A 72,089-nucleotide genomic window follows, 5' to 3' on the forward strand; every position below is an offset into this window, starting at 1 on the left:
AACTCTATTCTATTTCTGTAAGTGTGAAATATCTTGTTAACACACTTACAATATCAAAACATGTGCAAACTGGGTCTGTATTTCAGATGTCTTCCAGACTTCACAGTTTCAGGAGACAAAATAATAATTTAAATTGTTTTTTTTTCATATACACGTAATAATAAAATGTTTAGGGTAAGGGTTAGTGAAATAAAGTTCTTGGACTTGAAAGTCCAAGAATTTTATAAATGTTTTAAAAAAGAAATAAACAGTTAATAACAAACACATTTAAAAAAAAAAAAAAGTATCTTACTTTTAGGTATTCTTACTTCAAAAGCAAATCTAAAAAACCTTAATTTTTGTGAGATGTTACCAACTCAGATCCTTCAGCTTTTGATATCTAAAAACTGGTTCTGTCCTCATTTTCTCCCTCCATCTTGAAATGGCTGTACTCTCTCCTGACATGGATTTAGCAGCTCTAAACAGAGCTGCTTTTGAAATATTAATGAAACACAAATGAAACATTAACAAACATCCTCAATTTTAATGCTGCCACAAGACAAATGTTATGCTTCAATTATTGCCTGTGTTTTCTATGACATGTTTTTATGATGTGAAGCCCTTTGAACTCCCTTGTTGTTGAAATGTGTTGTATAATTAAATTTGATTGACTGATTGACTGATTGATTGATAGTATTCAGCAGGTTGTTTTCCTCTCAGAACAAAGACAGTACTCTGCTCTTCATGGAAAGAGAGATTATGATTCACGATAAGTGTCAATAAAATAACAGTATTATAAAATACTGGGACAATAAATCCTACAGACTTGTTAATCATTTCATTAGTAAATCACTACAATGATTTACTTATGAAGTGATTTATTTACAATAAGAAAATAAGTTACCAGTTCAGAAACTTCTAGGAACTTTTTATTGAAGTTTAGATTGTGGTGATTTTATTCTTTTGCGTTGAGCTTTCATGCATTTCTAGATTGCTAACATTATCTTGTCTTCTATAATCATATGTCCTATTTTATTACATGAGAAGACTTATCAGAAACTGCAGCAACTTTTACATCCAATGAATAAGTTTAATATTGATTAATTATAGAAAGCAAATGTAAGATAAGTTGTGCCTATTTTTATAGTGATTGTTGTGATTAAGATATATTATTTAGAAACTTGTTTTTTCACAAGGTTCCTGCTTTTTCTCAGACTAACTGTAGTTGGCAGTAGCTGTGGTGTGAATTATATGCATGACTGCATCAAGCTACTTTATTTTGGTTACAAGTAGTTTTATAGTAGAGACGTTTCACTGCAGAGGTTTAGACAAACCACATTCACATGATAATAAAACGTCATCCAAGGACAGCTTCAATTTCAAAGGACACACAGACATGTTCTGCAATTCACATTTTTTATTGCACTCATTATCACTTCCAGCTTTTTTTCATAGACATGACCCTTCATGTTTTAGTTTTACTTTTTATGCTGAAGCTTATATCCAATTTTTTAACTTCATTATTTCCTGAAGTTTCATATTTTTGTTTAATCCATTTAGATTAGTTTTCATGCTGAGCACAAAAACATGATGATATTATCTTTGAATTCAAACTACTTTAAGTGAATGCATTAAAGCACAGTTTAACCTTCCACCACTATGTTTAGAACACAAATAAACCACGGAGCCTGAGAACAATACAATTATATTAATTACATTAATATATTAATTGTACTCTCATTCCATGGTTATAAACTTCAGTGTGCTAACCAACTGGTATCATGACATGTCAGCTCCAAAACACACAAAAACTCTTCCAATATATAAGAATTTGATAGCAACAGCAGTGACATCACCAAAGTTGGACATTTTTTAATTTTCTTGTGTTTCATTGCTAACCCACATGTGTACATCTCCATGTACGAGCTTGAAGTTTTACATGCACAAATATTCTTGATGGTTTAGCTGGAGGAGTGCAGCTGATTTTCTCCTCATTGCACAAGATTTTGCTTCTCCATCTTCTCCCAGGGCTACTATTGTCATCTGACTGACTGCACTGCTGGTGGTCAAAAACAATCAGAAGGTACTAGAATTGACAATAAACACGCTACTAAATGTGCATATGGTGAAAAATCAACTTACCTTTCCAGAAAAACTGTTTATTCACTATACTGTGCTGAACATACATGACAGGCTCTGCTGGTAGAAGAGAGCAAACGGAGAAGGTGAAGCGGGGTTGAGCAGGTCATATACAAGGATGATTGACATCGCTGACGCCCTCCTCCTGACTGTTTGGTCATTTCTAGTTAGCACTGGGAGCATAGTGCTGAGGCCTGTGATATCACAATATACTGGACGTTTTAAAAAATATGTAAAAAAAGTTGTTTTTTTATAAAATTTACATTCTGCAGCTTACTGCACCCACTTATTCAGGTCAGGAATGCGGCAGAAGGGAAACACCTAAACCAGTGATCCTCAAAGCCAGGCCTTCAGGGCCGGTGTCCTGCAGATTTTAGATACGTTTCTGCTTCAGCATACCAGAGTCAAATAATTAGGTAATTAGCAGGACTCTCAACAACTTCACTGCACACTTAGTAGATCAGCCACTGGACAGAGTTGTGTAGAATCAGGGACACATCAAAATGTTGAAGGTCATCGGGCCTTGAGGCCAGAATTTGAAAATCCCTGACCTGACCTGTTTTCAGAACTCAGAGCTGACTCTATTTGTTACAAAAGACACAAAAACATGCACCCCCTCCTCATCCCACCCCACACACACACACCCACACACACACACACACGCACACACACACACACACACGCACACCCCCCCCCCCACACACACACACACACAGGGCTTTGTAGTAAATAGTTATTTATTAACTATACAGCACATGTTTATATTTTCAAAGATTTTAAATTACTTCATGTTAAAATATAGTAAAAATAAATGTATTGAACTCTGAACAAGTTAAAAATATATTTTAACAAATGTCTTGGGGGAAAAATAATAAAATACATGTTTTCTCAAGGAAAGGGGAAAAAAGCTAGATGTCATTTTTATCAATCAGCAAATTTGTTGTCAACAAAGAATAAAAAGGTACAATTAACATATCATTAATTTGATCAAATAGTTTAAATAACATGCTTGTATTTGTAAAAATTTAAAATGTGCATTACAAATTAATTAATAATAAAAACATAAAAACAATAAAAACTTTTGACTGGTTTAAAGTAAAAGTACAGAACCCTGTCTATAAAATAATAACAAATCCAGCAGAAAAAATGTTTCACATAGTATAAAATATTCAGTCTAAATTTACTTAGCCTTCAGAGATGCTTTAGAATCTACTTTTATTTTAGTTCTCACATTCGCCACAAACATAAAACACATTTCTTGTTCAGTGAATCTCCAGCCTTTAAAAGCCTTTAGCCTCACATAGTAAAAACATTGAACAGCTGTGAAGTTTCCCAGCAATATTAGTGTGGCGACGACTCATCAAAAGTGTTTTTTTTCCACTGGCAATTTAAGTCTTCACTGATTAATGTGTGGTTCAGTTTTACCCCAGGAGGTGATGTTTTCCATTATCCACTCTGTTCCTCTCTCCTGTTGGCAGGACGTGAGCAGCAACTGTGGTCAACTGTCTGCTGATGTTTGCAGCGACACTCAGCGATGGAGAACTTCTAGGTTCTGGTTCTGATTAACTCAGATAAACCCAGATATTTAATTTTGTCTTATATAAATTAATTGCTAGACTCTGATCAGCTGATTATTTAGCGATACATATAAATATAATTACCGTTCTTCAGAGCAATACACTGCTAAATCATGCATTCTGCTGCAAAACTTAATGCAAGTTCCTGGTGATGCTTCTTTCTAAGCAGCTCTCTGATAACAGTCACCATGTATGCAGTTCACAGCTAAACTATAATAGTTTTGGGAGTTTTCAATGAAATAATTCACGAGACAATGAATCAATGTGGTCAGCTGTCAATCAAATTGTTTAGGTGCCAAACCCTACTTGCTGCTAGTACTACCCCTGACGTAAGTATAAAAATCTGAGAACAGCTAGGCTGAAAGCTGATGGAAAATTAATCTGATACTGTATTGATTAGAGGCGACCTAGTTGAATAGCACCTAAAAAAGTTTCAAAAGACACCACAACGGCATTCAAAAAAACTATCTCAGTTAAGGTCAGAGGCCAGGCCTCTGCCATCAGAAAATGACTTATTTAAAATATGCCAGCAAAACACCACAAGAAGAAAACCACTGGAATTTTTCCTCTCGTAATAATAAACACATTCATTTATAAACTCCATTTTGTGTCTAATTGTGTTGTCGTTGACTAATATGTAAATTGTTTAATGTTCTGAAATATTGAAGTTTAACAAATATGCAACAAAATGAAATCAGAAAGGGGCAAACACCTTTTCATACCACTCTAAATGCTTACAGTCTTTTTAACTTGTGCACTCATAAATCTACAGGTCACACAAGGTCACAGAACCTTTCTCAAACCAGAAGGCTGGAAATAGCTCTGCTGTGAATTTTGCTGTGAATGTATGAATCAAGCTTCTCTCCTCTGACGTTATATTGTAGTAACTTAGAGTTCCTCCCTCCCAGTCAAGAAATACACCTATTTTGTTGCATGTAGGGACTTGATTTCTTCTTTTCTGTTTTTATGCAAGGCTTTGTATCCAGTCTTGTTCTCGTTCTTGATTTTGGTCTCCATCTTGGTCGCGGTCTTGGTCTCGGTTTTGGTCTCGGTCTTGTTCTCGCTCTCCGTCTTGGTCTCGGTCTTGGTTGGTCTCGGTCTTGGTCTTGGTCTCGGTTTTGGTCTTGGTCTTGGTCTTGGTCTCGGTCTTGGTCTTGGTCGCAGTCTTGGTCTCGGAGCAGAGCAAACTCCAGGACTTGTCATTGCTTCCCAGACCACCATCACGGTTCCAGCTTCTACCCACATCTTTATATGCCACAGCAATTCCCACGCTGCCTTTCCATTCCACTTCCCAGTAACAAAGTCGTTTCAGGCCTTTATCACAAATACCTGGGTCCTCCTGAATCGTCCATCACTTGTATTTCGCATTTCCATTTTCTTGACATCATTATTAGTTTTCGCTTTTTTGTTGTTTTCATTCAGAACAATCCGTCTGTTTGCTGAGTTCTTATCGAACATAAGATCTGCACCATCTGAAAGTGTTCAAGAAGAAAATTAAGTAAGCTTTGTGGAAATTTAAGCATTGACAGTTTCAGAATATGAATAATGAATCCATAAATTTAAATATTAAATCTGTTAAATTTGGAGAATTACGAGTCTTACAGTATTTTGTGATTTTCTTATATAAAGTCATATGTTATTTATACCCTGTTAAATACCCTTGAGATGATGAAGTTATAACTTTCATTTTCAGATAAACATGTTTTATCTTGTAATACAAAAATGTTAAAGTGTTGAGGGGAAAAAACAGCTTACATTTCCTCCAACCAGGTTTTAGTCGACATTGTCCTCCATGGTCGAAGCTGTGCACAGTAAGACAAGAAAGATTCATTTTATTTTGGAAAAAAATCAGAAAGTCTTTAGATAATAGTTCATTCCTACTTTTTCAAGTTATGAAAGCTTATTATCTTATTCACCACACACTGTGTGTATTAAGTTTAATTCCAGCTCTTTGACTATAACATTTTTTATTCAGCCAATAATAAATGTTGGCTGTTACAAAGGCTCTACTCAGACATGGTGCATCATTAAATTAAGCTAGTTTTCTAATAATAGTACTAAGTAATGTCAGATTTATTTACTCACTTCACTGTCTCAAGTTTCTTGCTTGGATCCTCAACTAATGCATTGAGAGCCCTCATGCCATTGTCTCCAGGATGATTGTAACTCAGGTCCAAGTGTTTAAGAGATGAGTTTTGATGGGACTCAATAGCTTCAGCCAGAGAAATGCAGCCTTTCTCTGTCACCTGACATCCTGCCAACCTGCACAAAGACACAATTTTGGATTAGAAATAGAGCTCAGCAAAATTTGACTGTGATATAAAAGTCCAGTATTTTATACTGTATGTATGATATATAGATTAATTGCAAAGAATAGAAATAATTCATTGTAATTTTGAAGGTTATGGCCTACAAATTATGAGAGTCCAAAATATGGTGTCTTAAGACATTAGAATATATTGCAGCTTATTTTTGATAACAATAAATCCATTATTTTCTCATACATTGCTTCTAACATGACATTGAATAATCTTTGAATATAATTGGGTGTAAAACTCAATTATGGTTTAAATGGTAAAGGCCTGAACTTGTCTAGCACTTTATCAGTTTCATAGGATCCCAAAGTGTTTCATACCACATTTGATCATTCACACACACATTCCACTCCAGTGGTAGCGAGCTACTAGATTATAGCCACAGCCTCCCTGAAAGTGTCTGACAGAGGAGAAGCTGTCATAAACCATCAGGCCCTCTGACCACCAGAAGGAAAGTCAGGTGAAATGTCTTTACCACAACCACAACACAATGGTGTTCAAACTGAAAACCTACTGGTTCCAGAATAGGAACTGGGAGGTTGAGCCACTGTCACCCTTAAGGGAAGACTTTCAAATTATTTAATTTATACATGGGCTGTTTGTCTCTAAACTTTAGTTTTATCATTCTCAGTACCACTTTAATGGGACTGTTGTATTTTATTGACACTTAACACTAACAAGAATTGCGAACACATAGAATAACCTTAAGTCTTGGGACAAACCAATTTATAAACTCAAAACAGTTTCTAACTATAACACTGGTTAATGTATCACTTTCATTAATAAAAACCTACTTGAGAGTCTCTAGTTTGCAGTTCATATTTTTCAACCCATCAGCAAGTCGCATCACTCCAGCATCCAGCAAATCATTATGACTCATGTCCAACACTGTGAGATTTGAGGATGGTTTGGTCAGCACTGATGATGTCAGACCGTCGCAAGATTCTTCAGAGAGCTCACACCAACTCAGTCTGTAGAAAGATCCATGAAAACAAACAAGTTACATTGAAAAACCCATGTGTGATTTTCTTCTAAAATAACAAAGGATCACAGTGAAGGAACAAAGTAAAAGTCTTGCTTTAAACAACAGTAAAGATAAATTATCATGTCTGTGTTGTCAAACTAGACAAATGGCAAAAGCCAACTCTCATGTGTAATATTAATATTTTTATCACAATGAAGAAAGTAACATGAAGTATTGTTTTGAACTAGGAAACTATAGTAAACACTACTTGGAAGCAACTTAAAATTATTTTCACATTAATATTTTGCAGCTTTCTCTTGTTGAGGTGAAGATTATGATTGAGTGAGTTGTTTCATCAAGGTTCAAACTGATGGAAGTATGGCATTTGTATGAAGATATTAATTTATGACAGCCTTAAAAGTAAATAGTAATAAATGTAAAAGTAGCTGTTTTATAAAAATACTTACAAAGTAGTCTCTGAGACTTTGACCACTGGCATCAATCCCAGAAGAACTTTCTCTGATTTCAGGTATTTCTTAAGATCAAACACGTCAAGGTTTTGATCTGATGTCAGCAGCACAAAGGTTAAAGCTGACCACTGAGAAGCAGTAAACTTTTCAAAATCTTTTTCTTTTGATTGAAGATCACTTTGGATTTCCTGAACAAGGCTGTGGTCATTCAGCTCATTAAGACAGTAGAAAAGATTAAGGTTTCTCTCTGGGTCACTGTTCTCTTTGATCTTCTTCTTGATGTACTCTGCTGCTTCCTTACTAGCATCTTTGTGTTTTTCACTCTTATCAATCAGATCTTGAAGTAAATCCTGATTAGATTCCAGAGAGAGACCCACTAGGAAGCGAAGGAACATGTCCCAGTCCCCATGTTCATTCTCAAAAGCCATGTCCACTGCATTCTTATAAAACTCTGAGGCAATTGAATCTGAGGATGCTGAAGTTGGTTCTATGAACACATTTTCCCCTTTGCTATTAAATGAGTGGAAGACATGAAGAGCTGCCATGTACTCTTGAATGCTTTTATGGACAAAGCAAAACATATTCTGAGGGTAAAGCTCATGATTTTCACGTTTGATCTGAGTTAACAACCCAGAGAAAACAGCAGCTTTGGTTACATCAGTCCCACAACTGGTCAAATCTTCCTCACTAAAGAGAAGGTTCTTCTCTTTCACCCCTTTGAAAGCAAGTTTCCCCAAAGACATGATTGTTTCATCATTAGTTTTATCACAGGATGTTTCTGTTCCAGAGGTTCCAGAGATTTCAGAGGTTGACTGATCTGTGTTGTATTTTGCTTTTGTCTGTCTGCGCTGGAGCAAAAGGAAATTTGTGTACATGTCAGTCAGAGTTTTTGGCAGTCCATCATTTTTGTTTCTTTCAACAAAGTCCTTCAAAACCTTTGATGTGATGAAACAAAAAATAGGGATGTGGCACATTATATTAAGAATCATTGATTTCTTCACATATGACCATTTTTTCAGCCACTTTCTCATCACTGAATCGTTTCATGAAATACTTTTTCTTCTGCTCATCATTAAATCCTCTCACTTCTGTCATTCGATCAACTTTTTCTGGAGGAATGTTGTTGGATGCTGCAGGTCGAGAAGTGATCCAGATTTGAGCTTTAGGGAGCAAATTTCCCAGGATAAGATTTGACAACAGACCATTTATCGAGGTTGGTGTTGTGACATCACTCAATTTTTTTGTTTCACTGAAACTCAAGATCAAGACGACATTCATCAAAACCATCCAGAACAATCAGAATCTTGTATTCGTCATAGTCAGTTATTTCAGAAGTCCTCATTGCTGGGAAGAACTGATGAATCAGATCTTCTAGACTGCATTCTTTATCTGCTCTCAGATTTAGCTCTCGGAATGGAAGTGGAAAAATGAAATGAATGTTTTCTGTTGCTTCGCTCTCTGCCCAGTCAAGTATGTACTTCATTGAGGCAAATGTTTCCTATTCCTGCCACTCCAAACGGTGAGCACAGTCTTAATGTTTTGATCATATTTTGCAGGTTTGAAGATGTCGCAATATTTAATAGATGTTTCTTCATTTGTTGTCTTGAACTGTGCATCCTGAATCTCCATGGCTTCATTCTGAGCACGCTCTCCTTCTGTGATGTAGAGGTCAGTGAAAACCTCTCTGAGAAGAGCTGAGGTCTTCTGTCCATCAATCCCTTCAAACACACTGGTGAATTGATCTTTTAGTTGACTTTTGAGTTTTCTTTGACTTGTGATATCAGGCTTCTCTGAAAAATAAAATATAAATAAACAGAAAATATAGATTAAATACTTTTGAAACAATTTTATATATTCTTTTGACAAAGACTAAAACACACACAATAAAAGATTACTAATCGCAAACATTGGCCAGTTCCAGTGTGACAAATGAAAAACTAAAACTAAACTTTTGCAATTTTCTGTTATAGGGGTATTTATGTAATGTTAATGCTGAAAATCCAACCACACAGCAGATTTAAACTTAAAACTACAGATGTTGCTGTAGATCACTCAAAATATATGTGGGATATATTTTTGTCAAACCAAGTTCTTGCTGTCATGGGTTGAATTAAAAATTATATATTTTATGTTGCAGATGGTCAGTGAATGCACCAAGAATGACTGATATGGATATTATACCTGATATGGAAAGAGTGAATGCTCATGTGTGGACCAATAAACATCTGGAAATGGATCAATATAACTGTATGAGAAGTTGTAACATTCGACTAGTAAAGCAACGTCGACTTCTGCATGAAGGAACAGCTCTGCCTTTCAGCCTCCAACCTTGAAGAAACACCAATTTAAGGTTGTTGCTCCAACTCAACAGTCAGCTGAGCTTAGAAATAGGTGTTGAAAATGACTTATTATCAACACCTAATTTTGTATCACCTTTGCAATACAAAATTATTCATGAGTATTTGTGAATGAATATGTTATGGTCTTTCAATTTTTAGTTGTGTTTAGTGATTTATTGAATGATTTGTTGAAGTGGTTTTCACTACAGGTCCACCATATCAAAGCAAAAAAATGAAAAGAAGAAATACACAGATAATGCACTGTTTACAAATTAATAAATTCATCTTTGGAAGGACTTAATGAGCAGCGGAAAATAATATTGTCTCAAGATCATATGACAAATGAAGCTGAGAAAAAAAACAATTGTTAGCAATGGCTTTTTGTGGAGTACAAAACTTTCTTTCAGAATTATATTTTTTTAATCTGATTTTCCTTTTTTATGAAGATAGTTTTAATCATTGTTTCTTTAAACTGTCAGACTTAGAGTGGAATTTGTGCTTTTTGAATTTTGAATTTGTTTTTTGTGTTTGTTTTTATCAACTTGATCTAATTTTAATAAATGAAACTTAAGTACCAATTTATTTTACATCCTGGTACCTGGAACAGTTTTAAATGTCAGAAAATACATTAAAGTTCAATCTAATTGTAAGAAATTTGTATCTGCAGATCTTACCTCGTATTTCTGTCAGTCTGTCAATGAAACCATCAGGGATTTTCTCAGCAGCTGGAGGCTGAGACGTTATCCAGATCTTGGCCTCTGGCAGCAGGTTTCCTCTTATAAGGTTAGTTAGTAACACATTGACTGATGTTTGTTCTCTATCACTCAAGATTTCATTGTTTTCAAAGTCTAAACAATGTTGGTATTCATCAAGTCCATCCAAAATAAATAAAATATTTAACTGGGAATAGTCAGAGATGATGATATCTTTGGTTTCCTTGTAGAAGTGATTAAGAAGCTCAAAGAAACTGATGTTATTTTTTATCAAGTTGAGCTTTGAGAAATCAATAAGAAACAAAAGTTCTGCAGGTTTTACCTGGCTAGAGAATGGACTTGTGATTGAGGTGAAAAATGACCTTTTCTCATTTTCTTTTTTAGCCCATTCTTTTATAATTTTTTTCATATGAAAAGATTTTCCTGTTCCAGCTTCTCCAATGGTCATCACTGTTCTAGTTTTCTTTTCTTTCACATCTTTGAAGATCTCAGGAAGTTGATTCACTATTGGAAAATTGTTTTGTTTACTTTCTCTTTCTTCAGAGCCATTTTCTCTTCTGATGATATGTTCTGTTGTTTTCTGGTTTGGATGACTGGTTTCATCTTTTCATCAGTGATTTCTTTCAGAAATCTATTTCTCAGACGTGACTCCAACTTCTTCTGTTGTTCATATGTTTCTAATCAGACAAAGTAAAGTTGTACAATGATGTAAAATCATATGTCTTAAATAAAGTCAATAAAAATGTACAGTAGCTAAATTGAGAGTAATTGACATAGTTGATAAATATTCTTACCTTGACAGAGAAACAGTTTTGTTGATATATTCAGGAGGAATCTTATCAACTCCTTTTGGTTGAGAAATTATCCAAATATGAGCTTCAGGAAGCAGATTTCCTTTGATCAGATTCGTTAGCAGCTCATCCATTGATGTTTCTTCCTTCAAGTTTTTAGCATCTTTGTTGTTTATAAAGTCAAGAGGAAGTTTGCACTTTTCCAGACCATCAAGAATGAAACATATCTTTTTCTTGTCATCTTTGAAAACAGCATTTTTTTTCTTAAAGAAATCATTCAGCAGAGATTCCATGCTTTTTTTTCATCCTTTTGTATTCAACTCAGCGAAATCAAGGGTCACTAAAGCCTTTATGTGTTTATTGGAGTTTTCTTCTGCCCAGTCCTTCATGAACATTTTTGTTTGGAAGGTTTTACCAACGCCAGGGACTCCTTCCATCAGAACAGTTCGCACATTTTTGGACATACCATGAAGTATGAAAAACAGAGATTTATTGTTGGTAAATAAATCTTTGGGCGTGATTAGGTTCTTTTTCCCACTTTCAAACATCACTATCTCAGAGAGTTTTGGGTCACTTTCCTGTTGACCCACCTTCTCAAGAATGACTTCCTTCAGGTATTTTTCTTCCTTGGCCTCTCCTGTCATTGAAAAAATATGATATGTGAATAACAGGAATAACAATAACTTGATATTTTAAGCAGTGTTAAAAACACTACCTTCAGAATTATTGCGTAAAAATTTGTATTTCTTCCTGACAACAAGTTGAACTCAGCTAAATAACAATAAGATCCACTGAACTAGTGTCACTAAATGAATATGTTTTTTGTGCACCTCCAAATTTCTGTAACTTCCTGTGGATTGTGCAAACCCTATTTCACTCAAAATGATGTATTTGGAAAATGTTCTTGCAAAGCTGGTTTACTTTACCAGCATGTTAGTGATTGTTATAGGAAGGCTATCTTTTTGGAGACTATTAGAGCAAAATATGCATCAGGTATTAAAACCCACTGCTTGCTCGGCTCAAATACACTCAACTCAAATCTCTAAGAGCGACTGAATTAAGGGAGAGATATAGTTGATCTTTTAGAGTTTCACATTGAGCACACAGTGAGGCTTATGTGACTGCAAATATGTGAACAAAGAATATGCAGCATGTGCATTTACATCTGATACATGTTAGCTCCACTTTGTTCTGGCATTTCCTTGACTCTGTATCTGTGAGTGTAACTTGATACAATAGAATAGAAATATCTTTCATTGTCCCACAGTGGGGAAATTTCAGTGTAACAGCAGCAAAGTGACCAATCAATCAAAATATGTATAGAGTTGCACACATATAAAAATCTAAAATATATTAAAAGAGAATCAATAATAACATACTAAATGGGCAAAAAGTACAACATAAAATTCTATGCAGTATAAAAACCAATCACAACCAGTAAAATACAGATAGCTGCAGACATTAAAAAAGCAAAATGGTTGGAGTAAAGAAAATTCCATAACACAGTAAAATTGACAGTAAATAGATACATTTTGTACCCTAAGAATATTTAGTTAGAAATACAAATTATTTTTATCATTGTCAATTTTACAAAAACATTTATTTTCCTTTTCTTTACTTTTTGCCAGATCATCATAAAGTACGTTGTGTAAAATTTGATGACGGATTACTTAATTAGCAATTAATTACAAAGAACATATTTAATTGCATTTTTTGTGAGCCTTTTTTAGCTGGTGCTCAAGTATTAGCAATAATGTCTTCCAATTTCACATGTTTTCAAATTTTCTGTCAACCTTTAACATTTTTTAATACAAAAACAAAGTGGGTCAATGATGAGCTGCCCAAACAACCCATGTATAAAATATTTATGAGGCTTTACCAGTTTAATGTAAGGGAGAAAATAACTTGGTCTACTTAGAAGCTGCTTGCTTTTCCATGATAATTCTTCTTTATTTTACAATTTGCAGCAACAGGATTATTTTTATTACTTTTAATTGATTTAAGTCATAAAAATTTGTAAAATCATATAAGTCTTGAATAGTCAACACAAATGATCATTTTGTGTACAATCTAAGTGTAATTTAGATGGATATTCTTACCTTGACATTGAACAGTTTTGTTGATATGTTTAGAAGGAATCTTATCAACTCCTTTTGGTTGAGAAATTATCCAAATATGAGCTTCAGGAAGCAGATTTCCTTTGATCAGATTCGTTAGCAGCTCATCCATTGATGCTTCTTTCTTCAAGTCTTTAACTTTTTTGTTGTTTTCAAAGTCAAGAGGAAGTTTGCAATTTTCCAGACCATCAAGAATGAAACATATCTTTTTCTTGTCATCTTTAGAAACACTAACGTTTCTTTGGTTGAAGAAATCATTCAGCAGAGATTTCATGCTTTTTACTTCATCCTTCTTTGTATTCAACTCAGCAAATTCAAGGGACACTAAAGCCTTTATGTGTTTGTTGGATTTTTTGTTTTCCCAGTCCTTCATGAACATTTTTGTTTGAAAAGTTTTACCAACACCAGGAACTCCTTCCATCAGAACAGTTCGCACATTTTTGGACATATCAGTAAATTTGGAAATCAGAGATTTATTGTTGGTAAATAAATTCTTGGGCGTGATTAGGTTCTTTTTCCCACTTTCAAACATCACTATCTCAGAGAGTTTTGGGTCACTTTCCTGTTTATTCACCTTCTTAGGAATCTCTTTTCATCTCCTGTCATTCCTTCATCTCTTTTTCATGTAAATTTAAATTTTTATATTTTGTACAAATAGAATAACCATAACATATTTGATACAAATGATTTCCAACACTCTTCAGAATATATTTTCAGCAATAATCTGTTCTAATATTCATTTCTTACGGGTAGCAATTTAAACTAAGCTGAAAAGTGATAAAATTCACTAAGAGTCACCTGAGCAAATTATTATTAGTTTACACCATTGACATTTTTTTCCTTGAAATATCAAGTATTGTTGATATTTTATTAGGGGCTGCAATTATAAGACCTTACCAATACTGGTTAAAGATTCACAAGATTTGAGGCTTTATAATTTATGGAGAGAAAAAAAAAACTTGGTCTTCATAGAAGCAATTAATTTTATTTTCTGGTGGCAATAGAAACAACATAAAAAAAAGCCCCAAGTAAAATCAAATTTTACAATTAAAAAATATAATTTGACACATAACTCGTCCCTTAAAAGTATGTATTCATTAATCTCTAAAGCCAATGGACAGTTGAACTTAAAACCTTTTCTTTTTAAGTCATGCTCACCTGTGTCAGCTGCAACAGAATTTCAGGTTGGATGTCATTAGAATCACTGCAGAAAAATACAAGATATTTAACTCTTTTGGTTTAGATTTATTCAAATGGACATAATGTAGTGATCATGTTTCAGTTAACAGTGGATTTGTAATTTATTTTCACTGGGGCCAGGATTTTATCGTATTCATTTTAATCAATTAATTGCATACATTTTAAAATATTTATGCAATTAATCGGTTTTTTTGCTGTTGTTTTGTTTTCTTTTTACATACAAAGTTTCCGACTGGAACATGAAGATATTCAAACCTAAAATACCTTCTTAACACAAAACCTGTTGCAGGAAGCACAGATATCTCCATTGATAATGTCAGCATTGACAGTCCATATTTGTAAAGAAGTATATTTTCAAAGAAGTGAAATGAATGATAAAGAGGTTCCTGAAACACTTGAAAGCTGATATAATATCACTTTGTAAAAATATGAATAGGTAACATAACCTAAGCAACCAATTAAAACAATTAAATATAATTGTCGTTGAGTTAATATGTCTATTTATTCAATAATTTAACAAAAACAGTTTTTGAACTGAACATGTTTATTTTATCAATCCATGGTTTTCAATAGATAAAATTGCGATCACGTACTTCCAGTTGGCAAAACAACTTGGATCAATAAGTTTTAGGCATTGAAATGATAACAATTGTATAAAACAGCAAAATTCTAGAAAAGAAGAAATAATATATCTTTAAAAGCTGCATGTTTAATGCCTTATGACTATTATAAATGATAAACTTATTGCTGAGGATGCTGTTTCTTCACCTTTTCATTGCGGATGAAGATACATGCCCACGTGACTTGAATCTGAAAGTTTTCAGTCACTTCTGTATCACATTATTTTATCTCACTCACACTGCAGAGAATGTAGGCAAGCTATACTATAGAAAGCCATCTATACTATGTCTTTTGTATACTAAAGATAAAATTTGGATGATATAGCAGAGTTTCATCTAGAAACTTGCTAAACCTGGTGGTTTTGTGTTAAAAATATGTTAAAAGTTTGATTTGAATATATATGACTAGGTAATGCAAACTCAAAGCAAACACAAAAAACATAATTAAAATAAATGTATTTTTAACCTCACTTAACTTTTAAGTAATCAGCCATTGGATCTTAAAACAAGACATTTATTGTCATTTCAAAATTCAAGAATGTATTGTATTAAGTCTCTTAGGAACTTAGATAAAAATACTTTGACATGTTAAGTAAGCTTACTTTTTAGATCAGAAGGGATGAAAACTTTGCTATTAAAAATAAAAAATATATATATATTTTACAAAATCTCTTCACTATTATCCACCTATATCACAATTTATTACAGAACTTCAATAATTGATACGTATTATTGAGGCTGTTAGTGTTTAAGCAACCACTTTTATAGTTTTTTAGTGCACGAAACAGAAACTTTGTGATGACTCACATCAGTTTTGTACTGATTGGTAGTTAATCTTCCCTAATAAAGAAATAGAAAATGATCCACCTTAACATCTCCTACAGAACATCATGGTTTATAGATCTCATTCCTCTTGGACTCACTTTTTCAGCATCATTTTGTTACTTTATAAAATATGTTCTTCTTAGACTTAGAGACTTAGACTTAGACTTCCTTTATTGTCATTGTACAAAAAAAACACAAGGTGAATCTTGACAACGAAATGTCGTTACTTGGCTACCAGTGTAACAGAGCTAAAACCTTATATTACATAATAAATAAAATTAGTTTTATAACAGCAAAGAGTTTTTGTGTATCAAATTAACTTTTAGTCTGTGAATGCTTTGCTGACATATCTTTCCTTCGCACATCGTAAGACGTAATAACACCAGTTGGTCCAGGAGACTCTGGTTCTTTGTCATCATGTGAACTTAAACACAAAAGAAAAAATAGTTTCTTTTATGTCCTTTGATGAGAATATTGGATCCTTGTGCCAGACCTGTTTCTAAACCAAAACACTGCAGTACATGTTTCCAATAAAAATAATAATTTGGTTCTTTTGTTATTTGATTAGCTACATACATTTTTCTACTAATTGGTTTTGACTCACACAGTTTCAGGTTTCTTTGCAAAAAAAAAAAATTTATTTTTCTATTCAGTGATCTTCACTTTTATTATCCTGATTTTCATAGAATGATTTTATGTAAAATACAAATGACCAAAACATGATGTTGCACATGAAAAGCTTCCTGAATTTTCTTGGCTGATTCACTCCAATGGCTGAACAAAGAAAAAATTTAAATCCCAGTCTGACTTGTAATCATTTAATTGCATACAGATTTTATCAGATGTAAATATTATTTAGATGTGCATTTAAGTACTGTCCACAAAAGTAAATAGTGCAATGCTTAATAAAATCAACAACAAAACCAAAACAGCTGAGAAAATAATATTCAGGGTGAAAAATTTTCCTTTGAAAAACAGCAGAATGACCAAAATTAAACAAAAACATTGAAAAAAAAAATCGGTAACTTTATTCTGTATTACTAAAAATGATTCAATCTTTTAATTTATTTCTGCAAAACATACCAAGAAGATCAATTTACATTAAAATAAGAAATAATTATATCTTCAAATAAAATATTAGTGCATGTTGCTTGATGCATGTTTTCCTATGAGCATGACTTTCGAGTTAAAACTATCCACCTGATTTTTATTTCAACTATGTCTTGTCATTGTTTCTGTTTATATTTCTTTGCGTAATTTTCCAATGAACATAATGCTCTTTCCATTAAAATAGTTTCATTCTTAAAATGAAGCCTAGGCGTAAATTCAAACTGGAAGACTTTTAGTCCAACCTGCATCATCTAATTGCCGCATCCCGCTAATCACCGACGACCTATCATCACTGGACCAAGCCATGTCACGGCCAATCACTGACCACGCTGCAGTTGATAAGGACGTCCATCCAAGACGTCTTCCGCTTCGCTGCTGCGCTCAACCCACCTCCAGCCCTTCTGCACCTCCACTGTCCTGGCTCTCCAGGCATACTTCATTCACCGACCTACAGGTCGGGTCCCGGGGGATGACATTCCTATCAGCATCGGGAATGCTCATCCGAGCTCATCGCAATCATAGCTCGATGTCCTTAGCCGGGGCCTGAGCGCCAAAAACTTAATTTATGCTGTCAATAAACTTTTCTAATTGCTTTCTTTCTGTGTCTGAGTCTCTCCAGATTGAATTAATAGAATAAAGTCAGAATGTTGCAATAAATAATGCTCTTCTCGCCTGTCTACAGCAATTATTAGTTATATTTATATTTAATTAGAAATTATTAAATTATCCGCTAAATGGGCAGACTCATGTATATAATTGGAAATTATTTCATTTCCATTTTCCGATGTATCTGGGCTAAAATGACACACTTTCATATATATTTTTTAAAAATATTTGAAATTAAGGGTTTGCTTCCCCTAGGATAATTGTCCGTTTAGGGTAGAAAAAAGACACTTTTGCATAAAACTAATTTTTAAATATTGTAAGTAATGAATCAATCATGTTTTTTCTGTTTTGCATTAACATTTAAAAAAAACCAAATCAATAATGATTCAATTTATGTCGCAGTAATTAATGAATGTCTCGAGTCACTTTGCAATAAAATTAATTTCAGCAGAACATAAACAAGAATCCAGCGAAAAAAGAATGCCAGAGACAAAACTCCCAATACCTGAACTCTTTCAGTACTTTGGCCCAGTGGAACCAGTGGGCCTAAAAAGATGCCATCTTTAATGACTATTTTCCATAATCAATACAGCCATACAAGCTGCATCTTTTATGGCCTATGACTATTATAAATTATTGAGTTATTGCTGAGAATGTTGTTATTTTTCTATTTCACTGCTAATGAAACTACATGCCCACACAACTTGAGTCTGAAACTTTTCGGTCACACGTCTGGTTCATTATTTGATCCGACTCATAATGCAGATAATGTAGGCAAGCTATACTGTAAATGCTTAACAAATGAGAAATTAACAAAAATCAAGTGAACATTTTATGTGAAAATGCAAAAAATACAAAAAGTTGAAGTTGATAGATGAAAGCAGAGTTTCCAGAAATGCTCTTTGCATTAAAATAATGTTCAAAAGTCTAAAAAACTATTGACTATCTTTTGACCAGAATTCACTTACCAAGAGTATCAATTTTAATTAAATTAGGAAATAATGGCTTCAAGGAAAGGTCTTTGACCATTTATACCAAAGCAGAATAAGTTCAGACTGCAACAGTATTTCACAAATTTGGCCAATAAACCAGATTGTGACTCTGATTTTTTTTCCAGTGAAAGTTGTTTGATGCATGTTTTTCTGTTTTATTTAAAGTGATCATACAAACTCATAAAGAACAGGGCATACCTTTTGAATTGAAGCTATCTACTTAATTTTTATTTAAATTATATCATTTTATCTTTTCTTTTCATGATTATTTCACAATGAACATAATGCTCTGCGGATTAAAATCATTTTCAAAAGTCTCAAAAGCTATGAACTATGTTTTGAGCAGAATTAACTATATCATCATTGTACATTTTACTGCTTTTTATTGTGTTTTACTAAGAAAATGCATGAAATATTACCAAAGTGTCTTACCGTTTATCTTCATAGTCAAACCTTAAAGGTTCATCCTTGGATCTGTCACTTTTTAAACTCACTGAAGAAGAGATTGGAGTTTGGTGCCGAGGTAAGCTAGAAGACAAACAGCAAAATGTATTTTATATGACAAGCTTTAACAAACATAATGCTTTGCTCAGCCATGAAATGCTATTATTATTTTTATCTAATTAAAAATTATTGAATTAATGTAATTAAATACAAAAGATAAATTAATGATAGAGTGGATAATTTTAATATTTAACTGAGCGGAAAAGGATTTTTGATTTCTGCAAAAGCAATTAATGTCTGTTTTTCTTTTATTGTGCTTGCAAATTACAAAGACCCTAAATGTCATTAAGGCACACTTAATGAAGAACAACACCTTTTTTTTATTTCCATGTATTTGAGATCATTGGAAAACCAAGTATTCACTCTTTCAGAATCAACATTTGTTGACTCAAATGTCAACTTGTTTTTGTCGTGGCTTTTCTCATTTTCTAAACAGCTTCAACTTTATCATTAGGATAAACAAAGAGAACAATAATAAGGATATTAAGAGACTAATATTTTTGTTTCAGGTTGTATATATTGACATGTTGTGCTATTGTCAGGGTATTTTCAAATTAGGTGATCTGTGAGCGTTTGTTACAGCCATAAGTAAATTGGGCCGTGTTCAATAAAACCAACAATAAAACAAAAACAGATGAGAAAGTAAAGTTCAGAATAAAAGATTTTTCTTTCAAAAAAAGCTGTTTGGACAGAATTAAACAAAAACCAGATATTATTCATTAACTTAAATCTGTACTACTATATATTCTTCAATCTGTACATTTGTTTCTGCAAATCTTAACAAGAAGTTCAAATAAATTAAATTAAGTCTTTTGGACTAATGTCACACAGTGTCTACAAACAAACCATAGTATTTGTGGGGGGTTTTCCAAACATGCCACATTGACACTACTAAATTTATGTGTAATATAAAACTACTTTTAGGCAAATCGCTGCACATGGAAACAAAGTTTACAGATTCAGAGAATGGAATTGCTTTGCTAATTAGTCTTTCAATAAAACAATCTTTAAGTTTTAAGATGTAATTTTTGAAAATCCTTAATAATAATGATCAGTTTATCATTACTTATTACTTTTCTTTTGAGGACCTTTTTCAGAAAAGACTTAAAACAAAAAAGCTTCACTTACCTCCCACCTGACATGATCCCATCCTCTTCTGCAGACATTTTGTTTTAGAGCTCCTCACTTTTCAGTAAGGTTGTATTTTATCTTCATAGGTTACTTCATACTAGACATCTTGCTTCAGTATTTTTTTCTTCTTGCAAAAACACAGTCATAGACGCCTGAAAAGCATAAATCTATGAAAAGGAGAAGATCTGTATGAAAGTCTTCTGACTGATGACTGAAGTCTGTCACCAGATTTATTCCAAAGAGAAAAGTTAATATTTAACAGCATTAGTACAAGAACTTTGGCCTTGATATCTAATCTAAGAACATTTACTGTTATAAATCTTTCAGTAGGAGAATCAAAGATTAAGCTCAAAACTACCCTAATAACAAACTTCTTACAGGTCATGTCTTCTATAATCTCCTAAGTATTCATTACAATTTCGTTCATGCTAAATTCACATCAAAGTGTGTTATTCTGCATTTCCCTTGTGTCAAAAAAATCTATATTATTTTCTGCTTTGCGTTGTCTTAATATATATATATTTTTTTTTTGGTGCCATAAAAAGTTTGATCAATGAACTCTGTTCTATTTCTTTAAGAACTAAATGTGTAATATCTTGTTAACACAGTAATGATAACAAAACATGCCGATAGCAGGTCCATGTTTCCTATGTCTTCCAGAATAATATAGAGAATGTACAGTTTCAGGAGACAAAATAATACATTCAATTTATTTATTTATTTAGTTCTATTAAGAATGGAATATCCAAAATAAAATAAAATCCTTGGACTTGAAAGTCGCTCGTAATTCTGGAGTAAAATGTAAATGTGGAAGACAGAAGTAAACAATTAATATCTAAGCATATTTTTTTAAAAGCATTTTACTTTAGGTATTCATACTTAAAAAAACTATCTAAAACAATGTAAAGAATATCAACACAGCTGTATGAGGCCATATCTTTAAATTAGATCAAAAGCTCAAACCCTCATTTTGTGAGATGTGACCAACTCAGATCCTTCAGCTTTTAATATCTAAAAACTGGTTCTCCATCTTGACATGGTTGTACTCTCCTCTCTATATTCTTCAGAGTCTGAAATGGATTTAGCAGCTGCTTTTGAAACATAAATGAAACATCCTGAAGTTTAATGCTGCCACAAGAAAATATGTTATGCTTCAATTATTGCCTGTGTCTTCTATGACATGTTTTTATGATGTGAAGCCCTTTGAACTCCCTTGTTGTTGAAATGTGTTGTATAATTAAATTTGATTGACTGATTGACTGATTGATTGATAGTATTCAGCAGGTTGTTTTCCTCTCAGAACAAAGACAGTACTCTGCTCTTTATGGAAAGAGAGATTATGATTCACGATAAGTGTCAATAAAATAATAGCATTATAAGATACTGGGACAATAAATCCTACAGACTTGTTAATCATTTCATTAGTAAATCACTACAATGATTTACTTATGAAGTGATTTATTTACAATAAGAAAATAAGTTTCCAGTTCAGAAACTTCTAGGAACTTTTTATTGAAGTTTAGATTGTGGTGATTTTATTCTTTTGCGTTGAGCTTACATGCATTTCTAGATTGCTAACATTACCTTGTCTTCTGTAATCATATGTCCTATTTTATTACATGAGAAGACTTATCAGAAAAACTGCAGCAACTTTTACATCCAATGAAGAAAAGTCTAATATTGATTAATTATAGAAAGCAAATGTAAGATAAGTTGTGCCTATTTTATAGTGATTGTTGTGATTAAGATATATTATTTAGAAACTTGTTTTTTCACAAGGTTCCTGCTTTTTCTCAGACTAACTGTAGTTGGCAGTAGCTGTGGTGTGAATTATATGCATGACTGCATCAAGCTACTTTATTTTGGTTACAAGTAGTTTTATAGTAGTTTTATAGTAGAGACATTTCACTGCAGAGGTTTAGACAAACCACATTCACATGATAATAAAACGTCATCCAAGGACAGCTTCAATTTCAAAGGACACACAGACATGTTCTGCAATTCACATTTTTTAGTGCACTCATTATCACTTCCAGCTTTTTTTCATAGACATGACCCTTCATGTTTTAGTTTTACTTTTTATGCTGAAGCTTATATCCAGTTTTTTAACTTCATTATTTCCTGAAGTTTTATATTTTTGTTTAATCCTTTAGATTAGTTTTAATGCTGAGCACAAAAAAATGATGATATTGTATCTTTCTTATCTTTATTTAGATAATGTTTCTCTATATACATTTCATTTGGAGTTAGTTGTGTGTTTGAAAGTATTTCTTTGATCATCAATAAGTTTTAACAAATCTCCCACATTATTTCTTTAAATAGTAAAGTAACATAAAGTGAAAATACAACATGTGCTCTTAATGTAAAAAATACATACATTACCATAAGCTACTAAAACAACAGCTAAAACTAAAAGGTTTGCATTTATTTATTTTATTATATTTCACATAAAGTCACGGAGCCTTTCTGAAACCAGAAACCTGCAAAAAGCTCCTTTGTGAATTTTGCATAGAAAGTGTGAATCAGACTCAGATTTCCAGAAGACATGTTAAAATAACTCAGTGTACCAACCTGCCAGTCAAGCAATACGGCTATTTTATGGCACGGTTTAATCCTAACATTGAGTCGATCCGTTCCATGTAAGGCAACACATTCAGTCTTGGAACAAAGCAAACTCCAGGACCAGTCATTGCAGCCCAGGTGTCTAACTAAAATTGTGTTTCTATTCACAGTGGCAGCTGGTAGTGGTTCTCTGCCATTTTGTTTAACTGTTTTCTCCTGTTTTGTGGTTAGACAGGGAGTTCAGATTTTGTACTTTTTTCCACTTCACCTCTAGAAAGTTCTTTTTAATTTCATAGTTAAAACAGAGAGTCTTTTGTTCATTATTTTGGCCTTGGAAAGCTTAAAGCCTCCCAGTGTTTTTTACCTCTTGTGATTGAGGTTTTACCTGAACTGCAAAATAAACAATATTTTGCTACTGACATCAATTGTTCAGATTACTGATTTCTGTGTTACACCTGGCGCCAGAATTTACCCTTATTGGTCTCGCGGAGGGGTTGTAACAGTAGACATATTCCATCATAGACATCAACATCAACATTAGCTTTCCAGAAATAATCTTCTAACATCATATTTTGTCAGAATTTTCTTGGGTAATATTTACCTTCAGTTCTCTGCACTTTATATCCATATTTAATCACACACAGGGACAATTCATGGCATGTATGTTACAGATATTATAAACTGGAATCATTATCTTTGAATTCAAACTACTTTTAAGTGAATGCATTAAAGCACAGTTTAACCTTCCACCACTATGTTTAGAACACAAATAAACCACGGAGCCTGAGAACAATACAATTATATTAATTATATTAATATATTAATTGTACTCTCATTCCTTGGTTGGAAACTTTTACAACCGGTCTCTTACCTGCTGATACAGTGTGCTAACCAACTGGTATCATGACATGTCAGCTCCAAAACACACAAAAACTCTTCCAGTATATAAGAATTTGATAGCAACAGCAGTGACATCAGCAAAAGTTGGACATTTTTTAATTGTCTTGTGTTTCATTGCTAACCCACATGTGTGCATCTCCATGTATGAGCTTAAAATTTTACATGCAAATATTCTTGATGGCTTAGCTGGAGGAGTGCAGCTGATTTTCTCCTCATTGCACAAGATTTTGCTTCTCCATCTTCTCCCAGGGCTACTATTGTCATCTGACTGACTGCACTGCTGGTGGTCAAAAACAATCAGAAGGTACTAGAATTGACAATAAACACGCTACTAAATGTGCATATGGTGAAAAATCAACTTACCTTTCCAGAAAAACTGTTTATTCACTATACTGTGCTGAACATACATGACAGGCTCTGCTGGTAGAAGAGAGCAAATGGAGAAGGTGAAGGGGGGTTGAGCAGGTCATATACAAGGATGATTGACATCGCTGACACCCTCCTCCTGACTGTTTGGTTGTTTCTAGTTAGCACTGGGAGCATAGTGCTGAGGCTTGTTATCACAATATACTGGACGTTTTAAAAAATATGTAAAAAAAGTTGTTTTTTAAAAAAATTTACATACTGCAGCTTTACTGCACCCACGTATTCAGGTCAGCTATGCGGCAGAAGGGAAACACCTAAACCAGTGATCCACAAAGCCAGGCCTTCAGGGCCGGTGTCCTGCAGATTTTAGATACGTTTCTGCTTCAGCATACCAGAGTCAAATAATTAGGTAATTAGCAGGACTCTCAACAACTTCACTGCACACTTAGTAGATCAGCCACTGGACAGAGTTGTGTAGAATCAGGGACACATCAAAATGTTGAAGGTCATCGGGCCTTGAGGCCAGAATTTGAAAATCCCTGACCTGACCTGTTTTCAGAACTCAGAGCTGACTCTATTTTTGTTACAAAAGACACAAAAACATGCACCCCCCTCCCCATCCCCCCCCCCACACACACACACCCACACACACACACACACACCCACACACACACACAGGGCTTTGTAGTAAATAGTTATTTATTAACTATACAGCACATGTTTATATTTTCAAAGATTTTAAATTACTTCATGTTAAAATATAGTAAAAATAAATGTATTGAACTCTGAACAAGTTAAAAATATATTTTAACAAATGTCTTGGGGGAAAAATAATAAAATACATGTTTTCTCAAGGAAAGGGGAAAAAAGCTAGATGTCATTTTTATCAATCAGCAAATTTGTTGTCAACAAAGAATAAAAAGGTACAATTAACATATCATTAATTTGATCAAATAGTTTAAATAACATGCTTGTATTTGTAAAAATTTAAAATGTGCATTACAAATTAATTAATAATAAAAACATAAAAACAATAAAAACTTTTGACTGGTTTAAAGTAAAAGTACAGAATCCTGTCTATAAAATAATAACAAATCCAGCAGAAAAAATGTTTCACATAGTATAAAATATTCAGTCTAAATTTACTTAGCCTTCAGAGATGCTTTAGAATCTACTTTTATTTTAGTTCTCACATTCGCCACAAACATAAAACACATTTCTTGTTCAGTGAATCTCCAGTGTTTAAAAGCCTTTAGCCTCACATAGTAAAAACATTGAACAGCTGTGAAGTTTCCCAGCAATGGCTGGCTGAATAAAATTACCCTATCAGTGTGGCGACGACTCATCAAAAGTGTTTTTTTTTCCACTGGCAATTTAAGCCTTCACTGATTAATGTGTGGTTCAGTTTTACCCCAGGAGGTGATGTTTTCCATTATCCACTCTGTTCCTCACAACTGTGGGCAGGACGTGAGCAGCAACTCAGCGATGGAGAACTTCTAGGTTCTGGTTCTGATTAACTCAGATAAACCCAGATATTTAATTTTGTCTTATATAAATTAATTGCTAGACTCTGATCAGCTGATTATTTAGCGATACATATAAATATAATTACCGTTCTTCAGAGCAATATGCTGCTAAATCATGCATTCTGCTGCAAAACTTAATGCAAGTTCCTGATGATGCTTGTGATTAAAGTTATAATTACACACTTCTTTCTAAGCAGCTCTCTGATAATAGTCACCATGTATGCAGTTCACAGCTAAACTATAATAGTTTTGGGAGTTTTCAATGAAATAATTCACGAGACAATGAATCAATGTGGTCAGCTGTCAATCAAATTGTTTAGGTGCCAAACCCTACTTGCTGCTAGTACTACCCCTGACGTAAGTATAAAAATCTGAGAACAGCTAGGCTGAAAGCTGATGGAAAATTAATCTGATACTGTATTGATTAGAGGCGACCTAGTTGAAAAGTACCTAAAAAAGTTTAAAAAGACGCCACAAGAACATTCAAAAAACTATCTCAGTTAAGGTCAGAGGCCACGCCTCTGCCATTAGAAAATTACTTATTTAAAATATGCCAGCAAAAACACCACAAGAAGAAAACCACTGGAATTTTTCCTCTCATAATAATAAACACATTCATTTATAAACTCCATTTTGTGTCTAATTGTGTTGTCTTTGACTAATATGTAAATTGTTTAATGTTCTGAAATATTGAAGTTTAACAAATATGCAACAAAAACATGAAATCAGGAAGGGGCAAATACCTTTTCATACCACTCTAAGTGCTTACAGCCTTTTTAACTTGTGCACTCATAAATCTACAGGTCACACAAAGTCACAGAACCTTTCTCAAACCAGAAGGCTGGAAATAGCTCTGCTGTGAATTTTGCTTTGAATGTATGAATCAAGCTTCGCTCTTCTGACGTTATATTGTAGTAACTTAGAGTTCCTCCCTCCCAGTCAAGAAACACACCTATTTTGTTGCATGTAGGGACTTTGATTTCTTTTTTTCTGTTTTTATGCAAGGCTTTGTATCCAGTCTTGTTCTCGTTCTTGATTTTGGTCTCCATCTTGGTCGCGGTCTTGGTCTCGGTTTTGTTCTCGCTCTCCGTCTTGGTCTCGTTCTCCGTCTTGGTCTTGGTCTTGGTCTCGGTCTTGGTCTTGGTCTCGGTCTTGCTCTTGGTCTCGGTTTTGGTCTTGGTGTCGGTCTTGGTCTCGGTCTTGGTCTTGGTCGCAGTCTTGGTCTCGGAGCAGAGCAAACTCCAGGACTTGTCATTGCTTCCCAGACCACCATCACGGTTCCAGCTTCTACCCACATCTTTATATGCCACAGCAATTCCCACCACGCCTTTCCATTCCACTTCCCAGTAACAAAGTCGTTTCAGGCCTTTATCACAAAATACCTGGGTCCTCCTGAATCGTTCATCACTTGTATTTCGCATTTCCAACTTCTTGACATCATTATTAGTTTTCGCTTTTTTGTTGTTTTCATTCAGAACAATCCGTCTGTTTGCTGAGTTCTTATCGAACATAAGATTTACACCATCTGAAAGTGTTCAAGAAGAAAATTAAGTAAGCTTTGTGGAACTTTAAGCATTGACAGTTTCAGAATGTGAATAATGAATCCATAAATTTAAATATTAAATCTGTTAAATTTGGAGAATTATGAGTCTTACAGTATTTTGTGATTTCCTTATATATAAAGTCATAATTTATCTTTATACCCTGTTAAATACCCTTGTGATGATAAAGTTCTAACTTTCATTTTCAGATAAACATGTTTTATCTTGTAATACAAAAATGTAAAACTGTTGAGGGGAAAAAACAGCTCACATTTCCTCCAACCAGGTTTTAGTCGACATTGTCCTCCATGGTTGAAGCTGTGCACAGTAAGACAAGAAAGATTCATTTTATTTTGGAAAAAAATCAGAAAGTCTTTAGATAATAGTTCATTCCTACTTTTTCAAGTTATGAAAGCTTTTATCTTATTCACCACACACTGTGTGTATTAAGTTTAATTCCAGCTCTTTGACTATAACATTTATTATTCAGCCAATAATAAATGTTGGCTGTTACAAAGGCTCTACTCAGACATGGTGCATCATTAAATTAAGCTAGTTTTCTAATAATAGTACTAAGTAATGTCAGATTTATTTACTCACTTCACTGTCTCAAGTTTCTTGCTTGGATCCTCAACTATTGCATTGAGAGCCCTCATGCCATTGTCTCCAGGATGATTGTAACTCAGGTCCAAGTGTTTAAGAGATGAGTTTTGATGGGACTCAATAGCTTCAGCCAGAGAAATGCAGCCTTTCTCTGTCACCTGACATCCTGCCAACCTGCACAAAGACACAATTTTGGATTAGAAATAGAGCTCAGCAAAATTTGACTGTGATATAAAAGTCCAGTATTTTATACTGTATGTATGATATATAGATTAATTGCAAAGAATAGAAATAATTCTTTGTAATTTTGAAGGTTATGGCCTACAAATTATGAGAGTCCAAAATATGGTGTCTTAAGACATTAGAATATATTGCAGCTTATTTTTGATAACAATAAATCCATTATTTTCTCATACATTGCTTCTAACATGACATTGAATAATCTTTGAATATAATTGGGTGTAAAACTCAATTATGGTTTAAATGGTAAAGGCCTGAACTTGCCGAGCATTATATCAGTTTCATAGGATCCCAAAGTGTTTCATACCACATTTGATCATTCACACACACATTCCACTCCAGTGGTAGCGAGATACTAGATTATAGCCACAGCTTCCCTGAAACTGTCTGACAGAGGAGAAGCTGTCATGAACCATCAGGCCCTCTGACCAGCAAAAGGAAAGTCAGGTGACGTGTCTTTACCACAACCACAACACAATGGTGTTCAAACTGGAAACCTACTGGTTCCAGAATAGGAACTGGTAGGTTGAGCCACTGTCACCCTTAAAGGAAAACTTTCAAATTATTTAATTTATACATGGGCTGTTTGTCTCTAAACTTTAGTTTTATCATTCTCAGTACCACTTTCATAGGACTGTTGTATTTTCTTGACACTTAACACTAACAAGAATTGCGAACACATAGAATAACCTTAAGTCTTGGGACAAACCAATTTATAAACTCAAAACAGTTTCTAACTGTAACACTGGTTAATATATTACTTTCATGAATAAAAACCTACTTGAGAGTCTCTAGTTTACAGTTCATATGTTTCAACCCATCAGCAAGTCGCATCACTCCAGCATCCAGTAAATCATTATGACTCATGTCCAGCACTGTGAGGTTTGAGGATGGTTTGGTCAGCACTGATGATGTCAGACCGTCACAAGATTCTTCAGAGAGCTCACACCAACTCAGTCTGTAGAAAGATCCATGAAAACAAACAAGTTAAATTGACAAACCCATGTGTGATTTTCTTCTAAAATAACAAAGGATCACAGTGAAGGAACAAAGTAAAAGTCTTGCTTTAAACAACAGTAAAAGACAATAATGTCTTTGTTGTCAAACTAGATAAAGGCGAAAAGCCAACTCTCATGTGTAATACTAATATTTTTATCACAATGAAGAAAGTTGTCATGTTCCACGTGTTTCTGTTGTGTTTATTTGAGTTTTCTGTGTCCTGTGTTCTTCTCGTTGTCCTGTCTTCCCCTTGATTGTTCCCAGGTGTGTCTTGTTCCCTTGATTACCCTCAGTGTATTTTGTCCCTCCTGTGTCCTTTGTTCCTCGTCGGGTCCTTGTCATAAGTTGTCGTTTGTCGTAGTTTGTCGTTTGTTTTGAGCCGCCTGTTAGACCAGTTGCTACCGGTGTGCTGCCTGGCTGCAGACTTATCGACTGTTGTTTTGGTTAATAAATCTACATCACTCATCTTACCTGGGCCTCCAGCGTCTGCCTCACCATCTCCACCACCACAATTCATGACAAAAGTAACATGAAGTATTGTTTTGAACTAGTAAACTATAGTAAACACTACTTGGAAGCAACTTAGAGTATTTTTACAATAATATTTTGCAGCTTTCTCTTGTTGAGGTGAAGATTATGATTGAGTGAGTTTGTTTCATCAATGTTCAAACTGATGGAAGTATGGCATTTGTATGAAGACATTAATTTATGATAGCCTTAAAAGTAAATGATAATAAATGTAAAAGTAGCTGTTTTATAAAAATACTTACAAAGTAGTGTTTGAGACTTTGACCACTGGCATCAATCCCAGAAGAACTTTCTCTGATTTCAGGTATTTCTTAAGATCAAACACGTCAAGGTTTTGATCTGATGTCAGCAGCACAAAGATTAAAGCTGACCACTGAGAAGCAGTGAAAGTTTCAAAAGGTTTTTCTTCTGATTTAAGATAATTTTGGATTTCCTGAACAAGGCTGTGGTCATTCAGCTCATCAAGACAGTAGAAAAGATTAAGGTTTTTCTCTGGGTCACTGTTCTCTTTGATCTTCTTCTTGATGTACTCTGCTGCTTCCTTACTAGCATCTTTGTGTTTTTCACTCTTATCAATCAGATCTTGAAGTAAATCCTGATTAGATTCCACAGAGAGACCCAGTAGGAAGCGAAGGAACATGTCCCAGTCCCCATGTTCATTCTCAAAAGCCATGTCCACTGCATTCTTATAAAACTCTGAGGCAATTGGGTCTGAGGATGCTGAAGTTGGTTCTATGAACACATTTTCCCCTTTGCTATTAAATGAGTGGAAGACATGGAGAGCTGCCATGTACTCTTGAATGCTTTTATGGACAAAGCAAAACAGCTTCTGAGGGTAAAGCTCGTGATTTTCTCTTTTGATCTGAGTTAACAACCCAGAGAAAACAGCAGCTTTGGTTACATCAGTCCCACAACTGGTCAAGTCTTCCTCACTAAAGAGAAGGTTTTTCTCCTTCAGCCCTTTGAAAGCAAGTTTCCCCAAAGACATGATTGTTTCATCATTAGTTTTATCACAAGATGTTTCTGTTCCAGAGGTTTCAGAGGTTGACTGATCTGTGTTGTATTTTGCTTTTGTTTGTCTGCGCTGAAGCAAAAGGAAATGTGTGTACATGTCAGTCAGAGTTTTTGGCAGTCCATCATCTTGATTTCTTGGCAGTCTATCATTTTTGTTTCTTGGCAGTCTATAAACTTTGTTTCTTGTCAGTCCATCATTTTTGTTTCTTTCAACAAAGTCCTCCAAAACCTTTGATGTGATGAAACAGAAAATAGGAATGTGACACATTATGTAAAGAATTCTTGATTTCTTCACATATGACAAGATTTTTTCAGCCACCTTCTCATCACTGAATCGTTTCATGAAATATTTTTCCTTTTGCTCATCATTAAATCCTCTCACTTCTGTCATTCGATCAACTTTTTCTGGAGGAATGTTGTTGGATGCTGCAGGTTGAGAAGTGATCCAGATTTGAGCTTTAGGGAGCAAATTTCCCAGTATAAGATTTGACAACAGACGATTTATCGAGGTTGATGTTGTGACATCACGCAATTTATTTGTTTCATTGAACTCAAGATCAAGACGACATTCATCAAAACCATCCAGAACAATCAGAATCTTGTATTTGTCATAATCAGTTATTTCAGAAGTCCTCATTGCTGGGAAGAACTGATGAATCAGATCTTCTAGACTGCATTCTTTATCTGCTCTCAGATTTAGCTCTCGGAATGGAAGTGGAAAAATGAAAAAAATGTTTTCTGTCACTTTGCTCTCTGCGCAGTCAAGTATGTACTTCATTGAGGCAAATGTTTTTCCTATTCCTGCCACTCCAACGGTGAGCACAGTCTTAATGTTTTGATCACTATTTGCAGGTTTGAAGATGTTACAGTATTTAATAGATGTTTCTTCATTTGTCGTCTTGAAATTTGCATCCTGAATCTGCATGGCTTCATTCTGAGCACGCTCTCCTTCTGTGATGTAGAGGTCAGTGAAAACCTCTTTGAGAAGAGCTGAGGTCTTCTGTCCATCAATCCCTTCAGACACACTGGTGAATTGATCTTTTAGTTGACTTTTGAGTTTTCTTTGACTTGTGATATCAGGCTTCTCTGAAAAAATACAATGTAGATAAACAAAAAATATAGATTAAATACTTTTGAAACAATTTTATATATTCTTTTGACAAAGACTAAAACACACACAATAAAAGATTACTAATCGCAAACATTGGCCAGTTCCAGTGTGACAAATGAAAAACTAAAACTAAACTTGTGCAATTTTCTGTTTATAGGGTATTTATGTAATGTTAATGCTGAAAATCCAACCACACTGTAGATTTAAACTTAAAACTACAGATGTTGCTGTAGATCACTCAAAATATATGTGGGAAAATAGATTTTTGTCAAAGCAAGTTCTTGCTGTCATGGGTTGAATTAAAAATATGAGTTTCATAAACACTGCTTAAATATTTTATGGTGCAGATGGTCAGTGAATGCACCAAGAATGACTGAGTACCTGATATGCAAAGAGTGAATGCGTCATGTGTGGACCAATAAACATCTGGAAATGGATTGTAACTCAATATAACTGTATGAGAAGTGTGTCATAACATTCGACTAGTAAAGCAACGTCGACTTCTGCATGAAGGAACAGCTCTGCCTTTCAGCCTCCAACCTTGAAGAAATAATTTAAGGTTTTTGCTTCAGCTGAGCTTAGAAATAGGTGTTGAAAATGACTTATTATCAACACCTAATTTTGTATCACCTTTGCAATACAAAATTATTCATGAGTATTTGTGAATGAATATGTTATGGTCTTTCAATTTTTATTTGTATTTAGTGATTTATTGAATGATTTGTTGATGTGGTTTTCACTACAGGTCCACCATATCAAAGCAAAAAAATGAAAAGAAGAAATACACAGATATCGCACTGCAATGCACTGTTTACAAATTAATGAATCCATCTTTGGAAGGACTTAATGAGCAGCGGAAAATAATATTGTCTCAAGATCATATGACAAATGAAGCTGAGAAAAAAAACAATTGTTAGCAATGGCTTTTTGTGGAGTACATAAGTTTATTTTAGAATTATATTTTTTTAATCTGATTTTACTATTTTGTGGAGATAGTTTTAATCATTGTTTCTTTAAACTGTCAGACTTAGAGTGGATTTTGTGCTTTTTAAATTTGTTTTTTGTGTTTGTTTTTATCAACTTGCTCTATTTTTAATAAATGAAACTTAAGTATCAGTTTATTTTACATCCTGGTACCTGGAACAGTTTTAAATGTCAGAAAATACATTAAAGTTCAATCTAATTGTGTGAAATTTGCATCAGCAGATCTTACCTCGTATTTCTGTCAGTCTGTCAATGAAACCATCAGGGATTTTCTCATCAGCTGGAGGCTGAGACGTTATCCAGATCTGGGCCTCTGGCAGCAGGTTTCCTCTGATAAGGTTTGTTAGTAACACATTGACTGATGTTTGTTCTCTGACATCAGTCAAGATTTCATTGTTTTCAAAGTCTAAACAATGTTGGTATTCATCAAGTCCATCCAAGAGAAATAAAATATTTAACTGGCAATAGTCAGAGATGATGATATCTTTGGTCTCCTTGTAGAAGTGATTAAGAAGCTCAAAGAAACTGATATTCATTTTTATCGAGTTGAGTATTGAGAAGTTAATAAGAAACAAAAGTTCTGCAGGTTTTGCCTGGCTAGAGAATTGACTTGTGATCCAGGTGAAAAATGACCTTTTCTCATTTTCCATTTTAGACCATTCTCTTATAATTTTTTTCATATGAAAAGATTTGCCTGTGAAAGCTTCTCCAATGGTCATCACTGTTCTAGTTTTCTTTCCTTTCACATCTTTGAAGATCTCAGAAAGTTGATTCACTTTTGTAAGATTGTTTTGTTTACTTTCTCTTTCTTCAGAGCCATTTTCTCTTCTGATGATATGTTCTGTTGTTTTCTGGTTTGGATGACTGGTTTCATCTTTTTCATCAGTGATTTCTTCCAGAAATCTATTTCTCAGACGTGACTCCAATTTCTTCTGTTGTTCATATGTTTCTAATCAGACAAAACAAAGTTGTACAACAAGGTAAAATCATATAAGTCTTAAAGAAAATAAACAAAAATGGATAGAAGCAAAATTAAGTGTAATTGATTTAGATAAATATTCTTACCTTGACAGAGAACAGTTCTGTTGATATATTCAGGAGGAATCTTATCAACTCCTTTTGGTTGAGAAATTATCCAAATATGAGCTTCAGGAAGCAGATTTCCTTTGATCAGATTCGTTAGCAGCTCATCCATTGATGTTTCTTCCTTCAAGTCTTTAACTTCTTTGTTGTTTACAAAGTCAAGAGGAAATTTGCATTTTTCCAGACCATCAAGAATGAAACATATCTTTTTCTTCTCATCTTTGAAAACAGCATTTTTCTTTCTGAAGAAATCATTCAGCAGAGATTTCATGTTTTTTACTTCATCCTTCATTGAATTCAACTCAGTGAAATCAAAGGTCACTAAAGCTTTTATGTGTTTGTTGGAGTTTTCTTTTGCCCAGTCAATCATGAACATTTTTGTTTGGAATGTTTTACCAACACCAGGAACTCCTTTCATCAGTACAGTTCGCACATTTTTGGACATACCAGGAATTTTGGAAATCAAAGATTTATTGTTGGTAAATAAATCTTTGAGCATGATTAGGTTCTTTTTCCCACTTTCAAACATCACTATCTCAGAGAGTTTTGGGTCACTTTCCTGTTGACCCACTCCTCAAGAATGACTTCCTTCAGGTATTTGTCTTTCTTGTCATCTCCTATTATTGAAAAAATATGATATGTGAATAACAAGAATAACAATAACTTGATATTTTAAGCAGTGTTAAAAACACCACCTTCAGAAATATTGCATAAAAAATCTGCATTTCTTCCAGAAACAATTTAAACTCAGCTAAATAACAATAAGATGCACTGAACTATTGCCAGTAAAATAATATTTATTGTGCACCTCCAAATTTCTCTAACTCGCTGTGGATTGTGCACAACGTATTTCACTCAAAATGGTGTATTTGGAAAGTGCTCTTGCAGAGCTGGTTTACCTCTACCAGCATGTTAGTGATTGTTATAGGAAGGCTATCTTTTTGGAGAAACTGCAGCAACATATGCACCAGGTATTAAAACCCACTGCTTGCTCGGCTCAAATACACTCAATTCAAATCTCTAAGAGCGACTGCATTAAAGGTGAGATAAAGTTAATCTTTTAGAGGTTCACACTGAGCCCACAGTGAGGCTTATGTGATTGCAAATATGTTTGTGAACGAACAATAAGCAGCATGTGCATTTACATCTGATACATGTTAGCTCCACTTTGTTCTGGCATGTCCTTGATTCTGTATGTGTGAGTGTAACTTGATAAAATAGAATAGAAATATCTTTCATTGTCCCACATTGGAAACATTTCAGAGTAACAGCAGCAAAGTGGCAAAACACTCAAAACATGTAGAGTTGCTTATATGTAAAAATCTAAACTATATTAAGAGAATCAATAATAACATACTAAATGGGCAAAAAGTACGACATAAAATTCTATGCAGTATAAAAACCAATCACAACCAGTAAAATGCAGATAGCTCAAGACATTATTATGCAAAATGGTTGGAGTAAAGAAAATTCCATAACACAGTAAAATTTACAGTAAATAGATACATTTTGTACCCTAAGAATATTTAGTTAGAAATACAAATTATTTTTATCATTGTCAATTTTACAAAAACATTTATTTTCCTTTTCTTTACTTTTTGCTAGATCAGCATAATGTATGTTTTGTAAATATGATGGCAAATTACTTAATTAGTAATTAACTGCAAAGAACATATTTAATTGCATTTTTTGTTAGCCTTTTTTAGCTGGTGCTCAAGTATTAGCAATAATGTCTTCCAATTTCACATGTTTTCAAATTTTCTGTCAACCTTTAACATTTTTTAATACAAAAACAAAGTGGGTCAATGATGAGCTGCCCAAACAACCCAGGTATAAAAATATTTATGAGGCTTTACCAATTTAATATAAGGGAGAAAATAACTTGGTGTAAAAGCTGTTTGCTTTTCCATGATAATTCTTCTTTATTTTACAATTTGCAGCAACAGGATTATTTTATTACTTTTAATTGATTTAAGTCATAAAAATTTAATATAAGTCTAGAATAAAGTCAACAAAAATGATCATTTTGTGTACAAGCCAAGTTTAATTTAGATGGATATTCTTACCTTGACAGAGAACTGTTCTGTCAATATATTCAGAAGGAATCTTAACTCCTTTTGGTTGAGAAATTATCCAAATATGAGCTTCAGGAAGCAGATTTCCTTTGATCAAATTTGTTAGCAGCTCATCCATTGATGCTTCTTCCTTCAAGTCTTTAACTTCTTTGTTGTTTTCAAAGTCAAGAGGAAGTTTGCATTTTTCCAGACCATCAAGAATGAAACATATCTTTTTCTTGTCGTCTTTGGAGACATTAACTTTTTTGTTGTTGAAGAAATCATTCAACAGAGATTCCATGCTTTTTACTTCATCCTTCTTTCTATTCAGCTCAGGGAAATCAAGGGTCACTAAAGCCTTTATGTGTTGGTTAGATTTTTTGTTTTCCCAGTCCTTCATGAACATTTTTGTTTGAAAAGTTTTACCAACACCAGGAACTCCTTTCATCAGTACAGTTCGCACAGAAATTTTGGAAGTTTGAGATTTATTGTTGGTAAATAAATTCTTGGGCGTGATTAGGTTCTTTTTCCCACTTTCAAACATCACTATCTCACTTTCCTGTCGATTGACCTTGGAAGGAATTTCTTCTGTCATTGAAAATGCTCCTTTGGGATCTTCTCCTTTAAATTTTAAATTAAATTTATGTGAGCAACAGGAATAACCGTAACATATTTGATACAAATGATTTCCAACACTCTTCAGAATATATTTTCAGCAATAATCCGCTCTAACACTCATTTCTTACGGGCAACAATTTAAACTAAGCTGAAAAGTGATAAGATTCACTGAGTGTCACCTGAGCAAATTATTATTAGTTTACACCATAGACATTTTTGTCTTGAAACATCAAGTATTTTTTATATTTTATTAGGGGCTGCAATTATAAGACCTTACCAATACTGGTTAAAGATTCACAAGATTTGAGGCTTTATAATTTATGGAGAGAAAAAAAAAACTTGGTCTTCATAGAAGCAATTAATTTTATTTTCTGGTGGCAATAGAAACAACATAAAAAAAAGCCCCAAGTAAAATCAAATTTTACAATTAAAAAATATAATTTGACACATAACTCATCTCTAATAAGTATGTATTAAGACTATGTATTAATCTCTAAAGTCAATGGACAGTTGAACTAAAAACATCTTTTCTTTTTAAGTCATGCTCACCTTTGTCAGCTGCAACAGAATTTCCAGGTTGGATGTCATTAGAATCACTGCAGAAAAATACAAGATATTTAACTCTTTTGTTTTACATTAATTCAAATGGACATGAGTTTAGTGATCATGTTTCAGTTAAGAGTGGATTTGTAATTTATTTTCACGGGGGCCAGGACTTTATCGTATTCATTTTAATCAATTAATTGCATACATTTTAAAATATTTATGCAATTAATCGGTTTTTTTGCTGTTGTTTTGTTTTCTTTTTACATACAAAGTTTCCGACTGGAACATGAAGATATTCAAACTAAAATACCTTCTTAACGCAAAACCTGTTGCAGGAAGCACAGATATCCCATCGCTAATGTCAGCATTGACAGTCCATATTTGTAAAGAAGTATATTTTCAAAGAAGTGAAATGAATGATAAGGAGGTTCCTGAAACACTTGAAAACTGATATAATATCACTTTGTAAAAATATGAATAGGTAACATAACCTAAGCAACCAATTAAAACAATTAAATATAATTGTCGTTGAGTTAATATGTCTATTTATTCAATAATTTCACAAAAACAGTTTTTGAACTGAACATGTTTATTTGATCAATTCATGGTTTTCAATAGATGAAATTGCAATCACGTACTTCCGGCTGGTAAAACAACTTGTTGGATCAATAAGTTTTAGGCATTGAAATGATAACAATTGTATAAAACAGCAAAATTCCAAAAAGAAGAAATTATATATCTTTAAAAGCTGCATGTTTAATGCCTTATGACTATTATAAATGATAAACTTATTGCTGAGGATGCTGTTTCTTCACCTTTTCACTGTGGATGAAGATACATGCCCACACAACTTGAATCTGACAGTTTTCAGTCACTTCTGTATCACATTATTTTATCTCACTCACACTGCAGAGAATGTAGGCAAGCTATACTATAGAAAGCCATCTATACTATGTCTTTTGTATACTAAAGATAAAATTTATGGATGATATAGCAGAGTTTCATCTAGAAACTTGCTAAACCTGGTGGTTTTGTGTTAAAAAATATGTTAAAATTTTGATTTGAATATATATGACTAGGTAATGCAAACTCAAAGCAAACACAAAAAACATAATTAAAATAAATGTATTTTTAACCTCACTTAACTTTTAAGTAATCAGCCATTGGATCTTAAAACAAGACATTTATTGTTTCAAAAATTCAAGAATGTATTGTATTAAGTCTCTTAGGAACTTAGATAAAAATACTTTGACATGTTAAGTAGGCTTACTTTTTAGATCAGGAGGAAAAGTAAGAATTTTTTTTTTAATTCTCTTTACTATTATGCACCTCTGCAGCAACTTATTGCCACAAAACTTGAATAACTGATACGTATTATTGAGACTGTTAGTGTTTAAGCAAACACTTTTATAGTTTTTCAGTGCAAGAAACAGAAACTTTGTGATGACTCACATCAGTTTTGTACTGATTGTTAATTAATCTTCCCTAATAAAGAAATAGAAAATGATCCATCTTAACATCTCCTACAGAACATCATGGTTTATAGATCTCATTCCTCTTGGACTCACTTTTTCAGCATCATTTTTTTACATTATAAAATATGTTCTTCTTCTGGCAGCAAAGCGTTTTTTGTATCAAATTAACTTTTAGTCTGTGAATGCTTTGCTGACATATCTTTCCTTCACACATCATAAGACGTAATAACATCAGTTGGTCCAGGAGACTCTGGTTCTTTGTCATCATGTGAACTTAAACACAAAAGAAAAAATAGTTTCTTTTATGTCCTTTGATGAGAATATTGGATCCTTGTGCCAGACCTGTTTCTAAAACCAAAACACTGCAGTACATGTTTCCAATAAAAATAATAATTTGGTTCTTTTGTTATTTGATTAGCTACATACATTTTTCTACTAATTGGTTTTGACTCACACAGTTTCAGGTTTCTTTGCAAAAAAAAAAAATTTATTTTTCTATTCAGTGATCTTCACTTTTATTATCCTGATTTTCATAGAATGATTTTATGTAAAATACAAATGACCAAAACATGACGTTGCACATGAAAAGCTTCCTGAATTTTCTTGGCTGATTCACTTCAATGGCTGAACAAAGAAAAAATTTAAATCCCAGTCTGACTTGTAATCATTTAATTGCCCACAGATTTTGTCAGATGTAAATACTATTTAGATGTGCATTTAAGTTCTGTCCACAAAAGTAAATAGTGCAATGCTTTATAAAATCAACAACAAAACCAAAACAGCTGAGAAAATAATATTCAGGGTGAAAGATTTTCCTTTGAAAAACAGAATGGACCAAAATTAAACAAAACCATTGAAAAAAAAATTTGGTAACTTTATTCTGTATTACTAAAAATGATTCAATCTTTTAATTTATTTCTGCAAAACATACCAAGAAGATCAATTTACATTAAAATAAGAAATAACTTGCAATTATATCTTCAAATAAAATATTAGTGCATGTTGCTTGATGCATGTTTTCCTATGAGCATGACTTTCGAGTTAAAACTATCCACCTGATTTTTATTTCAACTATGTCTTGTCATTGTTTCTGTTTATATTTCTTTGCGTAATTTTCCAATGAACATAATGCTCTTTCCATTGAAATAGTTTCATTCTTAAAAAGAAGCCCAGGCGTAAATTCAAACTGGAAGACTTTTAGTCCAACCTGCATCATCTAATTGCCGCATCCCGCTAATCACCGACGACCTATCATCACTGGACCAAGCCATGTCACGGCCAATCACCGACCATGCCCCAGTTGATAAGGACATCCATCCAAGGCGTCTTCCGCTTCGCTGCTGCGCTCAACCCACCTCCAGCCCTTCTGCACCTCCACTGTCCTGGCTCTCCAGGCATACTTCATTCACCGACCTACAGGTCGGGTCCCGGGGGATGACATTCCTATCAGCATCGGGAATGCTCATCCGAGCTCATCGCAATCATAGCTCGATGTCCTTAGCCGGGGCCTGAGCGCCAAAAACTTAATTTATGCTGTCAATAAACTTTTCTAATTGCTTTCTTTCTGTGTCTGAGTCTCTCCAGATTGAATTAATAGAATAAAGTCAGAATGTTGCAATAAATAATGCTCTTCTCGCCTGTCTACAGCAATTATTAGTTATATTTATATTTAATTAGAAATTATTAAATTATCCGCTAAATGGGCAGACTCATGTATATAATTGGAAATTATTTCATTTCCATTTTCCGATGTATCTGGGCTAAAATGACACACTTTCATACATATTTTTAAAAAATATTTGAAATTATGGGTTTGCTTCCCCTAGGATGATTGTCCGTTTAGGGTAGAAAAGAGACACTTTTGCATAAAACTAATTTTTAAATATTGTAAGTAATGAATCTATCATGTTTTTCTGTTTGCAATAACATTTAAAAAAAAAACAAATCAGTAATGATTCAATTTATGTCGCAGTAATTAATGAATGTCTCGAGTCACTTTGCAATAAAATTAATTTCAGCAGAACATAAACAGGAATCCAGTAAAAATAATATCAGGGACAAAACTCCCAGTACTCTTTCAGTACTTTGGCCCAATGCAACCTGTGGGCCTAAAAAGATAACATCTTTTATGACTATCTTTCAATAATCAATGCAGCCATACAAGCTGCATCTTTTATGACCTATGACTATTAGAAATCATTGACTTATTGCTGAGAATGTTGTTATTTCTCCATTTCACTGCTGATGAAGCTACATGCCCACACAACTTGAGTCTGAAACTTTTCGGTCACACGTCTGGTTCATTATTTGATCCGACTCATAATGCAGATAATGTAGGCAAGCTATACTGTAAATGCTTAACAAATGAGAAATTAACAAAAATCAAGTGAACATTTTATGTGAAAATGCAAAAAATACAAAAAGTTGAAGTTGATAGATGAAAGCAGAGTTTCCAGAAATGCTCTTTGCATTAAAATAATGTTCAAAAGTCTAAAAAACTATTGACTATCTTTTGACCAGAATTCACTTACCAAGAGTATCAATTTTAATTAAATTAGGAAATAATGGCTTCAAGGAAAGGTCTTTGACCATTTATACCAAAGCAGAACAAGTTCAGACTGCAACAGTATTTTACAATAAACATAATGCTCTGCGGATTAAAATCATTTTCAAAAGTCTCAAAAGCTATGAACTATGTTTTGAGCAGAATTAACTACACTGAAAAAAGTGTGATCAGGGTTTAGTAATATTTGCTAAATAAATAAGAGCAAACTATACATAATAAAAAAGACTTTGTGCAATTTGAATCTCACTGAGCTGAATTAACCAAATTTTGAATATATTTTAATTGCATTCTACTCGGTTTTTATTTCAATAAAATCAGCAGAAAAACAATAAGTAGAATTTATTTATTTTCATTGGTAAAGTCAAAAGTGCAGAAAATTGATAAATTTTACTCATTGGGAGGCCTTTATTTTTCCCGCCCCAAGGCATTTGAACATCCATCCTGCTTGGCATTTCATGGACTACCGTTTGCTTAAAGGTAAGACATGTTTTAATTGTTCTTAGTTAAACAATTCAAGTGTTTGTAGCAGTTAAACATTGTCTTAATTTACTGCAAATGACCAAACATGGCAACTTTAAAGTTATAGTGTGAAGGATTCGAAGTCTTTGATTTGACTAAATACATCGCAATGATTGAAAAAGTAGTCTCTGTCACAATTTAATGTGACTAACGTAATACCGATATATAGTGGCCGTAGAATACAAGCTACTCTTTTATTTAATGTAGTTTTTTGGCCTCAGCTCAAGCTCCCCCTCCCCACACAACAAGCTAGCTAGCATGTTTGGGCTCCATAATGGAGGAACAGACGTTGTTTTCAACGGTGAGAGGGTAATCAAGTTAAGAGTTTCGTTTAAAGTTACTGCATTTAGTTTTTACAATTAAAATGTACTCAAGTAACATTTTTACTCAAGTAGCATGTTAAAAGCTGATTTCTAATCAGTTTTTATAACGTTACACATTTCGGAAGAAAAATCTGCATTTTTACATTTTGAGACAAAGTGCGCAGTTATCTTTCTTCTTTTAATTTGGCGTTATTTTCATGGAACGTCTGTTATTGTGATTTGAGCACAGTGGCTGGTGTTTTGCTAAACCCAAGTTCACCGGCTCTCACTGAGGCTCTCCATTAACGTTACGTTAGTTACATTCAGATGGCACAAATGGGCTTCCTCGTTTTTCCTGTTTTCTCGGAAAAACGTTGCTTTCAAACTGTGGTTGCAGCTCACACTGACAGATAAACAGTCACAGTGAGATGCGTCTGTGAATGTTGGGTTGAAATCAGTACGTAGAGCTTCGTACTGACTGCTGCCACAGAGAGACTGAGAGAAATGCTTCGTTAGTCCGTTTTGGGCATTTTGACATTAATATTTATTGTTTGGCATTTGTTGATCTGCATATTACCTTAAAAATCTGTTTCATGTTTTGTCTATCATCTTAAAACGATACTTCATTTTTTGTAGTTGGTTTGGATGAGGTATTCATCCATAGTTGGTATATTATAGAGCTCTATTTTCATTGGAAAATTAAGATGATTATGGCGTGATTCTTGCAGGGATGTGTAACGTATTTATTTTTTTAAGTCTCTAGATTATGATGTGTAGGCCAGGACATTTTTGCAGTAGAACATTTCATTTAAAATATTTTTTTAAGATTTAAGACATGTTGTACCTCCTGTGATTTGAAAATTGCAGTAGGCTGTATTGCAATTTTGATAAAATTTTGATTAATTGTTCAGCCCTGGCACATTATTTAATTACTAGATCTATTAGTGATGTATGCTACTAGTTATACACTAATTTAAAAACACCTTTTCTTATTATCTTAGGTTCTGGCCTATGGGGTGGCAGTGTAAGATCTGCAAGTCTTTGTCTGCAACAAAGGGGAATCTACTAAAACATTACAGACTACACGCAACATTTGGTCGTGGGCAAACCCAGCCATGTCTATATGACAGTTGCCCTTGCACATTTAAAACACAGGGTGCCCTTCGCACACATTTGTCCAGGTATCATACAGCTCATGTCATTATACAGCCAGGAATCATCTCTGCTTTTAAGTGCTTAGTTTGCAGTGCTAGTTTCTACAGAAAAGGACTACTTTCAGCATATCGGAAATCACCTAAAGAGCCACGAAACTGTCTTTTGTGTATTTGAAGGATGCAGCTTTCGGACAAATATATACAATACATTTCTGAAACACAAATGTAGAACACACAAATCCTATTCTTTGAGCGGTTTTAAGCAAGGTGTGTATGACAGTCACCACGATCAGATTGTTGACCATCCTGATTCATTAGAGGCCAGTCATAATGAGTGCACAAGTTTAGATTGTGATAAGGAAAGTGCATCATACTTGGTTCTTCAAAGAATTGGTTTATTTCTGCTGAAGCTAGAAAGTGTCTATAATGCCTCTGTAAAGTGCATTGATGCCTTGGTTGAAGACCTTCAGTTCATTTCATCTTCAGCATCTGTTGAAGTTGTTAGAGATATACTTGATTCAACATTGAAGTTAAATAAGAGCATTGTTGACCAGGCCATCATAACAGACTTGGCAGAACAGTTATGCAACTTCCATCCCATTAGTACAGCATTTGCTGTAGGTGGTCCACTTGGTTCAGCTTTTAAGAGAAGAAGGTATTTTAAGGAGCATTTTCAGTGTGTTGATCCTGTTGAATATATCCTTGATTCCCAAAAGAACAAGACCTTTCATATGTCCCTATTCTCGAGACTTTGCAGAAGGTTTTGAAGAATAAACACATTGCAGAGGGAATCTCATCCAGACATTTAAACAGTACTGGATATATTAAGTCAACTTTTGATGGCAAACTTTTCAAGCAAAATGCCTTCTATGCTGGAGAAGAGACAAAACTCTCTGTAATCCTTTATGTCGATGACTTTGAGGTGTGCAACCCACTAGGAACTTCAAAAAAAAAACACAAAATAACAGCCATTTATTGGATTTTGGCAAATGTACCTTTCCAATTGCAGTCTGCATTAACGTCGATACACCTAGCTTTACTTTGCAAAGCTGTTGATGTCAAACAGTTTGAATACAAAGCAGTTTTGGAACCCCTCTTGAAAGATCTTGCCACTCTAGAACAGGACGGGATTTTTATTTCCAGTGTTGGAAAAAGAGTAAAAGGAACTGTACACTGTGTTGTAGCCGATAATCTCGGTGCACATTCAATTAGCGGACTAGTTGAAAGTTTCACAGGGCCGTACATCTGTAGATTTTGTCTTGGACATTCTTCAGAGTACCAGACACACGAAGTGCGGACTGGAGTGTTTCCACCTCGGACAAAGAAGGACCATAGTTTGCATGTACAAACTGTGAGAGAAAATCCAAATTTAACCCATTGCTTTGGCGTTAAGCGGTCGTGTCCATTGACTGATAAACTGAATCACTTTCATTTTGTGTCTGGGTATCCACCAGATGCACTACATGACCTTTTTGAAGGAATAGTCCCAAGAGAACTAGCATTGTGTTTTCAGACTTTCACCAAGAAGAAGTACTTTAATTTGACTGAACTCAACGAGTTAATCACACGTTTTCCCTATAAGGGCTCAGACAAAGCCAACAGCCCTCAAGCAGTCCCTCAAAACTACATTCGTCGCAGAACGATAGGAGGAAATGCCCATGAAAATTGGGCCCTAATACGGTTGTTGCCACTCATTGTTGGTTCACGGGTACCTGAGGATGATGCTGCCTGGCAGGTTCTTCTGACTTTAAAAGATATTGTTGAATTGGTGGTTGCCCCTGTTCATACAGTTGAAACTATTGCATACCTTGACTTTAAAATATCTGAGCATCGTGACAGATTCTTAGCAGTTTTTCCTGAAGAGACACTGACACCCAAACACCATTACTTAGAACATTACCCTGCACTGATTGCAGAGTATGGGCCTCTGGTTGGTGTATGGACAATGCGCTTTGAAGCGAAACACAGCTTTTTCAAGCAAGTTGTGAGGCACACAAAGAACTTCAAAAATATATTGGTGACCCTTGCTACAAAACATCAGATGATGATGGCATGCCATTTACATACTGATGTTGGAAAACAGCCATTGTGTGTCACAAAAATATCTGTGATGCCTTTAGATGTGCTGCATTCAGACATACAGGAAGCTTTAAGAGAAACATCACCGCTTCTGTCTTCCGTGCAGTTTGCTAACACTGTCACTTGCTATGGAACAAAGTACACTGTTGGGATGATCTTGCCGTATGGCTCTACTGGAGGACTTCCTGACTTTGCTGAGATTATTCAGATAGCCATTTTAAACAGCCGTGCACATTTTATTGTAAAGTTACTACATGCATGGTATGAAGAGCATCTTAGATCTTTTCAACTAGAGAACACTGGCAAGATGGCTCTTGTTGAGCAGCAGAAACTTGGTGATGTGTACCCCTTGGCTGCATACAGCGTGGGAGGAAAACGCTTGGTCACACTCAAACGTCACATCTGTTGTTTGTTTTAGGTAATTTTGATAAATTATGTTAACCTTTACATCTCATAACATCTGTTTTAAAAATCATTGTTCTGGAAATATAACAACAGTATCCTTTTTTGTTGACATTATAGCAATTTAATAATCATAATTATGGCACACACATTTAATGTTATGATTATAAGTGTGGTGTTCCACTTAAATAAGTACAAATTTTATTTATGAATTTTTTTATACAGGTTTTTTTCATGTACTGTATAACAATATATTTAACTTTTGTCTATTCTTGTCTGGATGGCAGAGATGGAGGCAAAACTCAGAGTAATAATTGACGACCGAATTGAGAAGTTGGACCTTCCATCAGGCATCCCGCCCACTGTGGAGGAGCTGCATAATATTGTGAAGGACACCTTTGGGATTTCTACTGAGTTCAGTCTTCAGTATTTTGATGTGGAATTTGAAGATTATTTTACTCTTCACAACAATGACCTTATCAAACACAAGGGCACCATAAAGGTTGTTCACACTTCTCCTATTCTTCTGAACTTGTATGCAGCTAATGAAAGTTTGGACAGTTCCTTTGTTCAACATTCCACTGACTGTGACTCTGCATCGTTTGAAGAGTCAAATGCAGAGTCAACTGCTGGAACATCTTCTTCACAGGACACCATTATCCTGTCTGGGCGCAGTACCACAGAACGCTGTCAGTCATGGCCAAAGCAGTTCCCCATTCCACAGTTTGCATACGAAACTGAGATGTACCTTGAAAGAGGCAATGAGGACTACAAGAAGAATGGAACACTTCTCACTACCTCGAAGATCAAGCCAGACATACTTGAGAAACTGGCTGAAACTGTATATACTTATACAGCCTATCCATCAGGTTCACAGATAAGTGATGTTGCTGAGGCACTTGTCAACAAATATCCTTGTCTCAAGGAACCCGGTTCCTTTGCAGGTTACTATGGCTGGCAGCAAAGCCTTAAATACAAGATGTCAAATTATCGCACCAAACTCAGAGGCTACGGTGTTCCTGAGGTGTTATGCAATGCACTAAAACGCAAGAACCCTGCGGACAAGAAGTCTGCAAAGAATGTAAAAAAACCTTGAAAAGCAGAGGTAAACTTCCTCCCTTCTTACCCGGCTGGAGAGGATGAAGAAAGTCAAGAACAAGAGAGGATTCAGTTGCTTACTGAAGTAAAAAAAAGGACAACAACACATTGATAAAAGAAAAAAATGGCCAAAACTTTTGCACACAGAAGAAACGAAATCATCAACCAATCACCCAGTATAGAGGACATCAAAGCCAGATGGCCCACTCTATTTGAGCTGTCTCACATGAGTTATAAGTGTATGCTAATCAGAAATATTCCTAGTCAATGTGAAGGATTGCATTTGTGATGTAGCATTTAGCTATTTGATACAAAATGTGTTACGTTACTGTCAGCTATTTTATAGATCAAATTTGATCCATCTTCTTGCTTTTGAAAAATGTTGTAAGAACAGTATGTATGTTTGTAATATTTGAGGCTTTAAAACTGGTTTCATGATTTGTCTTTCAGATCCAGGATGAGTTTCACAGAATCACAATGGTGCATCTTGAATCAAAGTTCATGTCCAAACTGGATGAATATACTCCTCGACTTCTGAACCTCTTCCACTCCAAGGGCGGAACCATGGGGTTGAGGTTGCAGGCTATCCTACTCAAGGTATCTTTCATTGAGCATTATGGTTGCTAATCTTTCATTCTCAAAATTTTGTTTTTAAACTTCTGGAATATCATTACTTAAATTTACTGGAGGTTAGCCTGTGATTCTCTTTATAAATGGAATATGAAATAATCGCATGAGAATTTGTTTCAGTAGTGTTTTATTACACTGGTCCCCAAGATGGCACAGGAAGGATCCTTGAGCTTATTAACAGTAATATAAATCACCTGGTGTTTATTTTTTTTGTTTCAGACTCCAAGCAATCCTGACATCAACATGACCAGAGACGTTATCATTCGATGTTTGATGATGTACCTTGGGGAATCTACAGATCAACTCTTAAAAGAGTACGATGTAAGTTTAAGTAGATGTTAAAATATAAAGTAGGTGATTTATCTCAACTCTTCTAATTGGTATTCGTTGGAAAGTCAAATTACAAAATAGTCATAACTTTATTTCTCCCAGTAGTTCTTGGTAAGCTATCATTGTCCTCTGTTAAGTGTGTTTTAATTTTTATTTTCCATTAAGAAATTTTTAAGTGCTAGTGCAGAATGCTATCTCAATTTCATTTTACCAACTGGCATAATTTAAAACTTGGCAGTAATTTATTTAATTTTTTTCATAAGAATGCTTTACCTAACCATAACTTGATTTTTTTTTAAGTCTTTGCAATTTGTCCCTAAAAGCGAGCTAAGAAATTATGGCCAAGGCGCAGCTTTGTGAATACAAAGACATTTTTACAGAAAGACTGAGGCAATGCAGAATAAGATATTAATCAAGACAGTGTCAGGAAGAAATAATAGTGTAATGGATTGATTTAATTTCAGAAACTTCATTTAGAAATATTTATAACTGTTCAGCTCATCATTGTATAATTGATTATATTATAATATAATATTTTATTATGATTGATTTATATTTGTCTTTTTTAATTTTTAAATTCATTTTTAATTTAAAATATGAGATAATGTTATCTCATATTTGTCTAAAACACTGACATAAATAGAGTGCATTACTAGCAACGGCTGACAAACTCCAGATTTTCTTGTCCAAACAGTTGTAAGCAATTTGGGAAATGGAACCTTCTCCTTTGGCTGTACTGTCTAATATGCACAATGTTCTTGCTATTACAGGATGCTGATGAAGACAGTGTGTCACAGGACCTTGCTGTTCAAAGCCTGAAGATCTACAACATCAAAGCTAAGACGTCAGAGGATCCAGACATCGGTATCGTGGTGGACGGCGTGAAAATTCTAACTGCTCTGGGTAACTTTCCAAGGGCTTGCTCCCTGCTTGTTGGGTTGGCATATGCTGTGAATCTTGCCTATCCAAAGAAGCTCAGATACACACGTTGAAGTGTTTCAGAAACTTCTCCTCGGACTGTATAGTTCAAAGCTCTCCACAAAAGTGAACAGCCTCAGGAATAAACTACTGGCTTAAGAAAACGAACCCTTACTAAACAAAAGGGAATAGGCAAGTCACTGTCAAAACCAACACACAAAACTTTGTGACATGCTCTGTGAAGTTAGTTAAAATTTGGGTAATTTTCAGTTCAGTGGATTTTGCATGTGTATTTTTTCTTGCAGTACATTACAGTTAACTACCCTTTCTAAGGACTAACCCCTTGTTCTCATATGTGGTAGTGCGGCCTGTTATATGGCTTTGGATCTGTTCAGGTCTGTCACATGAACCCTTGTCCCTTTTATACAGCATAGAGAATCCACTATTGCCTTTTTGGAGAGTCCATGCAGGCTTCACCACTGAAGGGTGATGATCTGCAGGCTGCAAAACGCTGTTGTGTTTCATTTGCACTTTATATAATATGTTTTTGTTCAGTTCTGTCTTTCAACTTATTTTTCGAAAAGGAAAGTAAGTGTCACGGAGCCAAGGGCCCCAACACAGTGACAAGATGTAGCATAAACATGCAAAATAAGAAAATGGACGTTTTTATGCCTCAAAAGTCTTGCCCATCTCTCACATCTTGTCGTGTTTTCCCCAGGTAAGATTTATACTTGTGTTGTGCTCTGCATGCCTCTTAAACATAAAGTTAACTATGTTTATGTGATTGATAAATTGTTGAAGCAAGCTTAACTGAGTCCAAGTTGATTGTTGTTGATGTGATTGTTCTAAAAAATCATGTTAACTATACTTTGAGCAGAGTGGCACTATGTTTTTGACTTCATACTGATATATTGTATATTGCCCCTTCTCTGTTTTATTGTTGTATTTTGGAATTTTGCACTTGTTGGGTGCTGGATAATTACGTTTTATAAAGTTTCACAAAGAAATGCTGCTGCTGTTTAATTTGTTGTTTTTGATGCCACTCAAGTTTGGTCAGTATATTGTGTAAATTAGACTCAAAAAAATTATGGCAACAAAGTGACACTCAATATTATTGAATAGATTTAAAGTCCTATGACACAAATAACAACTTAGAATTTATCAATTATTTTAGCTACAGATGTCTAAGAACAACAGTGTTAATGTGTTGAATTAAGCAATAATGTGCTAAAATATGAGTTGATATCATTTATATTATTTACTTAATCCAAATAAATTTTTATGCTGATCTTTAGTAAATCTAAATCAATTTCAGCCATTTAATTAATAAATATAAATTAATTTCACCTAGATTATCAGTAAATATGAATCAATTTCCCACAGATATTTCGTAAATCTAAATAATCTTTTCTCAGAAACTTAGTAAATAGAAATAATTTTTCCTTGTAAAATTGAGTTGGATTTACTAAATATTTTTTGTCAATATAACTTATCATTTGGCTTGATATTACTAAATCCAACACTTTTCAGCTGTTGCTTTTATTAACATGTACTTGATTTTTTTAAGTTAAGTTAAGTTAAAATATTCAATACTTTTTACTCATTATTGTAGAACATAAAATCTACTCAATTATATTACGTGTCACTTTGTTGCCTCAATTTTTTTGAGTAACCATTGGTCAAATTTTTCTGAGTGTATATCATCATAACTATTGTATATTTTGCTGCTTTTTATTGTGTTTTACTAAAAAATACATGAATATTGCCAAAGTGTCTTACCGTTTATCTTCAGTGTCAAAGCTTACAGGTTCATCCTTAGATCTGTCACTTTTTAAACTCACTGAAGAAGAGATTGGAGTTTGGTGCTGAGGTAAGCTACAAGACAAACAGCAAAATGTATTTTATATGACAAGCTTTAACAAATATAATGCTTTGCTCACCCGTGAAATGCTATTATTATTTTATCTAATTAAAAATTATTGAATTAATGTAATTAAATACAACAAATAAATTAATGATAGAGTGGATAATTTTAATATTTAACTGAGCGGAAAAGGATTTTTGATTTCTGCAAAAGCAATTAATGTCTGTTTTTCTTTTATTGTGCTTGCAAATTACAAAGACCCTAAATGTTATTAAGGCACACAACACTTGGTAGTGAAGAACAACACCTTTTTTTTATTTCCATGTATTTGAGATCATTGGAAAACCAAGTATTCACTCTTTCAGAATCAACATTTGTTGACTCAAATGTCAACTTGCTTTTGTCGTGGCTTTTCTCATTTTCTAAATAGCTTCAACTTTATCATTAGGATAAACAAAGAGAACAATAATAAGGATATTAAGAGACTAATATTTTTGTTTCAGGTTGTATATATTGACATGTTGTGCTATTGTCAGGGTATTTTCAAATTAGGTGATCTGTGAGCGTTTGTTAGTCGTCCTCAGTCTGAAAATTACAGCCATAAGTAAATTGGGCCGTGTTCAATAAAACCAACAATAAAACAAAAACAGCTGAGAAAGTAAAGTTCAGAATAAAAGATTTTTCTTTCAAAAAAAGCCGTTTGGACAGAATTAAACAAAAACCACATATTATTCATTAACTTAAATTTGTATTACTATCTATTCTTCAATCTGTACATTTGTTTTTGCAAATCTTTACAAGAAGGTTGAATAAATTAAATTAAGTCTTTTGGACTAATGTCACACAGTGTCTTCAAACAAACCATAGAATTTGTGGGGAATTTTCCAAACATGCCACATTAACACTACTAAATTTATGTGTAATATAAAACTACTTTTAAGCAAGTAGTTTTGCTTAAAAGTAGTTTGCACATGGAAACAAAGTTTGCAGATTCAGAGAACGGAATTGCTTTGCTAATTAGTCTTTCAATAAAACAATCTTTAAGTTTTAAGATGTAATTTTTGAAAATCCTTAATAATAATGATCAGTTTAACAATTACTTATTACTTTTCTTTTGAGGACCTTTTTCAGAAAAGACTTAAAACAAAAAAGCTTCACTTACCTCCCACCTGACATGATCCCATCCTCTTCTGCAGACATTTTGTTTTAGAGCTCCTCACTTTTCAGTAGAGTTGTATTAGAGTTGTGTTACTTCATACTAGACATCTTGCTTCAGTATTTTTTTCTTCTTGCAAAAACACAGTCATAGACGCCTGAAAAGTAGAAATCTATGAAAAAGGAGGAGATCTGTATGAAAGTCTTCTGACTGATGACTGAACTCTGTCACCAGATTTATTCCAAAGAGAAAAGTTAATATTTAACAGCATTAGTACAAGAACTTTGGCCTTGATATCTAAATCCAAGAACATTTCCTGTTATAAATCTTTCAGTATGAGAGTCAAAGATTAAGCTCAAAACTACCCTAATAACAAACTTCTTACAGGTCATGTCTTCTATGATCTCCTAAGTATTCATTACAATTTAGTTCATGTTAAATTCACATCAAAGTGTGTTATTCTGCATTTCCCTTGTGTCAAAAAAATCTATATTATTTTCTGCTTTGCGTTGTCTTAATGTTTTTTTTTTTTTTGGTGCCATAAAAAGTTTGATCAATGAACTCTGTTCTATTTCTTTAAGAACTAAATGTGTAATATCTTGTTAACACAGTAATGATAACAAAACATGCCGATAGCAGGTCCATGTTTCCTATGTCTTCCAGAATAATATAGAGAATGTACAGTTTCAGGAGACAAAATAATACATTCAATTTATTTATTTATTTAGTTCCGGTTATTTAGTTCATAAATAAGAATGGAATATCCATGATAAAATAAAATCCTTGGACTTGAAAGTCGCTCGTAATTCTGGAGTAAAATGTAAATGTGGAAGACAGAAGTAAACAATTAATATCTAAACACATTTTTTAAAAGTATTTTACTTTTAGGTATTCATACTTAAAAAAAAACTATCTAAAACAATGTAAAGAATATCAACACAGCTGTATGAGGCCATATCTTTAAATTTAGATCAAAAGCTCAAACCCTCATTTTGTGAGATGTGACCAACTCAGATCCTTCAGCTTTTAATATCTAAAAACTGGTTCTGTCCTCGTTTTCTCCCTCCATCTTGACATGGTTGTACTCTCCTCTCTATATTCTTCAGAGTCTGAAATGGATTTAGCAGCTGCTTTTGAAACATAAATGAAACATAAATGAAACATGCTGAAGTTTAATGCTGCCACAAGACAAAATGTTATGCTTCAATTATTGCCTGTGTTTTCTATGACATGTTTTATGATGTGAAGCCCTTTGAACTCCCTTGTTGTTGAAATGTGCTGTATAATTAAATTTGATTGACTGATTGACTGATTGATTGATAGTATTCAGCAGGTTGTTTTCCTCTCAGAACAAAGACAGTACTCTGATCTTTATGGAAAGAGAGATTATGATTCACGATAAGTGTCAATAAAATAACAGTATTATAAAATACTGGGACAATAAATCCTACAGACTTGTTAATCATTTCATTAGTAAATCACTACAATGATTTACTTATGAAGTGATTTATTTACAATAAGAAAATAAGTTACCAGTTCAGAAACTTCTAGGAACTTTTTATTGAAGTTTAGATTGTGGTGATTTATTCTTTTGCGTTGAGCTTTCATGCATTTCTAGATTGCTAACATTATCTTGTCTTCTATAATCATATGTCCTATTTTATTACATGAGAAGACTTATCAGAAAAACTGCAGCAACTTTTACATCCAATGAATAAAAGTCTAATATTGATTGATTATAGAAAGCAAATGTAAGATAAGTTGTGCCTATTTTTATAGTGATTGTTGTGATTAAGATATATTATTTAGAAACTTGTTTTTTCACAAGGTTCCTGCTTTTTCTCAGACTAACTGTAGTTGACAGTAGCTGTGTGTGTGAATTATATGCATGACTGCGTCAAGCTACTTTATTTTAGTTACAGGTAGTTTTATAGTAGTTTTATAGTAGAGACATTTCACTGCAGAGGTTTAGACAAACCACATTCACATGATAATAAAACGTCATCCAAGGACAGCTTCAATTTCAAAGGACACACAGACATGTTCTGCAATTCACATTTTTTATTGCACTCATTATCACTTCCAGCTTTTTTTCATAGACATGACCCTTCATGTTTTAGTTTTACTTTTTATGCTGAAGCTTATATCAGTTTTTTAACTTCATTATTTCCCAAAGTTTTATATTTTTGTTTAATCCATTTAGATTAGTTTTAATGCTGAGCACAAAAACATGATGATACTGCATCTTTCTTATCTTTATTTAGATAATGTTTCTCTATATACATTGCATTTGGAGTTAGTTGTGTGTTTGAAAGTATTCCTTTGATCATCAATAAGTTTTAACAAATCTCCCACATTATTTATTTAAATAGTAAAGTAACATAAAGTGAAAATACATCATTGAAAACATGTGCTCTTCATTCAAGAAATACATACATTACCATAAGCTACTAAAACAACAGCTAAAACTAATAGGTTTGCATTTATTTATTTATTTTATTATATTTCACACAAAGTCACAGAGCCTTTCTGAAACCAGAAACCTGCAAAAAGCTCCTTTGTGAATTTTGCATAGAAAGTGTGAATCAGACTCAGATTTCCAGAAGACATGTTAAAATAACTCAGTGTACCAACCTTCCTGTCAAGCAATACAGCTATTTTATGGCACGGTTTAAGGCAACACATTCAGTCTTGGAACAAAGCAAACTCCAGGACCAGTCATTGCAGCCCAGACCACCGGCGCTTCGTTCTCTGCCCACAGTTTTATACGCCACTGCAATCCCCACCTTGCCAGTCCATTCCACTTCCCAGTAGGAGATGCATTTTAGACTCTCCTCACTAAGAACCTGGGTCCTCTTAAATCTCTCCTCATTTTCTTGTTGTGAAACCCTATTGCTAATATTGAGTATAGTTTTTGCTTCTTTGTTGTTTTCAGACAGAAGAAGCCGACGGCCTGCTGTTTTTCCATCAAGTTTTAGATCTAGCATCTGACAAAAAAAAATGGAATTATTAGTCATTGAAGAGAAAAGTGAACAAAACATCAAATAAGCTAAAGATATGTCAGGAAAATTGTTGGAAAGTAAAGGAAGGTTTGTGAAAAAAAAGAAAGAAAGAAAGAAAAAGAAAACATGGTGAATGCTGTAGTTGTCATGTTGCTGGACTAAAAGTGAAACTCCTTGTATTTCCATCTTCTATCTAATTCTCTGGCCAGTTCATTAAATCAACAGGATATCTGAGAGTCTCTGGGTTTATATATGGCTTAGACTTTGTTCTTGCAATTAATCTCTCTTAACCTGCATCAGTAACCGCAGGGTTAGAGTTTGTTACGTCTAAAAACTGAAAGGGTTTGAAGTCACGTCTTGGGTTTAAGAACAGTCCTGATTAATTTTGGATTTTTAAACTGGATTAGAAATCTTTTAGAGAATAGACTTACATTTTATCATCCCAGGCTTCAACCGATGTGGTCCATTATAGTCAAAACTGTTAAAAAAAATAAAAAAATAAAAAATAGAAACATGTTTAATAAAATCACACTTTTTATGTTTAAGAGTATTTTTGGTGTAAAACCTGTATAGACATTACTTGTATTTCTTATGAATATTTACTCTCTTTGTTTACGTTACATATTTCTCCATTTGAACATTTTGATGCTCCATGACATGGTACAGGATAGTTCATAAGTTGCTTATCATAACCATAAATTAATTGGCTCAACACACAGGGTGCGGCAGACAATGAAAGGTGACTGCTAAATTTTTGCTGACGATAGAAATCCACATCTGCAATTGTCGCTCCTCCCATAGATTATTGTGAGATTATCTGTGAAATATTTTCACAGATTATCTCACTCATGTTTTACTGTCACAACATTCTGACAGTTTTAACAAAAATGTTAGGAACATTTATATTTAAAGCTTTAAAGTGAGTGAGAATTTTATTAAATATGAATATTGAGATGTTTGACAAAGTACATGCAGGCCACTTGTTATATGTTTTTAACATAGTCTGCATAAAACATGCACTAAAATGTTAGTCGCATTAGAAAAACAGACACTTTAACGTACCACACTGCCTCCAGCTTCTGAGCTGGGTCTGCAGAGATGGCGTTGAGAACGCTCATTCCATAATCTCCACAGTGATTGTAACTCAAGTCTATGCAGCTATTTTTGTTTGCATTTCCTTCTAATCAGATTTCCTGATTTTCTGTTAATCAGTTTTGCTGTGACACTTTCATTTACCTTGTTTCCTCTCCTTTGAATTTTACATGACGCTCCCTGGAACAGTCGCTTCTCATTGAGACGTCGGATCAGGTGAAGATGATCTTTGATCCACAGACATTCTGAAAATAATATCAATGAATAAGTAATATGAATGAATGAATAAGTCATTTATTTTTAATACACAATCAAGTACAATCCTTTGTGTATGTTTTTCACTGGACTTAAAAACGTCTATGCATGCATATCGTCGTTTTGTGAATCTCAAATTTCATAAAATTCAACAAACATAATTTCAACATTAATTCTTCTGAAACTGAGGAGAAGCTCCTGTTAGAATCCAGCTTAGCACCAACAGAGCCAGACTGAAGAGTGCAGTCTGGCTCTTGAAGATCCTTTGAAGTCGTTTTTTTCATCAGCCACCTTCATTTACCTCATTTCTTCCTCTCTTATCTCTGGTCTTTGGTCCATGGACCGACGACTTTTTGCAGGTGAAGGAGGTCGAGGACTGGAAGACAGACAGGTCCGTTCAGCAACTCTTGTTGGGACTCTGGTTTTGCAACAGCACAAGTGTATTTCATTTCATTTTATTGTGTAAATTGTGTTTCACAACTCGGCGATGTGGTTGGAAGCAGGACGTCCAGCTTTTTTTACTTGAGAAAGGAAGACGAAGAGGGAACTTCTATCATAAGACTCCATTTGGAGGATATTCTTGTTGCGAGGGCTGCTGGTGGCGCTCAGGATCCTTTTAAAGATTGTTGTGTAACAAAGGAGGACTACATCCTCCAAACAGAGGACGCAGTCACAGGTGAGCTCACCTGACTAATGCATTCTCGCATGCTGCCTGAAAAACACTAAAACTCAGTAGTCATGTGACCTCACCTTATCACTTCCTTCTTTGTGTATTAAAACTCAAGATTTTTTCTGTTTGCATCCATTATAACTTATGATACGGTTTGGATCTTATACGAAATGTTTTTCACTACAACACTAAAAGAAGGTCTTATTAGTTAATCAATTAAAACTTATTTTAATCAAACTTGAAAAGCCCCAAACCATTCAAAGCAGATATTTAATTTTCTCTTTCTTACGTTGAATCCGTGTTTGGAGTTTTCTGATCTGATATCAGTGCAGCAGTAATACCGGCTCTGCCCTTAAAAAGCTGCTTTCTGTGGTTAAAGAGACAAATATAGGATTACACAATAATACAGTACATACTTCTACATTCAAAGACATAAACATCATTTAAAGAGATCTCTAATATTGAATTCAAAGGAAAGCTGGAGTTTATTGTCAATCAGTAAAACCATATTCATATTTTATTTCCATGTTTCTGGTAGTGATTACTCATTTTTGAGCAACAACATAATTTGCCCCTGCTTCTTTAGTTTAGTTTCTTCCACAGTGCATTCTGTTGATTAGATTTACCTGATTCTTGCTCCAACAAGCTGCCTCCCCAACATTTGGGCTTCTCTTTTCTGCCTCTCCTCTTCAAACTGGAGTTTAAGTTGTTTGCAGTTGTCTCTTGGTTTGCTCCCTGTGGTCTTTCATGTCTCCAGCAGCATGTTTTCTTCAGTAATTCACATTAGTGGAGATTGCCGTCCTTTTGGCTTAGCTTCATGTGATTCCTCCACCAAACACAAAGAGTAAAATATGAATTTATATGCCGAAACATAAATGTGCCATTTTTATAAATTAACTATCAAAGGAACAACAAAGAAAACTATTTTGGAAAAAAATCTGGAGCCACTTAAACCAAAGAGAATGATGTAAAAACAGAAAGCAAAATACACTGCAGTAAACAAAGGAATATACTTGTAATGCAAGTAACTGGAAAATCTAAGGTCAGAAACTTTAGTATGGAGGCAAAAATGAAACAAAAACCTTTTGTCTGTCACTTTGATGACAAATGAATACATTGGGCATTATTCCCATAGCAGACATCAAAGATGATTAAACAGAGTTTCATATATTTGAGATGAAGCCAAAGTTTTAATTTCACAGAGCAAAGTAAAAGAATTTAGAAAATAGAGCAACCAAGGAGGAAAAATAAAACTACAGATTCAACCTAAACTAACCCAGGAGGACAAAAAATTGTCAACAAGTACAACTCAAACCACAAAACATAAGTTTAACCTAGAAGTCCTAAAAGAAAAAGGAAATGAAGAAATGTGCATTGACACTGACTTGTAATGAAGAGCTGAAACAATTATTCAGAAAGAGGATATAAGAAGATGTATAAAGACTGGTTTTAGTTCAGTTGTTCAAGGTGTCACATTAAAGGCAGAAAAACAAATTGAATGAATTAATTTTGCTCTGATTGTTTCACATCACAAAAACAGTGTTTACATTGTTGAGAACCAGAGCAGCAGTAATTCAGGAAGAAAAAATACTAAATTTTAAATACTAAAAATACATTGAAGCTCTTAAAGTCAGTGTTTATTGTTGTTTTTGTTGCTATTTTTTGTTTGTTTGTTTTTTCTTTACAAAAACTTAATTTATTTTTTAGATTTTCATGCATCATTTTAGACTGTTAATAAAAAATGTTCTGGAAAATAATTTGGATATTTTTAACTCCTCATATCTTTACATTTTCAAACAAATCTCAAATTTAAAAAAATAGAATTAATTTGAGTCTTACAATTAACACTTACAACTGGCCTCTTCATACTTTAACTGAAACTTGAGGCCAATTTTTTTTCCAATATTGGATCCAAATTGGCTCTTTAAATAGAAATGTGATCAGTTTGACAGCACTTATAGATCTTACTGTACATGGTTCCTTAAAGCTACTGCTGGTTCTGATGTCACTCTTTGCAGTTGATGCGTTTTTGCACATGTCTGCGTGCTTCTGCTGCAGCAGATGTCTCTAGGTCTCTGAAAGTGACTGAGGTGTTTCCTGCAGAAGAATTTCACCTCTGAACCCCAAAGAAACACTCTGCCCATTCATCATGAGGAATCAGGAACACACTCATTCAAACATACAGTCAGGAGAAAAGAGACCAGTGGGAACATGTGGGAATGAATACACTTCATTTAGGTTTTCCACGATGATTCATGAGATCGTGATGCTAATCAGTCTCCTAGAGCCTGAACCTTTGACCCCTGGAGCTGGAAGCAGCACATTTGGTTCTTGTTCTGAGTGATTATGTCTGAACAGTCTTTTCTTCCTTCACAGTTCTCCATATCCTCAAATCTTCCTCGCCACCCCCTAAAACTTTCCTCAGTTATTCCAAAAATGTTGCTGTATGTGACATGTGTCTTTCACTACGTGAATTATCTCCTTCTAATCGGAAACTATGCTAAGAAATCCCACTTTTCCTTTTCTTAGTTGTCTGGTTGCCTTCCCAGATCAAAATTTGTTTCGTTATTATTATTACTCAACGTATATCCTCAGCACACAGCTGGGGTTCTGATGATTGTTGTTTTCCTCCTCTAAATTAGAGATGCCAAGACGACTGAATGTAGACAACAGGTTTCACACCAAAGGAACAAACACTCAAATACTAATATTCAGTACAATCAAATACTAAGGTACTAATACTAATCAGCAGGAATCTGTAGACCACAAGAACCTGCAAACTGTGGCTGATAATTCACCAAGTGAATATTTACATCTATTTATAATTACAGTCATTACTTAAATACCAAATCACCGAAAATACTCAAATTCTCACCAATGGATGTCCACACTAATGGTTCATATCTGTAGACACGGCTGATGTCACTGAGGAAGAGTGATCGCTTCAGGAGGAGGAAACTTAAAGGCTCTTTGTGTGTTTGAAGAAATCTGGTGTCTGGACTGCATTTGGCCATATTCTGTTTTTTTTTTTTCTTCTTTTTGTGAAATATACCTTGACATAATAACAAGTGAGTTCTAGGGGGTTTTTCGTGAGAGGTGTTAGAACCACCGCTGTGTAGATTATATATGCTCTGTTGGTAAGAGACTGGAGGGATAAGACAGATGAGGGAGACACAGAGAGTGTGTGAACTTCATGTTAATCACATGAAGCGATGAGAGTGTTGAAAGTTTTTATTGTGAAAGAGCTGGCCCGCTTTTTTTTTTTTTTTTTTTGAAAAGTCAGAGTGTGAAAAATACCTGACCCCGCTACTTAAAACTAATGGACTCATCCATTAAAGCCTTGTGAAAACACAGCCTAAGTGGAGGAGCATTAACTTCAGAGTCGGTTGGAATGCATGCGTGTGTGTTTGAGCAGCAAGCGATTGTCAAAGTGATAGATGAGTGTTTGTGTATTGTGTGTGTACAGTCATGAGTGAAGGCCTGTGCGCGGATGGGTAAGGCTGTGTGTCTTTGGAGTTCAGTGTGTGGCAAAAAGATGAATTAGCCCACAAGTTATTCAGTTATTTCCTGTTTTAATAAATCAGGGAGCAGTGTGGGGTCCTTCGCAGGCCCACTGTGGAGCTACTGCACTCGCATACAAACACTCACAGCGACATCAATTGCTGTGGACAGCTGGAAGAAAACTCTTTCAGTTCACATGTTACTTACTTAAACATTTGAGCCACAATTTATTACTTGAGCAACATGGAATGTCATAAAAAAAAAGTTGAAAACCAGCCAAAGTAGAAAAGAAGCATAAAGAGTAAAAAATTTAAATTAAATGTGATTGGCAATAAAAGCCATGGACACAATTGATCCCTTTTTATTTTGTCTTCAGAGTACTTAGCATACCTATAAAAGGAATTATGTAAGAATAAACTGATCATTTTTATTTGTGTTCTTCATGACCTTTATTTCTTTCTGACCCTGGATGTTCTCCAGGACTCCTCTGTTCCTCACCCCTCCTGGGTTTGTGCAACCTTTGCTGCAGATGTGGGAGTCATTAGTTAAACCACAACAGTTGTACGATATGGAGAGGAGCAACTGCAGGCCTAAAATCCCATAGATTTTACAGCTTAATTAAATGTTATAATAAGTGACTGTGGTAATAAGGAGAAGAACCACAAAAAATGCCAGAACCCGAACTGTAGACACGAGAGTTTGCTTTGGAACAGATCTGGGCTTAATGAGAAGCACACTCTAGTTGGGATTTTGTTTTTCAGTCTCCAGATTAATTATATATAATTGCAGGTCATGCTTCTCTGTGGAGATGGATTTCTGGTGCAGAATGTAGTTTTATGTGTGAGTTGGACTGTGATGGTCAAACAATCTGTGCTTACTTAAAGCAGAGCAACATCTGTGGCCTTTGATGACCTTTGGTTGATGTGATCCAGCCTTGTTGGCTTGTGTTTTACCACTATGCTATTTGGGAAAATAGCTCTTGTCTAACTATTTTAAAATCTATGAACTAAACATTGGCATGGAAAATTTTGCATAAATCTTACCGTTATTTCTTTTTTTGTCAAAAACAGAATACACCAAAGGTTACAGAAAGATTAGCATGAAACTTTTACCAGAGGTGGGACCCGACCCAACATATGTCTGGAGGTTGGCCCAGATCCTGAGTTCAGATAATTTTATTAACTTATGTATTTATTTTTCTACTGCCTTCGTTATCCATCGTTTTTAACCTTAAACAAAAACAAAATTGAATAAAATCTGGAGCTTTTTCCAAAATAAAACTTGAGCAGAGGAAAGTTTTAATAGATAAAGAGATTCTAAATGCCTTCTTGTGGAGCTTTATGAACGCTTTCTACTTTAGTAGTTTGCTTTAAGATAGGTTCAGTGCATTGCTGCTTTGTGTATTACTTAAAATGTTCTGTGTTTGAATCAAAAATCATTTAGGACCAACCATAGAAGCCTCATTCAGCCAATGATGATGAATAAATAAACAACTGAAGAATATATTTTACCCTAAAGTCAGTTACATATAGAAAGCCGGACACAAAAATACTAATAAATAAGGAGAAGAGTGCTCCTCTACTGTCTTGCCCCATGACCCTTCTCATTTTTTGAAAGTGATCCCTCAATCTGAGACGATAATCAAAACACTAAAATGTTGAGCCGTCAGGCTGGCATTAAGCACACCAAAGATAAAACATATATCCAAGATGTGGAGTTGTTTTTTTTGTTTGTTTGTTTGTTTGTGTTTTTAGGCTTATTCTGTCCCAAAGAGATTAATAGAGAAATCTTAAGAGGTCACATAGTTAATCTAAAATATAAGCACAGCTTGTTATTTTCATTAGTTTATTTCAAAGCTGGATACTTTGGACAAAACATAAAATTATCTTGAAAATATATGATTTTAAAACGATCAAACAGTGAATTGGTGCAGTAAATATTTCTACATGTTTGCAGTATCTGCTGCCCTCTCCTGGATGAAAGAGGAAACATTTGAAAACGGTAATTTTACTCTGTGTTTAATGTTTCTCCCGGTGCCTAAGCTGAAAGCTGAAAGGAAGCACCAGAATGCTCTTTCACAAAACAGAGGATTAAACCAAAACACCCTCAGTCTGGAGTGGAGACCAGCCCTCATGTTGATTAGTGAGTGCTACCATAATAACCACTGCACCACTCTCATGCACCACTCATTTAAAGTATTATATATAGTATGTTGAATATGTATGCTCCAGAATTAACATAAAATTGCCTGACAGACCCACTTCTAGCAACTCTGACAATCTATACTGCTAAAAACAGTCTGCCTTTTCATTCTGTTCCTATGTGTGTTTTACTGCCTGCACTTACAACCTAGAAGGAAATATGTGTATGAGAATTACTTAGAATTTAATTCGGCATTAGGAATGTCTGCATATGTGAAAGTACAAGTGACAGATTTAACATTTAAAAATAGCACTGTCCACAGCAACGCTCATTTGATGCAGCCACTATGTATCTGAAGTGTTCTGACCAAATGTGTCACAATTAGTCAAGCGAGTGAGCCAGGGACTTAAAGGGCAAAGCAGTGGGTTGAAGAAAGCTGGCCCTGTTTTGGAACTACTATGGAGATTATGGTACAAGAATATGAAAATAATAAATCAAGAGTATAACATACAACCTTGAGCAAATTCTTCAAGAGAGCGCATACTACAGAGCTTCTTATTTAAGTAAAATCGTGTGATAAGATGGAGAACACTTTTTGTTCTACATAAGCTCCTCCCTTGCCGCTGGCGAAGGTTTTCCAACCGCCTAATGCGACGTTGAACAGAAAGGAGCAGACCCCCACACACAGACCCGGAAGCACAGGCTAACTGTAAACAGCTGTGAGGCTGTTTTGCCTTCTGAAAGATGGTGTACGTGTCCAACGGTGAGTGGATTGTACTTTCTTCACCACTCTTTTGTTAAAATAGAAAGATATGTGCAGCTTTGTATTGAATCTAAATGTATGCAGACATTTTGAAGGTTACGTAGTGGTTTGTTTTGGGACCATTAGCTACCATTAGCTGTTTAGTTCGTTAGCTTAGCCAGGCTGAGTTAGCTTAGCAGCTGTCAACTGACAATATGTTTGTATATTTTACATCACCGTCGCATAACGTACCTCGAAATAACACAAATTAAAAGACGTGCTGTGATTTTGAGTCTGTCGTACTCCAAGTGGATTTTATGTAGAAAACACTTTAAGAGAAATCGAGTTAATGAGCAGATAAGAGAGAACTGAACATTTTCTGTTTTCGATTAGCAGTAATATTAAACTGTTTTTGTAACCTAATGTTTCATACTTCCCTCTTTGTGTCACATTCAGGCCAGGTCCTGGACAGCAGGTCTCAGTCCCCATGGAGCCTGTCGTTCCTGACTGACATGTTCTGGGGGCTGTGGAGTTCATCAGCCTCTTGTGAGTTTTGATATTATGCAGTCGTTACCATAGAGGGATATTCAGCAGGCGTTTATTGCTGTTGATTTGTACGATTATTGCTTACAGCTAATAAAACCTAAGATTCTGTTTCTCAGAAAAATGTAACATTTTGAAAACACCAAATGCTATGTATCTTGAAACGGCAGGGACAAGCAGCAAAAGGTCATTTCCAAAGTTTTTTGAGTGCTGTATTCAGGGATATACAAAGAAAATTTGGTGGAAGGAAAAAAAGTGTCATTACCAGAACTTTTTTTCTGCACTTGGCATTTCTGTTAGCAATAATTTTTTTATTTGATTGTATGTCCAGAACCCATTTTCACTAGTGTTTTTTTTTTCTTTAGATGCGAGTCATAGCTATGAAAGTGCTTGAAAGGCATCATTATGCGTTTATTGCAGGCAAATACTTTTTGAGTTTAATCTGGTCTGTTATGTACATAAATTAACTTTTTATATTTTGTGGGGAAGCCCCTGTAAAAGTAAAGATGAAATCTAGCCAACTTGGTGCTGTGTTGTCCTAATGAGGCATATACAGATAACAAAATCAAAATCATTCTCACACAAGTATTGTGTTATAAGCAACTCTCATTATTTCATATAGTCTGTTCTGACCTTTTGTTTTCTACCAGTTTTTAGGACAATACTTCACCCTGACTTGTCAAGGAATGGAAACGTGGCTTCATCACGCTTCAGCGATGGCAGAGGGTAAGTCCCAGTTGTACTGTCATCTCACCACTGAGGCATGGAAACTGAGAAAGCTGTGCCACAAGGGAGGGGATTGCCAACATTTATTAAGCCAGTTATTACTTTTTCATTTCAAATGCTTTGAAACCTCATTAATTTACTATATACATGCAGAGATGTGTTGATCACTTTTACACCCATGGATTTTTGATCTCTGTGGTGACATGTACTTGATTCTGCAGACCTCCAGGTCCTCCTGGTGGCAGAAGGCGGATGGGTCGAATAACTCACGGAGCGGGTCCCAACCCTCCACCAATGGGTGGAGGAGGATGAGGAAGGTGAGCAATAGTTTTTCCTTAATAAAACTCAAGACAACTTATGGTTAATTTGTACATTAATTCATGGAGTTTGTTGCTTTCTTTGCTTATTCATTAAGTTCTGGTAGCCACTGCAGAAATAAGTTGCTTTTAGCCTGATGGAGTTTAATGTCCATCTCCAAAAAAACCTACGTGACATTTTAAGGAATATAAATAACGTCGTTCCTGTACATTTCTTCACTTTAGGTAAACGCCTGCACATACAGTGTGGGCGTGGGGCCAAGCACAGTGTCTGACCACTGAGAGCACGCAGACGGAAACGGCACCGTGCTGAAGTCCTTCTTCATCAGCTGCCACTGCTGCTAGCAGTTTCTTGACGCCTTTCTGGGAATACCTACACATAGGAGCCGGATTGGTCGATTCAGCAGCTGTCTGCATCCCTCCTCCCTGTTTATGTTTTTCCTCTGCTTCTGTCCTTCCAGGTCACATCAATGTCTTACTCATTTAGGTTCTGCTCATCCTCTGGAATCATCATCATTTAGTTTCCTTCTTTAATTTTGTGTTTAAATAAATGACCTATGCTGAGACAAACACACACAAATTGAAAACTGTATGAAGCAGGGACGATTGTTTTCTATGTTTTGGTTAAGATTTTACAGTGTAGTTATTTTGTGAGTGGAAAAATAAATAAATTAAATAAAAACAGTTACGTGTTGTCATGTGGACACCAAGAGTTAAAACATTTTTGCCCAGATGAGGTGAATTAAGAAATGATTTTCTTCCAAATGCAGTTATTATTTTTCTTCAAATGAGACGAGTTTATTTACACTTCCTGCATGAAAATGTGAAAACAGGAATCTTTACAGAACAATTAAAATTCTATAGAAGACATCTTATAAACAGAAAACTATAAAATGCATCCTGGGTTACAAACGTCAATCAGAACAACTATACATACCAAATGATATGCAATTTGTCCCTTTCCTTGTCTGCCCTCTGATGTATAAGTGGTGCGTTTTAGCTTCAGGACCTCAGTTGGGTTTCACCAGACGAATGCAGCTCTTTCTCGGAGCATTCTGACACCGAAGCGCTGCCACTCTCTCTGGTGAATCCACATCTCCTGCGTGGTGTCCAGGCACGCAAGCACTGCTCCGCCCTTCCATGAAATCAGCCTGGGGTCCATGTCCTTCGACACAAACACACCAGAATATATAATAAGTCATGAAACATGTTGCATATTTCTGTTAGTAGGAGACGCAGCACTTTGTAAAGTTTGTAAAGCGTTAAGGAAAAACAAAAGTCAGTTTTTGTACCATTATCTATTAAAATTTTAAGCAGTAACTTAAAGTAGATGTGGAATTTGAATAAGTTTAGAATAATCTATAATTATGACTGAATTTATCAGTGAATCATGGTTTGATAAGCACTACAATGGAAATTTTAGCGTAAAATAAAAAATACATGTGGAAGTTATTACTTTAGGTCGTGTGATGACTTCCACGTTATCGACCAGCCTTCTGAAGGATGGCGGCATCTTGTTGATGATGCGATGAAGCAGGAATTCCTGAGCTCCGTGAAACATGAGCCCCCCTCCCACCACCAGGATGGAGCTGTACATCTTCCGTTTGGTTTCATCCGACGCTTCAGACACAAAAAAAAGCTCAAATTTCCTCTGGGATATACTTTTATATATTGTTTTTCAAGATGCTTTAAATGATTTCCCTACATCACTTATTTATGTTTTGTGATCTCGTCCTACTCCCTTATTACTCAATCTGTCTACTAAAACATGTCATGCGTTTTATTTCACTCCTCCCAGCACTTTCTTACCACAACAGTCGATGCTATGCAGGATAGCCTTGTCCAGGCCCAAAGCCTTGCTCTCGAACTGGCTAATGATGGCCGTCTTCCTGGACAGGTGAGCGGACAGCGGCTCTTCCGCCTCTCCTGGAGCCATCAGACACTCGCCCTGGCTTGGCCCCAGCTCCATTTCTCCAAGCATTCCTCCTCCTGCTGCACTCCCGCTCCCACAGCCTCTGGGCATGTCGGACATCTCCCCATCCTCCCCTGGCAGCTCAGTTCACCATCCAAACCTCCGCCTGGCCTGGAAACGGCCTTACGCTCAGCTGCAGATTTAGAGGACTGTTTGGGAGGGAAAAAATAAAATCATGCAATAAACAACACAAGAGAACCAGCAATTATTTATATGAACGCATGTAATTTCAATAAGTGTGGTAATGTGAGTTACCTGGTCCCCTTTGCTCTGTGTGGAGAGCAGGTAGTGTTCATCATGGGGATCTTCTGAGTTGCCTTGGGAACGGTGCTGTAGTGATGTCATTTTCTGACCAACGATGCCGAATGTGCTTGGGTAGAACAGACCCATTGGCGCCTGCAGGGGACACAGACATGTTTTTTATGGCAAAATTACAGACTCATTCATCAACTTCTTATAACTGTTTTAAACCTGTACCTGTAATTTTTCATCCCCGAGTCGAATTTGGTATAAAAGAGCCGGGCTTCTGGGAATCGTGTCTGAAATTCATGATCTTGTAACCCTGATATGTCCTGTTACAAAGAGACAAAGATTGCAGATAGTACCAATTTAAAAAGCAACCCTGGAAGAAGAAACTGTTTCCCTCAAATTTTTAATTACTCATAAATTCTCTTCTCAACTAACACAGACCTGATCCAGATGACAGAATGTCTCCTTTAGATGCTGCAAGAGCTGACAGTCCAGCCTGCTGGTCAGCTGGCAGTCTCTGTAGGGAAACCCTGCCCTCTGCAGGAGCCAGAAGAAAGTGCGGGTCACGTCTGAACCACCATAGGCCAAACAGAGCCTGCAGAGTGGAGGAGCGAGCAAACACACACAAAATGCAAGAAATCAACTATTTTCTGTTGTTTATAAGTGTGTGTGATTTGCAGCACTTCCCCACCTTGAGTTTCGATGGGACACTCCATCCTCAACACAGCAGATGCTGGTCTTCTGATCGCCCACATCCACGACACAAGCACTGCTCAACCCGCTGCCGAATGTAGCACACACTGACTCCTGGTGCACAATGATGGCTGCAAATTACACATATTTTCACTCCATAAGGCAGAAACCATGAAGCAATGAACAGTTTATTAACATGTGTCTATTTTGCCCCAGTTTTAAATTTAGAAAAACAACAGTTTTCCCTGTCTTCTTGCTTTGTATTAGTAGACCACCCAAATTCCAACAATACAACAGAGTGTGTGATTGCAACGTGTCAATGTGAAAAGTATTAAGGAGTGTGAAGACATTTGCAACAGTAAATGCCCAATACCTGAAAAACCCATGTTATGTAGCAACATGTTGACAATTCCTTTACATGCTGTCTGTTGTAGATGTCGGGGACCAACAGGATGCATCTGTAATACTACAAGTCATGAACAAATAAAAACACAAAATCAAATGTTGATGTAGCAAAAGGAAGTTTTTCATCCCATTTTTGAAGTTTTATTGAAGCTAAAGCTGGTTGCAGAATTACAGCAAAAATGGTGGACATTCCATCAATAGAAACCTTTCCTTATCAAATTTTCTTGTACTTTTCTAGTTTGAAAAGAATGCAAAGAAGAAAGGCATAAAAAGCTGAAACGAGACTTTACCTTTAGCTCTTTTAGGGGAATCTCCAGATGCTTCTGAATGACGTAACTCCACAGCGTCTCGAGATCGGCCAGCACTGCGGTCAGAGACCCTCCAGAGCCAGAATGCACATTGAGCTGACCTCTGACCACAGGCCAGTGGAGGTTGTAACAGTCTGATGGATTCACATGCAGAGCCTGTAACAAGACATGATCAAGATGGGTGAACAATAAATGAACCACACAGAATTTATCAAACATTATACAGACATTGTTTATAGTTTTGTGTTTTACCTCCTCTCCCACCAGATAATTGGGATGGTGGCTTGTGTTTGTCCACTTCACTCTTGAACTGCTGTCTAGAACTGCTGGACGGATCTGACAGTTATAAGCCCTGGCCTGAAAACACAAGCAGGAAGTTGAATCAAGTGACTGCCTCCACAAACACCACATAATAACACCAACCGAGTTGCTACGGCATCAATAGCCATTTCAAAACTTCTACAATTTCCGCACCGGTTGTCCCTTTTGTAAACAAACCTGTTCAGCAGACACAGGAGTCCTTCTCACACCGTTGGACATCTTCTTGGACCAGATGGCCTGGTCCACCATTTTCAGTCCATTCTGCCTCTGCTCGCTGCTCTCTGCCTTCTGTAAGCCATGAAGACAAATCAATCATATCAAAACAGCCAGGTACGACGGTTGTGTGTTAGACTCAAACCCGTCCAACAGTGACTTACATTCAGACCCTCTCTCAGCAGCCAAGCATCTTCATACCTCGCCTGTCCACCCTGCTTATGCCGCCGCGCAATTACATGAGGGATAATGACAGGAAGGGTGTCTGTGGCTCGGCCAATGCGAAGCGTTCTTGATCCAGGTGGATTACGATGACAAAATTGCTCTGTATTTGCTATGAGACACAAAGGTAATGCATTTTAATGTAAAATATAAACAATGAATGGTTGTGCACACAAAATCTTATTAGCTCAGCATTAAATATGATTTTATTAGCCACTCATGAATAAAAGATTATAAGTGTTCAGGGAATTTATTTTAAGTTTTACTTCCATCCATTATCTGTGGAGGGGTTCACTCTGGACAGGTCGCCAATCTATCGCAGGGCAACACAGAAACAAACAACCAAGCGCGCGCACACTCACACCTAGGGAGAATTTTGAAAGACCAATTAACCTAGCAGTCATCCTTTTGGACTGTGGGAGGAAGCCAGAGTACCCGGAGAGAACCCATGCATGCAAAGGGAGAACATGCAAACTCCATGCAGAAAGACCCCGGGCCAAGAATTGAACCCAGGACCTTCTTGCTTTAAGGCAACAGTGCTACCAACTGCACCACTGTGCACAGTGGTGCAGTTTTAAGTTTTAAAAACACTATTTACCTTTTAAAGGAAACATTAATTTATTTGGATGAAAACTTTCTTCAGGACGTAGTTCTGAAGATATCTACATTTAAATCAGATGTCAAAACACAACTTCACATTTATTTTAATTTTATTTTATTCTTAAACTAAGCTTTTACACACAACCCAAAACCAGAAGAAAATAAATAAAGACAGCTATTGCATTATACCTTGTAAAAATAAATTGTTTTCCAAATGAAAAGTAAATAAATAAAAGGCTGAATACTTCCTGGGCAGGTTCAGGGATCGCTGCAGGAGCGATGGGTCTCTTCACTCCGCGCTGCTGCTCCTTCTCTTTCTCCTTGTCTCGCTCCTTTTCCTTCTCCTTCCCGTTGTCCTGCTCTTTCTCGGCCTGCGTCATGGTCACGTTTTACAGTCAAAAAACACATCAGGAAAAAGATAAATTGTAGTTTCACAAAGCAACTCAAAATGTAACAACAAATTTCCAGTCTTGCTTCGGTCAGTGAAGGTTTTACTTCCGTGTTTTATCACGTGACCCTTCTTCGCGGGTAGTTTTAGGAGTCACAGAGTTGCATTATCGCCATCAACTGGTAGAAAGCGTTGATTGCGATGACAGTTCTGCAAAGTGATGCAATACCACCGATTTTACACTGATTACCAATTTCTGGAGCCTTCCTGTAATTCTCTCAGCTTTAAATTTGGAAAGTAAAAATGAGACAGTCCATCGTGGTGAAGAGAGAGCTGAGTCAAAAAGCGAAGCTCTCGATTTACCGGTTGATCTACGTTCCCACCCTCATTTATGGTCATGAGCTTTGGGTCATGACCGAAAGAACGAGATCTCGGATACAAGCGCCGAAATGGGTTTTCTCCGTGGCTGGGCTCTCTTAGAGATCGGGTGAGAAGCTCAGTCATCCGGGAAGAACTCAGAGCCGCTGCTCCTTCAAGTCGAGAGGAGCCAGCTGAGGTGGCTTGGGCATCTGGTCAGGATGCCTCCTGGACGCCTCCCTTAAGAGGCGTTCCGGGCTCTTCCCACCAGGAGGAGGCCCTCAGGAAGACCCAGGACACGCTAGAAGGACTATGTCTCTCTGCTTGCCACAGTTTGATGATCGACTTTGTCATCGTTTCATCTGATTTGCGGCCATATGACTTGGACACTTGGGTAAAGAGAGGTGCGGAGCTGTCCATCAACCACTGTCTGGTGGTGAGTTGGCTCCAGTGGTGGGGGAGAATGCCGGTCAGACCTGGCAGGCCCAAACACGTTGTGAGGGTCTACTGGGAACATCTGGCAGAATCCCCTGTGAGACGGAGCTTTAACTCCCACCTCCGGCAGAGCTTCGAACACATTCCGGAGGTGGTATGGGACATTGAGTCCGAGTGGACCATGTTTCGCGACTCCATTGTCGAGGCAGCTCACCAGAGTTGTGGCCACAAGGTTGTCGGTGCCTATCGCGGCGGCAACCCTCAAACCTGTTAGTGGACACCTTCGGAGAAGGATGCCGTGAGGCTGAAGAAGTTCTATCAGGCCTTTTTGGCCTTTGGGACTCTGGAAGCAGCTGATGGGTACTGGTGGGTGAAGTGGCATGCAGCTTGTGTGGTTACTGAGGAAAAACTCAGGTGTTGGAGGAGTTTGGAGAGGCCATAGAAAAAGACTGCCACATGGCTTGAGGCAATTTTGGTCCACCATCCAGCATCTCAGGAGGGGGAAGCAGTGCAGCACCAACACTGTTTATAGTGGGAGGACCCGGACCCAGAGGGTGTGCTCCAATTATAGGGGGTCACACTCTTAAGCTTCTCTGGCAAGGTATATTCGGGGTTCCTGGAGAGGAGGGTCCAAAGTCATGCTGCCTTCCTGAATCGATCCTCAGATTCAAGAATAACAGTGTGCTTTTCGTCCTGGCCATGGAACACTGAACCAACTCTACACACTCAGCAGGCTCCTGGAGGATACATGGGAGTTTGCCCAACCGGTCCACATGTGTTTTGTGGACTTGGAGAAGGCGTTCAACCGTTTTCCTCGGGAGCTCTGTGGGGGGTTCTCCGGGAGTATGGGGAGTACGGGCCCATTGATACGGGCTGTCAGGTCCCCTGTATGACCGGTATCAAAGTCTAGTCTGCATTGCTGGAAATTAGTCAGGCTCGTTTCCGGTGAGAGTTGGACCCCGCCAGGGCTGCCCTTTGTCACCGATTCTGTTCATTTCTTTCATGGACAGAATTTCTAGGCGCAGCCGAGGTGTGGAGGGGATCCATTTTGGTGGCCTTAGGATTGTATCTCTGCTTTTTGCGGTTGACGTGGTCCTATTGGCTTCATCAGGACACGATCTGCATCCCAGCCGAGTGGGAAGCGGCTGGGATGAGGACCAGTGCCTCCAAATCTGAGGCCATGGTCTTGAGACAGAAAAGAGTAGAGTGCCTTCTCCGGGTCTAGGAGGGTGTCCTGCCTCAAATGGAGGAGTTCAAGTATCTCAGGATCTTGTTCACGAATGAGGGAAGAAGGGAACGGGAGTTCGACAGGCGGATTGGCACAGCGTCTGCTGTGAAGCAGGCACTGTACCGGTCCATCGTGGTAAGAGAGAGCT

At 35.4% G+C, this 72,089-nt stretch overlaps 4 protein-coding genes, 1 long non-coding RNA gene and 2 pseudogenes across 5 annotated transcripts; 2 read left to right on the top strand and 5 right to left on the bottom strand.

Annotated features, from left to right (window-relative positions):
• Positions 1 to 4,553: 4,553 nt before the first annotated feature.
• LOC129356849 (NLR family CARD domain-containing protein 3-like) lies at positions 4,554 to 11,038 on the bottom strand (annotated as a pseudogene).
• A 547-nt stretch (positions 11,039 to 11,585) lies between these two features.
• On the bottom strand, positions 11,586 to 14,004 carry LOC129356850 (protein NLRC3-like). Its single transcript, XM_055026396.1, has 2 exons — positions 13,387 to 14,004; positions 11,586 to 11,924 (listed from the first exon to the last, which is right to left on the bottom strand). The coding sequence occupies exons 1-2, from the start codon at positions 13,934 to 13,936 to the stop codon at positions 11,590 to 11,592; spliced, it is 885 nt and encodes a 294-aa protein (XP_054882371.1). The 5' UTR covers positions 13,937 to 14,004; the 3' UTR covers positions 11,586 to 11,589.
• A 554-nt stretch (positions 14,005 to 14,558) lies between these two features.
• LOC129356851 (uncharacterized) lies at positions 14,559 to 20,582 on the bottom strand. The gene is made up of 3 exons (XR_008605462.1): positions 20,390 to 20,582; positions 19,190 to 19,285; positions 14,559 to 14,608 (listed from the first exon to the last, which is right to left on the bottom strand). It is a non-coding gene; the product is annotated as an uncharacterized LOC129356851 (long non-coding RNA).
• Positions 20,583 to 24,915: 4,333 nt separating this feature from the next.
• LOC129356848 (uncharacterized) lies at positions 24,916 to 39,764 on the bottom strand. The gene is made up of 10 exons (XM_055026394.1): positions 39,750 to 39,764; positions 37,071 to 37,117; positions 35,916 to 36,524; positions 33,832 to 34,466; positions 32,996 to 33,715; positions 29,900 to 31,757; positions 28,912 to 29,088; positions 27,888 to 28,064; positions 27,559 to 27,605; positions 24,916 to 27,271 (listed from the first exon to the last, which is right to left on the bottom strand). The coding sequence occupies exons 4-10, from the start codon at positions 34,376 to 34,378 to the stop codon at positions 26,544 to 26,546; spliced, it is 4,254 nt and encodes a 1,417-aa protein (XP_054882369.1). The 5' UTR covers positions 34,379 to 34,466; positions 35,916 to 36,524; positions 37,071 to 37,117; positions 39,750 to 39,764; the 3' UTR covers positions 24,916 to 26,543.
• Positions 39,765 to 45,801: 6,037 nt separating this feature from the next.
• Positions 45,802 to 48,614, top strand: LOC129356856 (uncharacterized). The gene is made up of 5 exons (XM_055026400.1): positions 45,802 to 46,066; positions 46,214 to 46,645; positions 47,113 to 47,259; positions 47,512 to 47,613; positions 48,393 to 48,614. Exons 1-5 carry the CDS (start codon positions 45,845 to 45,847, stop codon positions 48,612 to 48,614), a joined length of 1,125 nt encoding a protein of 374 aa, XP_054882375.1. The 5' UTR covers positions 45,802 to 45,844.
• Positions 48,615 to 62,907: 14,293 nt separating this feature from the next.
• On the top strand, positions 62,908 to 64,554 carry LOC129356860 (selenoprotein K-like; annotated as a pseudogene).
• A 783-nt stretch (positions 64,555 to 65,337) lies between these two features.
• LOC129356858 (actin-related protein 8-like) lies at positions 65,338 to 69,913 on the bottom strand. Its single transcript, XM_055026402.1, is given in 17 exon segments — positions 65,338 to 65,715; positions 66,007 to 66,170; positions 66,360 to 66,590; positions 66,593 to 66,671; positions 66,778 to 66,918; positions 67,000 to 67,046; positions 67,049 to 67,094; positions 67,213 to 67,366; positions 67,463 to 67,595; positions 67,838 to 67,873; positions 67,876 to 67,930; positions 68,160 to 68,333; positions 68,430 to 68,534; positions 68,676 to 68,786; positions 68,876 to 69,012; positions 69,015 to 69,045; positions 69,779 to 69,913. Coding segments are annotated over 17 exon segments (1,923 nt in total). The 3' UTR covers positions 65,338 to 65,571.
• Between the last annotated feature and the right edge of the window lie 2,176 nt (positions 69,914 to 72,089).

The sequence above is a fragment of the Poeciliopsis prolifica genome, unplaced genomic scaffold (assembly GCF_027474105.1).
Source record: "Poeciliopsis prolifica strain line A6 unplaced genomic scaffold, Auburn_PproV2 SCAFFOLD201, whole genome shotgun sequence".
In the NCBI taxonomy this organism is placed as follows: Eukaryota; Metazoa; Chordata; class Actinopteri; order Cyprinodontiformes; family Poeciliidae; genus Poeciliopsis; species Poeciliopsis prolifica.

What these genes read in the sequence shown, in the direction of transcription:
- LOC129356848 (XM_055026394.1), bottom strand. Translation starts at nt 34,378, where the DNA reads ATGTTTGAAAGTGGGAAAAAGAACCTAATCATGCTCAAAGATTTATTT. An exon ending in CAGACTGACAGAAATACGAG is followed by an intron (nt 31,758 to 32,995) that starts GTAAGATCTGCT and finishes GTATTTTTTCAG; the next exon opens with AGAAGCCTGATATCACAAGT. An exon ending in AAGAAACTTGAGACAGTGAA is followed by an intron (nt 27,606 to 27,887) that starts GTGAGTAAATAA and finishes TACTGTGCACAG; the next exon opens with CTTCAACCATGGAGGACAAT.
- LOC129356856 (XM_055026400.1), top strand. Translation starts at nt 45,845, where the DNA reads ATGGCAGAGATGGAGGCAAAACTCAGAGTAATAATTGACGACCGAATT. An exon ending in TGCAGGCTATCCTACTCAAG is followed by an intron (nt 47,260 to 47,511) that starts GTATCTTTCATT and finishes TTTTTGTTTCAG; the next exon opens with ACTCCAAGCAATCCTGACAT. An exon ending in AACTCTTAAAAGAGTACGAT is followed by an intron (nt 47,614 to 48,392) that starts GTAAGTTTAAGT and finishes TTGCTATTACAG; the next exon opens with GATGCTGATGAAGACAGTGT.
- LOC129356850 (XM_055026396.1), bottom strand. Translation starts at nt 13,936, where the DNA reads ATGTTTGAAAGTGGGAAAAAGAACCTAATCACGCCCAAGAATTTATTT. An exon ending in CAAAACTGTTCAATGTCAAG is followed by an intron (nt 11,925 to 13,386) that starts GTAAGAATATCC and finishes TTTCAATGACAG; the next exon opens with GAGAGGCCAAGGAAGAAAAA.